Source organism: Hyla sarda, chromosome 6 (assembly GCF_029499605.1).
Source record: "Hyla sarda isolate aHylSar1 chromosome 6, aHylSar1.hap1, whole genome shotgun sequence".
NCBI classification, from domain to species: Eukaryota; Metazoa; Chordata; class Amphibia; order Anura; family Hylidae; genus Hyla; species Hyla sarda.
This window is the reverse complement of record NC_079194.1, coordinates 289,872,992-289,945,080: the sequence shown is the minus strand read 5'-3', so window position 1 is coordinate 289,945,080 and position 72,089 is coordinate 289,872,992. Positions and strand designations below refer to the sequence as shown.

Here is a 72,089-nt window from a genome sequence, read left to right as displayed (position 1 = left end):
GTCAGCAGAGAGCACTGTGCTCATGATGTCAGCGGACAGCTCTGTGTTTCAAAAAGAAAATAATTTCCTCTGTAGTATTCAGCAGCTAATAAGTACTGGAAGGATTAAGATTTTTTAATAGAAGTAATTTACAAATCTGTTAACTTTCTGGCACCAGTTGATTTAAAAAAAAAATAATAATAATTTTCACCGGAGTACCACTTTAACCTCTTAAGGACGCAGGGCGTATGGATACGCCCTGCATCCCGAGTCCTTAAGGACGCAGGGCGTATCCATACGCCCGTGGGAATTCCGGTCCCCACCGCTAGCCGGTTGGGGACCGGAGCCGGATGCCTGCTGAAATCGTTCAGCAGGCATCCCGGCATATCGCCCAGGGGGGTCATTATGTCCCCCCATGTCGGCGATCGCAGCACATCGCTCATCAATTCAGATGAACGATGCGCTGCGATTCCGTTCCCCGCCGCTCGCCGGGCGGGGATCGGAGCCGGATGTCTGCTGATTTCTATCAGCAGACATCCCGGCAGTGTGCCGGAGGAGGTCCGGAGGACCTCCTATACCGGCGATCGCTGCAGGACGCCGGTAACTACTAACCGGCGTTCTGCAGCGGTTCCGGGTCATCAGGGTCACGTGTGACCCTGTGACCCGAATATAGATGGTGACTGGTGGTGTAGTATACACCACCAATCACCATCCATGCTGTACTGGGGGCTGGCATTGTGGCCACCCCCCTCAGTACAGTTGTGATTGGGTGGCCAAAGTGGCCACACCAATCACATAGTAATGGGAGGGGATCTGGTGGGCTAGGAGCATGTTGCTCCGTTCTGCCCGCCATTTCAGAGAGATCTGGTGTGCAGGACGGAGCCCCGTGCTGCCCACCATCCCCTCAGTAAAAAAAAGTGCCCCTTGCCCCCTTTCTGTGGCCCCTTGGCACAGAAATCCCCAGGGATAGCTTTAGATTTAGGTAGGGACAGGCTAGGGTTAAAAAAAAAAAAGTTTTTATTATTTTTTTCTTTCAGCGTACCTCAGTGGGTGTCCGTGGGTCCGTAGCACCTTTAGCTGCGTGACCCCAGCCCTGCTGGGTCGCTGCGGTCTGCCGCCAGCCTTTTTTTTGGCGCAGATCTTTTTTTTTTTTTTTTTGTGCGGACCCTCTTAGTTATAAAAGAGCGGTCCGCCACCGTTTGTTAGAGCCCACCCGCCGCTGATCAGTCCTGTAGTACTGATCAGTGTTTTTTTTTGTGGTGCCGGCGCTTTTTTTCGCGTTTTCTATCGTTTTTTGCACCCATAGGCGGTCCGTGCCACCAGCAGCAGGCGTGTACTGTGTGGCCGGACCTTACCTGTGTGTGTGCGGCGAGCCTCACCGCTGTCAGTGATTTATCACTGATCAGCGTTTTTTTTTGTGGTAAAGGCACTTTTTTCGGTTAACGCATATTTTTTTTTTGCACCCATAGGCGGTCCGTGCCACCAGTAGCAGGCGTGTACTGTGTGGACGGACCGTACCTGTGTGTGCAGCCTGTCCCACCGCTGTCAGTGATTTATCACTGATCAGCATTTTTTTTTTGGGTTCAGGCGGGTGCATTTTTTCGGGGTTAAGCGTTTTTTTTATTTTATTTTTCGGGTTTTTTGTGTGGGGGTCTGTGTACAAGCCACCAGCCACTGTTCTGGGCTGAGTGGCCGGACCCCCCCACTGACTTCTGTGCCCCCTGCCGCCACAAGCGCTAATCAGTGCGCACACCACTGATTAGATAAACGCTTTTTTTTGGCGTAGGGCTTTTTTGCGCTAAAAGTCCCTTTTTTGTTTTTAAAAAAAGTTGCCTTTTTATTTTTTTTCTGTTAGGGCGGGTTAGTTTAGTTAGGTTAGGTTAGGTTGGGTTAGGGCGGGTTAGGGAGGTAATATCGCACCACACCACACGCAGCACACACACCAATAAAGTTTTCCCCCCCACACACACATACCCGTATCCCCATTAGAGTAGGGAAATGGCCCGCAGAGCGTTTTCGGCGGAGGAGGCATATGCCATAATTGCCTCCGACACCGAGAGCTGCTCAGAGGACGATGAAGACCCCACCTTCCTTATTTCATCGTCCTCCTCATCATCTAGTTCAGATGATGAGCCACCAAGGCGGCGAACTCGCCGCCGTGCGGCGCCGCAAACCTCCTCTGCCCTTGACCCTGTGCCCCATGCTAGTATGAGTCCCCCTGGTGCTCATACTAGTGAAGCCCCCCAGCCAAGGTCACTGGTACCTCGTACCGGAGAACTTGACTGGGCCGAGCCAGCGGACCACGAGCCCGTGATTCCTGAGTTTGTTGGCGACTCAGGAATCAAGATTAACATCGCCGGGTTCACTGAAAAGGACTTTTTCGGTCATTTTTTCAGTGACGACTTTGTTAATCTAATGGTTACACAGACGAATCTGTACGCCCAACAGTTCGTCGCCGCTAACCCGGGCTCACTTTTAGCTAGACCCGGCGGCTGGACTCCAGTCGATGCAGCCGTAATGAGGACCTTTTGGGGCCTCGTGCTGCATATGGGTCTACTTAAAAAACCCAGTGTCAGGCAATATTGGAGTGGGGACATCCTGTACCAGACCCCGCTCTACAATATGGCCATGACACGTCCCCGGTTCGAGGCCATTCGGAGATGTTTGCATTATGCTGATAATGCGGCATGTCCCCCCCGAACTGATCCCGCGTATGACCGCCTGTATAAAATCAGGCCGGTCATCAATCACTTCGGGGCCAGATTATGGGAGGCCTATGTCCCTGGAAGGGAGGTCGCTATTGATGAGTCTCTCATCAGCTTTAAGGGGAGACTCAGCTTCCGGCAATACATCCCGACCAAGCGAGCGCGGTATGGCGTGAAGATGTATAAACTTTGCGAGAGTACCTCTGGGTACACTTGCAAGTTTATGGTGTATGAGGGACGAGATTCCCGCATTGAACCCCCAGATTGTTCCCCCACTCTGGGTGTTAGCGGGAAAATCGTTTGGGGCCTTTTGCACCCATTGCTAGATAAAGGTTACCACCTTTACGTGGATAACTTTTATACTAGTATCCCTCTCTTCACATCCCTCGCCGCCAGATCCACGGTCGCTTGTGGGACAGTCCGGAAGAATCAAAGAGGCCTTCCTTCCTATCCCCTGCAGACTCCTATCCCCCGGGGTGAGTCCCGTGCCTTTTCCCATGAGAACCTGTTGTTGGTCCGGTATAAGGACAAGAGGGATGTCCTTATGCTCACCACAATTCATGGGAATGGCAGCACCACTGTCCCTGTGCGAGGTACCGTGGGACCGGTCCTCAAGCCCGATTGTATTCTGGACTACAATCGGTATATGGGGGGAGTTGATCTTTCTGATCAAGTCCTCAAGCCATATAATGCCATGCGGAAAACACGCGTATGGTACAAAAAAGTTGCGGTCTACATGGTACAGGTTGCCATGTACAACGCTTTTGTACTGTACAAGTACGCTGGCAACACAGGGACATACCTGGAGTTCCAAGAGGAAGTTCTAAAGGCCCTCATCTTTGGTGACCGCCAAAGAGCGGGTCAGAGCACCTCTGGAACTTCAGGTCCCCGGATCGTCCCCGGCCAACACTTTCCATGTGTGATCCCCCACACTGGAAAGAAGGGACGATCTCAGAAGAAATGCAGAGTGTGTCGCAAGAGGGGGATTCGGAAGGACACCACCACTCAATGCGACACTTGCCCCGATCATCCGGGCCTCTGCATAGGCTGCTTCAGGGAGTATCACACTTCCATGGAGTACTAAATTTTCCATCCTTTGCCCTAATTTTCATTCCCCAAAATTCGACTCCAATGTACCAGTCCAGAGTACATTGTCTTCCAAATTTTATACCAACCCCCCCCCCCCAAAAAAAATGACAAAAAACACCTTTTTCCCAATACCCCCAATATCTTTTTTTATTTCTTCCCCCTAAAAAATGGGTCATGGGACACAGAGTCAACAGCATTGGAGGTTTGCAGTTGCCTCAAATGTGCAACGCTCTCTCTCCCCACCTGAGCGGGTTGCGCATTTGAGGTAACAGAATAGGGACGGCCCCATACATCCCCTTCCCAGAATGATGATTCAGAGTATAGGGTTTGGGGCGGGCATCCTTTTTACTTTTGGCTGTACTCTGGGTCATCATTCTGGGAAAATAATTGGCATATCAGTTCTAAAATTGCAATTTTCTTCCCCCCATAGTACTCTTTATCCATTCCTGGAAAATAAATGAAGGGAACACCCGTCTGTTCCAAATCTCCACTTCACCCTATACACCTTCCCTAGGGGGTGTACTGTTTGTAGTATTCTCACATGTGGGTGTTCCTTTCTTGTATTTTCCTCTGAATGTATGTAACTTTTAGGTCCGTAACAAACATCCGCCTCAAATGTGAAGAGTTCTCGCTGAGCTCTGTCGTATTTCCAGGCGACAATTCGGAGTCACATGTTAGTTGTTCCCAGAAAAATGAAGCAGAGTATAGGTTGAAAATTGCAATTTTCAAAAGCTAACCTTCATCCATTCCTGGAAAATAAATTTAGGAAACACCTGTGCGTTCAAAATGTCCTCTTTACCCCTATACCCATTCCCCAGGGTGGGTACTTTCTGTAATGGTCTCACATGTGGGTGTTTCATTTTTGTATTTTCCTCGGAATGTATGTAACCGTCAGCTACTGATATGCCATAGGCCACAAATACAAAGTGACCTCTATGACTTCTGAGCCTTGTTGTGCGCCCGTCCAGCACGTTACCCCATATGTGGATGTATTTTTATAGTCAGGGGGAAAATCCCTCCAAAATTTGTAACCCAATTCCTCATATTACCCCTTGTGAAAATGTTAATAATTGGGTAACCCAAGCATTTTACTGTAAAAAAAAATCTAATTTTTCAATTTATGGCCCACTTTTCAAAAAACCTATGAGGTGTTATTTCCCGCTGTACCCCTTGTTGTGTTCATTGAGGGGTGTAGTTTCCAAAATGGTGTCACATGTGTTTTTTTTTTTTATGTTGGGTACTTTATAAATGCACATGACCCCCGACTTCAATTTCAACAAAATTTTCACTCCTTCCATTCTGAGCATTGTAGTGCGTCCACAGAGCAATTTACATCCACATATGGGGTATTTTTTTTCTCAGACAAAATTGTTCTTCAAATTTTGGGGGCCTTTTGCCCTATTACCCAATGTGAAAATGAAACATTTGGGGTAACGCTATCAATATAGTGCAAAAAAATCAAATTTTTCACTTTTATGGCCCACTGTTTAAAAAACATGTGAGGTGTAAGTACTCACTGTAACACTGTTACATTCCCCGAGGGGTCTAGTTTCCAAAATGGTATGCCATGTGTTTTTTTTTTTGCTGTCCTGGCACCACACGGGCTTCCTAAATGCGGCATGCCCCCAGAGCAAAATTTGCTTCCAAAAAGCCAAACGTGACTCCTTCTCTTCTGAGACCTGTAGTGCACCAGCAGAGCACTTTTCACCCCCATATGGGGTGTTTTCTGAATCGGGAGAAATTGGGCTTCAAATTTTGGGGGGTATTTTCTGCTTTAACCCTTTGTAAAAATGTAAAATTTTTGAGAAACCAAGCATTTTAGGTAAAAAATATACATTTTTTTTTACATATGCAAAAGTCGTGAAACCCCTGTGGGGTATTAAGGTTCACTTTACCCCTTGTTACATTCCCCAAGGGGTCTAGTTTCCAAAATGGTATGCCATGTGTTTTTTTTTTGCTGTCCTGGCACCACAGGGGCTTCCTAAATGCGGCATGCCCCCAGAGCAAAATTTGCTTCCAAAAAGCCAAACGTGACTCCTTCTCTTCTGAGACCTGTAGTGCGCCAGCAGAGCACTTTTCACCCCCATATGGGGTGTTTTCTGAATCGGGAGAAATTGGGCTTCAAATTTTGGGGGGTATTTTCTGCTTTAACCCTTTGTAAAAATGTAAAATTTTTGAGAAACCAAGCATTTTAGGTAAAAAATATACATTTTTTTTTACATATGCAAAAGTCGTGAAACCCCTGTGGGGTATTAAGGTTCACTTTACCCCTTGTTACATTCCCCAAGGGGTCTAGTTTACAAAATGGTATGCCATGTGGTTTTTTTTGCTGTCCTGGCACCACAGGGGCTTCCTAAATGCGGCATGCCCCCAGAGCAAAATTTGCTTGCAAAAAGCCAAATGTGACTCCTTCTCTTCTGAGACCTGCAGTGCGCCAGCAGAGCACTTTTCACCCCCATATGGGGTGTTTTCTGAATCGGGAGAAATTGGGCTTCAAATTTTGGGGGGTATTTTCTGCTTTAACCCTTTGTAAAAATGTCAAATTTTTGAGAAACCAAGCATTTTAGGTAAAAAATATATATCTTTTTTTACATATGCAAAAGTCGTGAAACCCCTGTGGGGTATTAAGGTTCACTTTACCCCTTGTTACATTCCCCAAGGGGTCTAGTTTCCAAAATGGTATGCCATGTGTTTTTGTTTTGCTGTTTTGACACCCTAGGGGCTTCCTAAAGGTGACATGCCCCCCTAAAACCATTTCAGAAAAACGTACTCTCCAAAATCCCCTTGTCGCTCCTTCCCTTCTGAGCCCTCTACTGCGCCCGCCGAACAATTAACACAGACATATGAGGTATGTGCTTACTCGAAAGAAATTGGGCTACAAATATAAGTATAAATTTTCTCCTTTTACCCCTTGCAAAAATTCAGAAATTGGGTCTACAAGAACATGCGAGTGTAAAAAATGAAGATTTTGAATTTTCTCCTTCACTTTGCTGCTATTCCTGTGAAACACCTAAAGGGTTAAAACACTTACTGAATGTCATTTTGAATACTTTGGGGGGTGCAGTTTTCATAATGGGGTCATTTATGGGGTATTTCTAATATGAAGACCCTTCAAATCCACTTCAAACCTGAACTGGTCCCTGAAAAATATCGAATTTGAAAATTTTGTGAAAAATTTGAAAATTGCTGCTGAACTTTGAAGCCCTCTGGTGTCTTTCAAAAGTAAAAACACGTCAATTTTATGATGCAAACATAAAGTAGACATATTGTATATGTGTTCCAAAAAAATATATATTTTGAATATCCATTTTCCTTACAAGCTGAGAGCTTCAAAGTTAGAAAAATGCAAAATTTTCATTTTTTTCATCAAATTTTGGGATTTTTCACCAAGAAAGGATGCAAGTTACCACAAAATTTTACCAGTATGTTAAAGTAGAATATGTCACGAAAAAACAATCTCGGAATCAGATTGATAACTAAAAGCATTCCAGAGTTATTAATGTTTAAAGTGACAGTGGTCAGAATTGCAAAAAAGGGCTCAGTCCTTAAGGTGAAAAAGGGCTCAGTCCTTAAGGGGTTAAGGATAGGGGATAAGATGTCAGATTGCTGGGTCCGGCTGCTGGGACCCCCCGCAATCTCGCTGGGACAGCCGCGAGGGTGTGTGGCGTGATGTTACGACCACAGCTGCCCGAACACAGCGTATTGAACATAATGTTCAGAACGCCGGGTGCAGGCACAGAGATCCTCGCGATCAGACATTTTATCCCCTATCGAAAGACAGAAGATAAGATGTCTAGGGGCGGAGAACCCCTTTAAGAGGTTAAAGGGTACCTTTAAATAGAAAAAAGAACTATTGACATGTCCTAGGGACGGGGTTTGAACACGCTGCATGCGCTTCGCTCCCCGCTCGGTGTCTATAAAACCTGGACAGCCCTTTAGACTTACATTACGAGTCTGTCTAGGTCACGTGACACGGAGTCGGGAGAGAATGCACTAAGCGCATTTTCTCTTTTTTTTTTTTTCACAACAGTGCCTATTTATAATAATACATCCAAAATGAATAATTTCCAGGATTATAGTTGGGCTATCCATCAGCTGGGGCAAAAAAGTTGGGTTTTGTATCCTAGACTCCATATCTGAGTTCTCTGGGAAAGGCCGAGCGGTTTGATGGTGCCCAACCTGGCACCTACCTTTCTCCCAGCTATGACCCTACATCACAGTTAAAGGGGTATTCCAGGCAAAACCTTTTTTTTTTAGATATATATATCAACTGGCTCCGGAAAATTAAACAGATTTGTAAATTACTTCTATTAAAAAATCTTAATCCTTCCAATAGTTATTAGCTTCTGAAGTTTTCTGTCTAACTGCTCAATGATGATGTCACGTCCCGGGAGCTGTGCATGATGGGAGAATATCCCCATAGGAACTGCACAGCTCCCGGGACGTGAGTCATCAGAGAGCAGTTAGACAGAAAACAACAACTCAACTTCAAAAGCTAATAACTATTGGAAGGATTAAGATTTTTTAATAGAAGTAATTTACAAATCTGTTTAACTTTCCGGAGCCAGTTGATATATATAAAACAAAGTTTTGGCCTGGAATACCCCTTTAAGCATATTCATTCACTTACCCCATTCCTGTCAAAGGAAGCGAACATACAATCCACGTACTGCGACGCTTCATTGTTTGCCGATACTCCAAAAAGTCTCTTGAACTCGTGCAGATGCAGGGCACCGCTAGGACACTCCGTCACAAACTTCTTATACATTTGTTGCAAGTCCGCTATGTCAATTTCCTCCTTGATGCTGCTTTGGTTTTGACCCATTATTTGATTTATCCTCAATCTCAGTCCCTGACAGCCATGAGCTCTGCCGGGGTCTCATCTGCAGTGAAATGTGTGATCAGTCATCACCTCCCTACAAGGACTGGACCCAACCCAGACGATCCTGAGTAATGTGCACATCACCGCCCCAATTCATTATCTAGAAATAATCCCTTCATCTACCTATGTGATCCCAGGACCAAAAACAGCAACAGACCGTGCTATGTTTTTACCTCAAGGAGATTACAGATACTTTATTTTTACCTTCCCAGTCGCAGATGAAGGTAGAAGCTTATGGGCTTTTAGAAAAATTACCTGTGTTGGAGGCGCAACCTAAAGCTTCTGGGCCTCACTGCAATATCTGTACCCCCGACTGTCATCCATCATACATATAGTACATATCATCCATCATACATGTAGTACACATCATCGATCATACATATAGTACACATCATCCATCATACATATAGTACATATCATCCATCATACATATAGTACACATCATCCATCATACATATAGTACATATCATCCATCACTCATGTAGTACACATCATCGATCATACATATAGTACACATCATCCATCATACATATAGTACATATCATACATATAGTACATATCATACATATAGTACATATCATCCATCATACATATAGTACACATCATCCATCATACATGTAGTACACATCATCCATCATACATATAGTACACATCATCCATCATACATGTAGTACCTATCATTCATCATACATGTAGTACCTATCATCCATCATACATGTAGTACCTATCATCCATCATACATGTAGTACCTATCATCCATCATACATGTAGTACCTATCATCCATCATACATGTAGTACCTATCATCCATCATACATGTAGTACCTATCATCCATCATACATGTAGTACCTATCATCCATCATACATGTAGTACCTATCATCCATCATACATGTAGTACCTATCATCCATCATACATGTAGTACCTATCATCCATCATACATGTAGTACCTATCATCCATCATACATGTAGTACCTATCATCCATCATACATGTAGTACCTATCATCCATCATACATGTAGTACCTATCATCCATCATACATGTAGTACCTATCATCCATCATACATGTAGTACCTATCATCCATCATACATGTAGTACCTATCATCCATCATACATGTAGTACCTATCATCCATCATACATGTAGTACCTATCATCCATCATACATGTAGTACCTATCATCCATCATACATGTAGTACCTATCATCCATCATACATGTAGTACCTATCATCCATCATACATGTAGTACCTATCATCCATCATACATGTAGTACCTATCATCCATCATACATGTAGTACCTATCATCCATCATACATGTAGTACCTATCATCCATCATACATGTAGTACCTATCATCCATCATACATGTAGTACCTATCATCCATCATACATGTAGTACCTATCATCCATCATACATGTAGTACCTATCATCCATCATACATGTAGTACCTATCATCCATCATACATGTAGTACCTATCATCCATCATACATGTAGTACCTATCATCCATCATACATGTAGTACCTATCATCCATCATACATGTAGTACCTATCATCCATCATACATGTAGTACCTATCATCCATCATACATGTAGTACCTATCATCCATCATACATGTAGTACCTATCATCCATCATACATGTAGTACCTATCATCCATCATACATGTAGTACCTATCATCCATCATACATGTAGTACCTATCATCCATCATACATGTAGTACCTATCATCCATCATACATGTAGTACCTATCATCCATCATACATGTAGTACCTATCATCCATCATACATGTAGTACCTATCATCCATCATACATGTAGTACCTATCATCCATCATACATGTAGTACCTATCATCCATCATACATGTAGTACCTATCATCCATCATACATGTAGTACCTATCATCCATCATACATGTAGTACCTATCATCCATCATACATGTAGTACCTATCATCCATCATACATGTAGTACCTATCATCCATCATACATGTAGTACCTATCATCCATCATACATGTAGTACCTATCATCCATCATACATGTAGTACCTATCATCCATCATACATGTAGTACCTATCATCCATCATACATGTAGTACCTATCATCCATCATACATGTAGTACCTATCATCCATCATACATGTAGTACCTATCATCCATCATACATGTAGTACCTATCATCCATCATACATGTAGTACCTATCATCCATCATACATGTAGTACCTATCATCCATCATACATGTAGTACCTATCATCCATCATACATGTAGTACCTATCATCCATCATACATGTAGTACCTATCATCCATCATACATGTAGTAGATATAATCTATGGTACATATAGTACCTATCATCCATCATACATATAGTAGATATAATCCATGGTATACATATAGTACATATCATCCATCATACATATAGTACATATCATCCATCATACATATAGTACATATCATCCATCATACATATAGTAGATATAATCTATGGTACATATAGTACATACCATCCATCATACATATAGTAGATATAATCCATGGTACATATAGTACATATCATCCATCATACATATAGTACATATCATCCATCATACATATAGTAGATATAATCTATGGTACATATAGTACATATCATCCATCATACATATAGTAGATATAATCTATGGTACATATAGTACATATCATCCATCATACATATAGTACATATCATCCATCATACATATAGTACATATCATCCATCATACATATAGTAGATATAATCTATGGTACATATAGTACATATCATTCATCATACATATAGTACATATCATCCATCATACATATAATAGATATAATCTATGGTACATATAGTACATATCATTCATCCATCATACATATAGTACATATCATCCATCATACATATAGTACATATCATTCATCATACATATAGTACATATCATCCATCATACATAAAGTACATATCATCCATCATACATATAGTACATATCATACATATAGTACATATCATCCATCATACATATAGTACATATCATCCATCATACATATAGTAGATATAATCTATGGTACATATAGTACATATCATCCATCATACATATAGTACATATCATACATATAGTACATATCATTCATCATACATATAGTACATATCATCCATCATACATATGGTATTTACTATATTAAAAATACCTTTTTATCTGCCTGGCAGTGTGCTCACTACCAGGCAGACTTCTCCAGCAGGCACCACGTCACTGATGCCTGCTGGGGCCGACTTCCGCCCTTACTTCTCAGTGTGAGATGACCTATGATTGGATAAGGCTGCACACACACCCCCTCAGCACTCCAGACTGTATTTCCTGATTTTGGACTTCTGCCAGGCCAGCAGGAGTCCAAAGTCTGTGCAAGAGATGGGGGGAAATGTGCTCTGGACAAGTAGGAAGACACCTAGTGGCAGCTTTTTAAAACGCAAATAAAACATGGAAACTTTTTTTTTATTTTTTTAAACAAAGTACATTAGAAAGATTTTTTATTTATTTACCATAAGGAGTACAATAGCAAAAATTCGTTTTAATGAGAGCTACATGACATATCGTTTGCTATCTGAATTTATCCCTTCATCTTAACACCTCCCTTCATTCCTGCTGAGTGCACCCCAATTCTCTTAAAAGGTGCAGAGCTCACACACACACACAAAAAAAAATTGGTTTATACAGGATCACAGACAAAGTTTTGTAACCTGACATGTTTCACCGCTATTTGTGGCATCTTCATGGGTTCCCTAAGTGTGAATGTGGCACCAAAGATACAAACTAGGCAGTTTTTATGGTTTACCCTCATGCATAGCATTTTTGCATGGACTGTAAAGGTGCACTAATAGCAGGGAGTGCACCATGGAGTGCATGCGTTTAGTCACACACCAGGCTTCAATGTTCTCTCACTTTACGGGGGCCTTACTGACGCCACCTGCCCTGGACCCCATCTGCTAATGCAGCAGCTATGTAGATGTCCCTCTCTATACAGGTCCATCTTCTGGGCCTTATGGCAACTGGTGGTGACATTTTCTTTTAACGCTCAACTCTGTCTTTTAATTTGTATGCACTTCCCTACGCACTCCACATGCTACTTAAAGGGGTATTCCAGGAAAAATACTTTATATATATATATATATATATATATATATATATATATATATATATATCAACTGGCTCCAGAAAGTTAAACAGATTTGTAAATTACTTCTATTAAAAAATCTTAATCCTTTCAATAATTATCAGCTGCTGTAGTTGAGTTGTTGTTTTCTGTCTGGAAACAGTGCTCTCTGCTGACATCTCTGCTTGTCTCGGGAACTGCACAGAGTAGAAGAGGTTTGCTATGGGGATTTGCTTCTAAATTGGGCTGTTCCCGAGACAGGTGTCATCAGAGAGTACTTAGACAGAAAAGAACAACTCAACTTCAGAAGCTCATAAGTACTGAAAGGATGAAGATTTTTTTATAGTAGTCATTTACAAATCTGTTTAACTTTCTGGAGCCAGTTGAGATATATATATATATATATATATATATATATATATATATATATATATAAATTTTTTTCCTGGATAACCCCTTTAACTACTACTGAAGGAATGGTGCTAGATTTAGCAATTTAAAGGGCAGCTATCAATTAAAAAACGTTAAAAAAAATTCTAAATCATAGAGACGTGTCAAACGTTTTGATCAATGGGGGTCTTGGTGCGGAGACCCCCCCCCCCCCCCGCCCCCACCGATCGCTTCAGCGACTCAGCAGAATCACTTTAAAGGGGTACTCCGCTGCCCAGTGTTTGGAACTAACTGTTCCAAGCGCTGGAGCCAGCGCCGGGAGCTCGTGACGCCATAGCCCGTGCCCCCCTCGTGACATCACGCCCCGTCCCCTCAATGCAAGTCTATGGGAGGGGGCGTGACGGCTGTATATATATATATATATATATTCCTATAGACCAGTGGTTTTCAACCTGCAGACCTCCAGATGTTGCAAAACTACAACTCCCAGCGTGCCCGGACAGCCGTTGGCTGTCCGGGCATGCTGAGAGTTGTAGTTTTGCAACATCTGGAGGTCTTCAGGTTGAAGACCACTGCTATAGACTATATTGAGTCATTTCTCACCATATACTGAAGGCCAATACACGGAATATAAGCTGCGGCCATTGAGTGGAGTTGAGGTTAGAATCTGTAGTAGGTTGGTCACCACTGCAGTAGTTTATATCTATATATATTTGGTGAAGTTTCCTTTAAAGGGTCACTCTCATTAAAACTAATTTATTTTTTTTTTTTATTCGTTTTATTAAACAGGAAATAAAGTTAACAAAACAGTAAAACCAAAACATATGGCTCCGCACAAGCCATGCTTACACACGACAAAATTCCCACGCAGGGGAGGCAATGATATATATCGGGATAAAAGCATAGTACAGCGGTCAGGTGCTGTGTAAATAAAACGTAAGAGTGCTCCGTGACATAGTATAACCAATGTATCGTATATATCAGATGGGAATCACTATGGGCACTATCCGCAAGCCACTGCCACTGTCAAAACAAAAAGAGATGGGGGGGGGGGGTTGGACGGGGGGAGTAAGGAAAACGGAAGAATCAGTTAGCGTAGGATTAAACAAAACAAAAAAAGTATAAAGGGGAAAGGGGGAATCAGAGAGGGCCAAAGGGGGGAAGGGGAAAGCACTAAAAAGGAAAAATAGAACGAAAAGGAGAAGGAACAGAGGGGGGGATCAAAGGGAGGGTCCCCAGGTAGACAACAGTCAACAATTGTCTCAGGGTGGAGTGCGAGGCAGCAATGCGTCCCTAGATGTATAGTAGTCGTGGGCTGTAAACAGAGTATCAGTAGAAGCGCACCACACACCCCACACCTTATCAAACTTTGCTTCGCATTTCCTATGTTTATATACCAAGCGTTCAAAAGGTAATACATTGTTTATCAATCTCTTCCACATAGACACATTAGGAGGTCTAGGGTCCATCCACCTCAAAGCTATGGCCTTACGGGCCATGAACAGTGATTCTCTTAGCAAAACTCTAGTGAAATAAGGCCAGCTGTCTTCGTCAATAATACCGAACAGACAAAACAGGGGTATACGAGGGACAGTTCTACCTAATAATAAGGAGAGAAAGGATGTGACCTCCTTCCAAAAATAACACACATAGGGGCAAGACCAAATAAGATGCCAAAAATCTGCCCTGGGAGAGCTACACCTGTGGCACTGGTCACTCTGTGTCCTACCCATTCGATGCAGTCTAATCGGTGTGAGGTAGCAACTATGAATAATGTAGAGTTGGGTAATCTTATTATTCGCAGCGGGGGACACCAGTGTGTGAGACGATTGGACCTCCCTCCACTGTTCCTCAGTCATACCAGGGATATGGGATCTCCAGTATGCTTCCGCAGGGAGAGGTGCCCGAGCATGCTTAATTTCAATAATATGAGCGTAAAGAACAGAAACCAACCCCCCAGGACCTTGAGACCTGATAACTCCTATCAGTGGGTAATCAGAGATTTTAGTGGTGGACGGGGGGAATTGAGTCAATAAGGCATGGCGCAACTGCAGGTATTTATAAAAAGCCGTTCTAGGTAGGTCGAATTTCCCTTGTAACTGGGTGAAGGAAGAAAGAATATTATCCGAGTACAGGTGAGACAATTCTCTAATGCCATGGGATTTCCAAAAGGTCGGGTCTAAGTCAGCTGTCAAGTGCGTCAGATATGGGGCATCCCAAAGCGGAAGGTCAGTCGCTACGTCCGTAAAGTCATGAAGCTTCTTGACCGTCGTCCACACCTGGGAGGCCAGGCGATGTAAAGGTAAGAGTCTACCGCTCCCAGAGGAAGGCCTGTCCAACCAGGCCCTTAAATGGGTCTGATGAGCATAATGGGCAAGGTGGTGTTCCGAGTTGGGTAGTGGCTCCGCCCCGACCCATGAGCGAAGCAGCCTCAATTGTCCAGCCAAGTAGTACGCCTGGAAGTCCGGGAGGGCATAACCCGCCCGGGCCTTCATGCGCTGCAAGGTTACCAACTTCAATTTAGACCGGGAATTGCCCCAGATAAAAGAAGGTAAAAGCGAGTGGAGGGACTTAAAGAAGGACATGGGTACCGGAGTAGCAGCATGCTCCAGAATGTAGAGACATTTAGGCAAAATGATCATTTTGATCAAGTTTATTCGACCTGGGACGGACAGAGGCAAAGTACCCCAGATCTTAAATTTGTCTTTAATCAAGGAGAGGAGTGGGAGGGCGTTTAATGCAAAGTCATTAGACATATCTCTATGGACCAGAATACCCAGATACTTAAACTATTCGACCACCTGGAGGCCCGCAAAAACAGCGGGCCACCCAGTAGGCCGAAGAGGAAGTAAAAAGGACTTGGACCAGTTAATAACAAGACCAGAGTACACACCAAATCTATCTATCGTAGATATGACTAGAGGGAGTGAGGACCGCGGGTTACTCAAGAACAAGACCATGTCATCAGCATATAAACCAATTCGGTCCTCCCTACCACCATACACTATACCGGAAACATCCCGGTCCTGTCTGATTTGGATAGCCAAGGGCTCCGCCGCAATAGCATACAACAGAGGCGATAGCGGGCATCCCTGTCTGGTACCCCTCACAAGACTAAAAAGGGTAGAGCAAATCCCATTAACACATACTTGCGCCCTGGGATTCGTGTAGAGAATACGTATCCAGCGAATGAATTTAGCTCCAAAGCCAAACTTCTGTAGTACTGCCAGGAGATAAGGCCATTCAACTGAATCAAAGGCCTTGGCCGCGTCAAGCGAGGCCAAAGCCCAGTCCTGTTCCAATGCGGACCCCAGTTGCACCGCCGTTTGGACCCTCCTTATATTATCAGTAGTGGATCTGCCCGGTATAAAGCCGGACTGGTCTTCATGAATAATGGTCCGTATACATTTATTCAGGCGCAATGCTAATATCTTTGTGAGTATTTTGTAGTCGATATTCAGCAACGATATTGGTCTGTACGACCCACAATCCAAGGGGTCCTTATCGGGCTTAAGGAGAACCACTATGGTAGCCTCACATAGAGAAGCCGGCAAGGACCCAGACACGAATGCGTTGCTATACATAGACTGCAAACTGCTGGCCACCTGAGGAAGATACTTAATATAGACCTCCAAAGGAAGCCCATCAGGACCCGCGGCTTTGCCCCCAGTCATCCCAGTCACAGCTTCCTCGATGTCGTCAGTCGTAATGTCCCTGTCCAAGTCCTCCCTATCCACAACCGAAAGTCTGGGAAATGTAATCCTCGCCAGGTAGTCCAACAGGTCAGAAGTCGAGTACGTCACTCTAGATCTGTATAGGTCAATGTAAAAGTCAGCAAATCTATCAGCAATACTGGTAGAGTCCAGTAGAACCGTCCCAGCAGAGGATGAAATGCGGAGAATAGGGGGAGCGGCCTTATCCTGTCTCACCAGTTGGGCTAAGAGCTTGCCGGATTGGTTGCCATGCTCGCAGAAGAATTGTTTAGAGAAAAACAACTTACGGTTCATTTTCTCATTTAGGTGTAGTAAATATGTCCTACCCACGGCAAGCCAAGCTTCCCTATGAGCGTCTGTAGGATCCTCCGTGTACCTGGCCTCCAATCCAGCACACTGCTCCGCCAGTTCCTCCTCTCTGACTGAGGTTTCCCTCTTCAGATAAGAGATGGATGATCTAAGACAACCTCTCAAGTATGTTTTCAGAGTTTCCCACAGTATACCAGGGTCCGTCTCACAGTCCTGTGTCCCTAGAAATACCTGCAGTTGGTCAGGGATCCTGTCCACCGGATCTAAAAGCTGCAGCCAAAAGGGATGCACCTTCCATCTTCTATGAACAGAAACAGAAGGGACATTATTGAAAGTAACAGAGGTGAATGGTCAGAGATAGCTCTGGTATAGTAGTAAATCTCGGACACCACCCCCGCCAAAGCGGGGGACCCATAAGCGTGATCTATACGGGATAGAGAGTTATGCCCTAAGTTATAACAGGAATATACTCTTGCACTTGGGTGTCTAACCCTAAATAAATCAACCCAACCCACCTCGAGCATGAGAGCCGCGAAGGGACTAGGGCCTCCGGAAGGGTTACCCAGTCTCCCCACTTGTCGGTCTATAGACATATTTGGAATCATATTGAAGTCCCCCATACACAGACATTTAACACCCGGGTACGCTGCTGCAAAGGATATTGCTATGTGGAACACCTCTAGCGTTGCTGGCGGGGGATTATAAATACCAATCAGGATTAAGGGGTCATTATTCACATAGGCGTGAACCAATATAAAACGACCAAAGGGGTCGATCTTGACAGTAACGGGCTCCCATCTAAGGGATCTATGTATCAGCAAGGAGACACCCCGTGAGAAGGACGTGTGGCAGGAATGAGCTCGCCATTGCACCCACGGCCTCCCCAGGAGGTGACACCTGGATGGGACGAGATGCGTCTCTTGTAAACACACTATCTGTGGTTGAAATTTCCGTATATGAGAAAAGACTAGTACCCTCTTTTTAGGGGACCCCAATCCCCTAACATTCCAGGACATCACTCTATAAGTAGCCATCATTAAAACAAACAAAAAAGAGCGTTAAACAGAAAGTCAAAAACCCCCCCACCTCCCCTCCCTCCCCGGGGCCACCCCCCACCCCCCCCAGAAGCAACACATACCATACAGTCCCCAGCAAAGAATCATAAGTGCGGGCCAAAACCATTAACCAATTGAAAACCCAAAAATTGAGATACCGTAGCATCCCACAAAAACACATAGTCAAAAAATCCAAGTCCAGTACTCAACCAGCTATAACAAGCTCACCATAGTCTGTAGATGTAATATAGGTGACTTCTATATACGGGGGTGAACCCGGGATGTTATTAATAAAGCGGAGACCCCCTCCCACCACCGGGAATGGCTTTAACTATCACCCATTAGGGCCAGGGTACTGTGCGACGGGGAGCAAACATGAAAAAAAGGAATCAGGACTGGCAGGATCACTCATGCCACCATGCGGGGAGAAGCTCCTCTCCTTCTGCGCAGCCATTCCAACACCTCCGCTGGATCAGTGAAGAAAACCGCTCGATCTCCATCTTGTACCCGCAGGCGGGCAGGATATGCCATTGAGTACGAAATTTGCAATTCTCGAAGACGCGCTTTCACAGTAGCAAAGGTCGCCCTCTTGTTCTGTAAATCAGCAGAAAAGTCTGGGAAAAAGGATACTTTCACATTATCATAGGTGATGTCCCCTATTTGTCGAGCCTGACGCAGTAATAAATCACGGTCGTTACAGTTCAGGATACGGGCCAAGAACGGCCTAGGAGGGGCCCCAGGTGGTGGAGCCCGGGCCGGGACCCTATGGGCCCTCTCAACTGTAAACGCCACGGAGAATGGGGCATTGGGGAACAACTCACGGAACCACCGCTCAGCAAACATGGCCGGCGCCTGACCTTCAGCCCGCTCAGGTAGTCCAATGATGCGAACATTATTCCTTCGCAGTCTGTTCTCCAGATCATCCTGTTTCTGTTTACACATGGACAGCTGCGATTCCAACGTGGAGATAGTATTCGGCATCGGAGATACCGTATCCTCCAGAGTAGAGACACGGTCCTCGACCTGCACCAACCGTCCTCGTACATTCTGCAGGTCCTGACGCAGCAGGCCCACGTCCACCTTCACCTCCTCCAGCTTCCCTGTGAGCGTCGTCTGGCAGGACGAGATCGCATGGAGTAGCTGTTCTGTCACCTGCTTCAAGGTGAGATCCGAGCCGGAGTCTCCGGGGCTTCCGGACTCAGGAGAATCGTCCTCCACATCCTCCGGCTCCGGGGCCGTGCAGGCCGCGCTGCCGGCGCCATCTTGGATAGGGCCCCGTGCAAACTCCTGCAGCTTTTCCACTGCAGATTTATCTTTGTTCCGGTTCTGGTCGGCCTTATTAGTGCGTCCCATGGTTCCGGTGCGTCCCGGTGGTGTCTCGGGAGTCAGGATACTAAACAGGAGAAAGATATCCCAGGTTCGGTGCGGGAGCTACCGCTACATGCGACCGCTCAGACCGCTGCACAAGCCACGCCCCCGTGATTAAAACTAATTTTTGCTATTGCACTGCTTATGGTAAATACAAAATATTTCTAATGTACTTTGTTTAAAAAAAATGTTTAAAAAAAAGTTTTCTACGATTTATTTGTGCTTAAAAAAAGCTCAAGAGCACATCCCCCCCCCCCCCATCTCCTACACAGACTTTGGACCGAAGCCCAAACACAGGAAGTGCAGCCTGGAGTGCTGAGGGGGGTGTGTCCAGCCTCATCCAATCATAGCTCCTCTCACACTTAAAGGGGTATTCGAGGAAAAAACTTTTATATATATATTGGAGCTGAGCTGCAGTAATGCAGCATGGCCACTACACAATGTATGGAGCTGTCAGCTTCTTTCTCTGTATTTGTACAAACATATCTTTATATATTTAAAGGGGTTATCCAGGAAAAAACTTTTTTATATATATCAACTGGCTCCAGAAAGTTAAACAGATGTGTAAATTACTTCTATTAAAAAATCTTAATCCTTTCAGTACTTATGAGCTTCTGAAGTTAAGGTTGTTCTTTTCTGTCTAAGAGTTCTCTGATGACACGTGTCTCGGGAAACGCCCAGTTTAGAAGCAAATTCCCATAGCAAACCTCTTCTAAACCGGCAAGGTTCCCGAGACACGTGTCGTCAGAGAGCACTTAGACAGAAAAGAACAACCTTAACTTCTGAAGCTCATAAGTACTGAAAGGATTAAGATTTTTTTTTATAGAAGTAATTTACAAATCTGTTTGACTTTCGGGAGCCAGTTGAGATATTAAAAAAAAAACGTTAAAGGGGTACTCCACTGCTCAGCGTTTAAAACGAACTGTTCTGAATACTGGAGCCGGCAACGGGAGCTCGTGACGTCATAGACCCGCCCCCTCGTGACGTCGCATCCTGCCCCTCAATGCTAGTCTAAAGGAGGGGGCGTGATGGCTGCCACGCCCCCTCCCATAAACTTGCATTGAGGGGGCGGGGATATAGCGTCACAAGCTCCCGGCTCCAGCGGTCGGAACAGTTTCTTCCAAACGCTGAGCAGCAGAGTACCCCTTTAAGGGCCGTTAATATGGACGTGGCACAATGGGCAACAACGGCTCCCATTTAATTTAATGGGGTCCGTCGGGTGTCGTCGTTTTTTGACAGGAGTAGCGGGAGAAAATGATGTCACACTGCTGTGTCACAACGGCAGTGTGAAAGAAGCCTTAGTCAGTCAGGAATACCCCGCTGGCAGCACAGATTACACCAACTTTAGTCTGAGGTGTATAGGAACCTGTTAAGAGGTCTCAATAACTGTGAATTTCTGACCTAATTTCCTAATGAGAAAATGCAATTTAATCGGAATGTAGGACATTGAGGCAAATGGTGCTAAAGGGATCCGGATACTCTCAGCACACAGACACCACAGACACTATTTCCTACTGAAGTGATCCTTAAAGGGGTACTCTGCTTGAAAAAATGTTTTCATATCAGCTGACTCCAGAAAGTTAAAGGGGTACTCCGGCGCTTAGACATCTTATCCCCTATCCAAAGGATAGGGGATAAGATGCCTGATCATGGGGGTCCCTTCGCTGGGGACCCCCGGGATCATGCACACGGCACCCGTTTATAATCAGTCCCTGGAGTGTGTTCGCTCCAGGTCTTATGACTGTCGATCAGGCTCCACCCCATGTGATGTCAAGCTCTGCCCCCTCAATGCGAGCCTATGGGAGGGGGCGTGACACATTCTGGGGACTGATTATAAACTGGGTGCGGTGTGCAAGATCACGGGGGTCCCCAGCGACGGGACCCCCGCGATCAGGCATCTTATCCCCTATCCTTCGGATAGGGGATAAGATGTCTAAGCGCCGGAGTACCCCTTTAAAAAGATTTGTAAATTACTTCTATTTAAAAATCTTAATCCTTCCAGTACTTATCAGCTGCTCTATGCTCTAGAGGAAGTTGCATAGTTCTTCCCAGATTGACCACAGTGCTCTCTGCTGACACCTCTGTCCATGTCAGGATCTGTCCAGAGCAGAGGAGGTTTGCTTTGGGGATATGCTTCTGCTCTGGACAGTACCGACGTGGACAGAGGTGTCAGCAGAGAGCACTGTGGTCAGATAGAATTATTTTTATTTTTTTTAAAGAAATGAACTTCCTGTGGAACATACAGCAGCTCATAAATCCTGGAAGGATTAAGATTTTTTGATTAAAAAAAAAAAAAATTGTTTTCCACTGGAGTATCCCTTTAAGAGGTCTCAATAACTGTGAATTTCTGACCTAACATCCTAATGATAAAATTCAGTCGGAATGTAGGACATTGGGGCAAGTGGTGCGAAAGGGATCCGGATACTCTTAGTACACAGACACCTCAGATGTGACCAGTGACTTGTGTCTGTGACACATTAATCCTTAAAGGGGTACTTTGGAGCCCGCGCCGGGAGCTTGTGAAGTCATAGCCCCCCCCCCCCCCCCCGCCTCCATGACATCACGCTCTGCCCGATCAATGCAAGTCTATGGGAGGGGGCCTGACAGCCCCCTCCCATAGACTTGCATTGAGGGGGCGGGGTGTGATGTCATGGGGGGCGGGGCTATGACTTCACAAGCTCCCGCTGCCGCCTCCCATAGACTTGCATCGAGGGGGTGGGGCTATGACATCACCAGCTCCCGGTGCTGCCTCCAGCGTTCAGAACCGTTTGTTCCGAACGCTGAGCAGCGGAGTACCCCTTTAATGTCTATGGCCAGATTCACAGGTAACAAATATCTTGGTTCCTCTCCCTGTGGACATCGGTTCTATTCCTAATTGTACAATTACTTCTAAGTGACTGGGACTGAGCCCAAGGGGCAACGATGCTTCAAAAGGCTCCACGGCCGCTTCACTTTACTTATCGGTAATATAGATGACACAATAATGGATGATCATGAACCTGGTCTAACACTTTAGATATGTGTCGGCCAAAACCACCAATTTCGGTGAGAGTAGCTGACCATCTAATGCATATGGTGGCCTCCCAACTTTCCCTCAACAGTAGATATTGTGGGGGGGGGGGGGGGCGGGGACAAAGGGATCAGAGTTGTCTGGCAGAGGCTTTCTCCCCTCTCTCAATGGAGAACCGAGATCGTTGTCCACTGAATGACCATCTTATGTGTATGGCTATAATTGTGTGTTCCCCTTTAAAATATGATATAAGAATGAGTCGGACTTTTAAAGTATCATCTTATTAACCTTGGATCACTAATCTTTTTCACCTTTGTGACAGTATAGTGATAGGCTTAGCCCATTACTCTGATTAGTCTAGAATTCAGAAGAACGGACTAAAGCTGCTGCTATGTATTTATATGAGTCTTGAGGATTAAAGGGGTATTCCGGCCAAAAAGATCTTATGCCGTATCCATAGGATAAGGGATAAAATGTCTGATCGTGGGGAGCCCGCCGCTGCGATCTCCGTGCAGCACCCGCATTCTATGCCGGGGCTGCTGCTCCAGTCTCGGAAACCTCTGTGTTTCCGGTACTGGAGATGTAATGTCACGATCAGACATCTTATAAGATGTCTATGGCCGGAATCGCCCTTTAAAGGAATACTCCGGGATGGGAAAATTGCACATCATACTTCCTGCGTTAAAAAAAATAAAGCGGTACATACCTTCCGTCGCTCCCCCGGTGCCTCCAGTAACCGACTCCGGCCTCCGCCGCGATCCTCATCCTGGTTGCCGGTGGTCGGCCGATGTGGGACTAAGCTGCGGCCGGTGATTGGCTGAGTGCAGTATGGCTCGTCAACCACCGGCAACCAGGAAGAGGATCGCGGCGGATGCCAGAGCATGTTACCGGAGGCATCGGGGGAGCGAAGGCAGGTATGTACATCTTTATGATTTTTACTGCCGGCAGTATGATGTGCAATTTTCCCATCCCGGAGTATTCCTTTAAAGAGTCATCATAAAATTACCTATAGTTTAAAGGGGTACTCCGGTGGAAAGCTTTTTTTTTTAAATCAGCTGGTGCCAGCAAGTTAAACAGATTTGTAAATTACTTATTAGCTGCTGAATACTACAGAGGAAATTCTTTTCTTTTTGGAACACAGAGCTCTCTGCTGATATCACGAGCACAGTGCTCTCTGCTGACACCTCTGTCCGTTTTAAGAACTATCCAGAGTAGGAGAAAATCCCCATAGCAAACATATGCTGCTCTGGACAGTTCCTAAAATGGACAGAGATGTCAGCAGAGAGCACTGTGGTCATGATGTCAGCAGAGAGCACTGTGGTCGTGATGTCAGCAGAGAGCTCTGTGTTCCAAAAAGAAAAGAATTTCCTCTGTAGTATTCAGCAGCTAATAAGTACTGGAAAGATTAAGATTTTTTAATAGAAGTACCGTATATACTCGAGTATAAGCCGAGTTTTTCAGTACGATTTTTCGTGCTGAAAACACCCCCCTCGGCTTATACTCGAGTGAACTCTCCACCCGCAGTGGTCTTCAACCTGCGGACCTCCAGAGGTTTCAAAACTACAACTCCCAGCAAGCCCGGGCAGCCATCGGCTGTCCGGGCTTGCTGGGAGTTGTAGTTTTGAAACCTCCGGAGGTCCGCAGGTTGAAGACCACTGCGGCCTTCGACATCATCCAGCCCCCTCTCACCCCCCTTTAGTTCTGTACAGTACTCACCTCCGCTCGGCGCTGGTCCGGTGCTGCAGAACTGTCCGGAGAGGAGGTCGTCCGGTGGGATAGTGGTTCCGGGCTGCTATCTTCACCGGGGAGGCCTCTTCTAAGTGCTTCGGGCCCGGCCCCAGAATAGTCACGTTGCCTTGACAACGACGCAGAGGTACGTTCATTGCCAACGTACTTCTGCGTCATTGTCAAGGCAACACCTCTATTCCGGGCCGGAAGCGCGGAAAAGAGGCGCCCCCAGTGAAGATAGCAGCCCGGAACCACTATCCCACCGGACCACCTCCTCTTCGGACAGCCCTGCAGGACCGGACCAGCGCCGAGCGGAGGTAAGTACTGTACAGAACTAAAGGGGGGTGAGAGGGGGCTGGATGATGTCGAAGGCCGCAGTGATCTTCAACCTGCGGACCTCCGGAGGTTTCAAAACTACAACTCCCAGCAAGCCCGGACAGCCGATGGCTGCCCGGGCTTGCTGGGAGTTGTAGTTTTGAAACCTCTGGAGGTCCGCAGGTTGAAGACCACTGAGGGCGGATGATGAGAAGAGGATGATGAAGGGGGGGTGTGGGATGATGACAAGAGGATGATGACAAGAGGATGATGAAGGGGGGGGTGGGATGATGAAGGGGGGTGGGGATGATGAAGGGGGGTGTGTGGGATGATTACAAGGGGATGATGAAGGGGGGTGGGGATGATGACAAGGGGATGATGAAGGGGGATGTGTGGGATGATGACAAGGGGATGATGAAGGGGGGATGTGTGGGATGATGACAAGGGGATGATGAAGGGGGGATGTGTGGGATGATGACAAGGGGATGATGACAGGTGATGATGATGAGGGTCTGGATGATGACAGGCGGTGATGATGATGAGGATGTTAATGACGGGTCTGGATGATGACAGGGGGGATGATGTATTTCCCACCCTAGGCTTATACTCGAGTCAATAACTTTTCCTGGGATTTTGGGTTGAAATTAGGGGTCTCGGCTTATACTCGGGTCGGCTTATACTCGAGTATATACGGTAATTTACAAATCTATGTAAAAAATTGGTATAACCAATCCTTCAAGGATTTTACCCTTAAAAAATGTACACAATGATATCAAATCAATAATGGATATGCTTCAATTGATGGTTGTTTTTTATTAAACATAAAACAATAAAATATAATAAAATTGATTATATATCCTGGCACAAATATATATATATATATATATATATATATATATATATAAAAGGTGAAAGTCCACTGGGCCCTAGTGGTATTAATCACCATAAAACATTAGATTGTCGCAACCAAGTAGCATATAATTTATGTTGCTGGATATTCCGGTTTGAAAAAAGATATCACAGTCCCTTCCAATATAATTATTAAAAGAGTCTGGTATAACAAATATAGTCTCTGGAATAGATATTGTGGTGGATAATGTAACAGTGTAATTGTTACTTGTTACAGTCTTTAGACTATGCCGAATAGGACACTGCCGGTACAGTGTATCTCACCCGCTCCTGACAGATGGTGTCCTCTCCGCTCACCACACGCCGGCAGCGTTGGCACAGGGCTGTTGTTACTGCAGAGATGTCCTTATGCATGGGGTACGTTTGGCGCAACGTCCCGGAAAAGCCTCCGTGTTCGTCCTGTGGTGGTATTGCAGAACGGGCTCAGCGCTTGGCGTCCCTCGTGGTGGATGTAATGGAGTCTTTGGGGCGGGTGGATAGATGGATCTTTCCCAGCAGGTACATAACCAAATATATCCTCGAATTTTGGGTTTGTGAGCTGCACACCCACCTATATTTTTTTAATTTACAAATTTGTTTAACTTTCTGACACCAGTTTTCCACCGGAGTACCAATTTAAATCAAGTTTTTATGTATGACCAGAAAGTAATACAGTGTATGGCCCTCGTTGGTCACAGCTGAGGTAACTGACTAGGCCTATACCTGGGGTCTGTATATAAGTAAATGACAAAAAGTAAAAACAAGGGAGGTGTCAGTCCAGGGAAGGAGATATAGATAAGTCATTTAAAATAAATTTAAACAACCCATCTATATCTCCTTTCCTTTGATCACAAACTAGAGAACTAACACCTTTCTTTTTAACTTGAACATATTAAAGGGGTATTCCAGGAATTTTATTTGACTATGCTACAGGGGCTGTACAGTTAGTGTAGTCCATAATATAGTGTCTGTACCTGTGTGTGACGGTTTTCTCACAATTCTTCTGTGATTTTCACCCCAATATTTATTTTTACCAGCATACAAAATGACTGTTGTCTCAGATTTTTCCCAGCTTGCAATGCAGCCGAGACCTGACATCACTAGTCAGCTGATGACAAGGAGCCTGTCTGCTTCAATGGGTGGAGCGATCGCTTGGTGGGAGAGAGATCAATCTTGAACTAATGCAACAGCTGTAGGCACCCTGATTGAAAACCACAGGTCTTTTGAATGGATGCAGCTCATTTATGTTTCAATGGGTGGGGTGGCTGATGTGTGGGAGGGAGGAAAATGGAATTATGGGATTTGTAGGCAATAGAAGAAAACTCAAACAGGAAATACCAGTTCACAAAAAGCCACAGTGTTATGGTAATCTCACAACATAGCCATTTAGCTCCAAGACAAGCGCAGATCCTTCCTAAGCATGTCCATTACTGCCTGCCAGGTATGTACTAAAATCACCTTAGTAGATAGAGAAGACAATAGAATTTCAGCCTCCCCCTCCTCTGAAGAATGACCTCTGCACAGGTCATAAAAGCCAACTCAATAAAAAAAATAAGGGTAATTGTGTCCGTGTCCATGGAGCTTGCTATAAAGCATATGTCTCAACACTGTACAAAGGAGGTCAGACAACATGGCTGCCCCCATAATAATGTGCTAAATATAAATGTAAACAGAAAATGATACAATCAGAAAATAGAAATGGATTAGAAAAAATTAGTTTTTGTATCTTTGTTTGGTAACAATCTAGGTGACACATTTACTTTATACAGGCATTCTGGTATGCTAAATAAATTTTTATATTGCTGAATCAGGTTAAAAAGGTGCCTGAAAGGTAAATCAAAGCTTACCTTTTACAGTGGTGCTTGAAAGTTTGTGAACCCTTTCTATATTTCTGCCTAAACTCGACCTAACACTACATTTAGTCCCAAATACAGATAAAGAGAGCCAAATCAAGCAAAGGATAGGGGATAAAATGTCTGATCATGGGGGTCAGTCATCCGGTGAAGCAGACTCGGCTCCGTGCCGGATGATTGGCGATCACAGCTGCCACGCCCCCTCCATTCATGTCTATGGGAGGAGGCATTGCTGAGTACTAGCTGTCACGCCCCCTCCCATAGACATAAATGGAGGGGCGTGGTTGACGAGGGGGCGTGGCATGACATCATGTCTACAGTCCCCGAAACCTGCCATGTGTCGGTGTTATGCCCGATCCCTCTCTCCTGTCTCTCCCCCCCCATCAGTAGAGAGGGTCCCTTGGTTTTCAACATGCCCAATCCTATGTTTTTTTTTTCTCAGGAAGATAAGTGTAGTGAGCCACAGGGTGTGAAGGTGAGGTGTATGGGGCAGATGTCATAGCCCAGGGGCAGATGTTATTAACCCCTAAATGTTCGTGACGCCAGGGCAGGGTTTTCCCAGTAACCACCCGAACGGTAGCGCCGCTATCTCTAGGTTAGGCAGGGTAGTAATAGTCCAAGACCAGGTTAGGGTTAATGGTAGCTTTACTGAGGTAGACAGATGGTTAGGCCAGGATCCCAGAGAGGTGGCCAGTAACACAGAAGGACCTCACAGCTTGCTGGGACTTGTAGTGACTTTGATAGACTTTAGGACAGCCATGCTGACTATAATAGACTTGACTTGACTGTAGGTAGTGACAGCAGACAGAGATGACTTGACTGAAGATAGTGACAGCAGACATAGAGGACTTGACTTACTGGAATGTGGCTGCTGGTTAGGCTTGAGGCCTCCAGATGTGCTGGACACTGACCCTGAGACGTCTGGTCTTTACTGTATCTCAGCAGGAGTCATAAGAGATAGATTGTAGTACCCACCTCTCTTATAAAGGGGGCTGAGCCAGAAGCCCATAGGTCATGCTGCAGGTCACCTGGTTAGCTGGTGCTCTCTGGGTAACAAACACATCAGGTGAACCCATTATCATGTGACTAACTCATAGGTCCTTAATACATAACACACTATACATAATATATATTACTATGGGGGACACACTGCAGGAGGGCCCCTAGGACCTGACAGGGCCTAAGTAATGTACGGGACTATTTCCCGTACTGGGACATCACATAAGCTTCCGCCAAAGGAGTGTCTGGCAGCAGCTTTCTCCACTCTTCCCATTCAAAACGCATGGCCGAGCCGAGCGTGCATGTATGGGGGGGTCGGAACAGCTAGCTTATGTGTATAGCCAGCTTTAGGGGATAGAATAAAATTAGGACCTGTCCTAGGTAAAAAAAATTGATATATAGATGTCATATACTGTAGCAGTGTTTCCCAATCAGGGTGCGTCCGGCTGTTGCAAAACTACAACTCCCAGCATGCCCGGACAGCCAAAGGCTGTCCGGGCATGCTGGGAGTTGTAGTTTTGCAACAGCCAGAGACATCCTTGTTGGTAAATGCTAAAGATTCTGATCATTACTCACAGACAGCGGGTACACCGGCGCCGAACCGCTTTGCAGTTGACTTGTACTGTCGACCGGGCCGGCCTTGTGCCTCCTGGGAAGGTTTTTACTGCAACGCAAGATAAGACGTTTTATTATTATGTTTCACAATATACAGCGGCAGCTTCATTCCCATTGATAACTCTACAGGTCCTAACAAGTCAACGAGCCGGCGCAAGTTTTTACGGAGCGTTCTCCTGATCCAGAGCGATGATGAAATCCTTACATATACTCAGGTATAATCTTGGAAAAATGACTCCCTTAATATAATCCGAGCTTATCAAAGAATTAAGATGTTAACCCTTCATTATCAGCTTTTTAAATCACCAGAAATACACCTTAAAGGAGTACACCGTTTTTTTAAAGGGGTAGTCCAGTGGTGAAAAAACTTATCCCCTATCCTAAGGATAGGGGATAAGTTTGAGATCGCGGGGGGTCCGACCGCTGGGGCCCCCTGCGATCTCCTGTACGGGGCCCCGGCTCTCCGGCCAGATAGCAGGTGTCGACCTCCGCACGATGCGGCGGCTGACACGCCCCCTCAATACATCTCTACGGCAGAGCCGGAGATTGCCGAAGGCAGCGCTTCGGCTCTGCCATAGAGTTGTATTGAGGGGGCGTGTCGGCCGCCACTTCGTGCGGAGGTCAACACGCCCCCTTCCCGCGGGCTGTCGGGGCTCCGTACAGGAGATTGCAGGGGGCCCCAGCGGTCGGACCCCCGCGATCTGCAACTTATCCCCTATCCTTAAGATAGGGGATAAGTTGTTCACCACTGGGTCACCACTGGACTACTCCTTTAATTATTTTTTTTATTTGACAGTGTTACAGGGGCTGTAACGTTAGCGTAGTTCATAATATAGTGTCTGTACCTGTGTTTTATGGTGGTCTCGCAATTCTTCTGTGATTTTTTTTTCCCCCAAGGTTTAATTTTAACATCATACAAAAGGACGTCTCAGGTTTTCACAGGTTGCAGTGTTGACCGAGACATTACATCACTAGACAGGTGTTCAGAGGGAGCCTGTATGTGCTTCAATGGGTGGAACAACCGCTGGGTGGGAGGGAGATCATTCTGCAACACCCTGGTGGGAAAACACTGGTCTATTGTATGGAGAGGATCACAGGTGTTTTTTTAATGGGTGGGGTGGCTGATGTGTTTGGGGGAGAAAAGTGATCTCACACGTAGGGTGCGTTCACACTACGCAATTCCCGCGGAATTCCATGAGCGGAATTCCACCAGCGGAATTCCGTGGTGTGAACTTAACATTAGTGTGAATGGGTCTCCGCGAGACCCGTTCACACTGCGGAATTTCCGCGGCGGACAATCTTTGCGCGGTTTCCGCGAGCACTGCATAGCCGTCAATGGAGTACAGAAAATAAATAATACAAAATGTTAAAAATCATTAAAAAGAGATGAACTTACACAAAGACATAGCCCACGTGTCGCAGTATATAGATCGGCATCAGACATACGGCATAAATATATGGTCCACGTGGGTTACACACATACACGTGTGTTATAGCAAAATGGGGTTGAGCTGGGCCGCCCGGTACCACTCAGCTCGTTCCCGTAAGGCTAAGTTCACGCTGCCGTTGCGCTCCAAACCGTCGGAGAACAACTGACACAGACAGGTCCTGACTGATCCCATTGACTTGAATGGTGTCTATCGGTAACCCCCATGTGACATCACGCCGCGCCCCCTCCATTCATGTCTATGGGAGGGGGCTCAGTGTGACGTCATGTCTCCAGTCCTGGGTTTCCGAGACTGGAGCAGCACCCGGCACAGAATGCCAGGTGCTGCACGGAGATTGCGGGGGGTGGGGTGGGGGTGGTGTCCCGCGATCAGATATTTTGTCCTCTATTTAGATGTCTGTGGCCGGAATACCCCTTTAAAGGGGTACTCCGGTGGAAAACTTTTTTTTTTTTTTTTTAAGTCAACTGGTGCCAGAAAGTTAAACAGATTTGTAAATTACTTCTATAAAAAAAAAATCTTAATCCTTCCAGTACTTATTAGCTGCTAAATACTACAGAGGAAATTATTTTTCTTTTTTGAACACAAAGCTCTCTGCTGACATCACGAGCACAGTGCTCTCTGCTGACATATCTGTCCATTTTAGGAACTGTCCAGAGCAGCGTATGTTGGCTATGGGGATTTTCTCCTACTCTGGACAGTTCCTAAAATGGACAGAGATGTCAGCAGAGAGCACTGTGCATGTGATGTTAGCAGAGAGCTCTGTGTACCAAAAAGAAATTTCTTCTGTAGTATTCAGCAGCTAATAAGTACTGGAAGGATTAAGATTTTTTTCAATAGAAGTAATTTACAAATCTGATTAACTCTCTGGCACCAGTTGATTAAAAAAAAAAAAAGTTTTCCACCAGAGTACCCCTTTAAATGTATGAAGGCTTGTAGAGTACAAAGGACCCGTTTACTCTCGAGACATTCCATAACGCTAAAAACAAGTGTAAAAGAAGTGTAAAAGTTCTCATGTGACACAGTTAACAAAGTAATCATTGTGTCGCACAATCGCATTCAGGGCAACAAAAATGTCATTCTGTATATGAAATTTGATTCCCTTTCCCTCTAGTGCCAAATGTTTCCTTTGTATCACAGACTGCTGGTAAGAGACAATGGGGCCGAAGTAGTATTTATTATGTGTTTTAGACAAGCAGGTGGCTAAGGTGGAAATTAACTTGGTATATCGGCCTGAAAATTTGACAAAGTACACCAAAATGTTAACATAAAATATTAGGCCAAAGTAAGCCAACCTATAATTGGTATAACAATTATAACGAATCGCTGGAACATGTCAGGGACAAAAAAAAAAAAAAAAGTTTTTTCTAAAAACAGCACCACATCTGTCTTCAGGTTGTGAGTGGTATTACAACTTGGCTCCATTTACTTCAATAGAACTAAGCTGCAACCATTTTTTTTTTTTTATTATTATTTTTTTTTATAAGCTCTGGTTTTCTATTCCTGGATGACCTATGGGAAATAGGAATAGTCAAAACTATTTATGCATTACATAGAGATACACTGATACATTTTCATAGCAGTTCTGCATGCAGGGCCAGTTCTGCCTATAGGCAAAATAGGCAGCCGCCTAGAGCGCCCTCTTGATGGGGGCTCCAATCTGCCTGCTGCATGAAAGTAGTAAAGGGAAGTATCTGAAGCACCTGCTGCTCACCCGAAGCACCCGCCCATCCAGAACCACCCGCCCATCCAGAACCACCCGCCCATCCAGAACCACCGTTAGGAGTTTTTTTTTTTTTTAGTGTGTCATCCCAGTAGTAGGCAATTACATGAGGAGGAGGTTTGTTACAGTGTGTTACCCCAGTAGTAAGGAGATTACATGAGGAGGAGGTTTGTTATAGTGTCACCCCAGTAGTAAGGAGATTACATGAGGAGGAGGTTTGTTATAGTGTCACCCCAGTAGTAAGGTGATTACATGAGGAGAAGGTTTGTTACAGTGTGTCACTCCAGTAGTAAAAAGATTACATGAGGAGAGGGTTTGTTACAGTGTGTCACCCCAGTAGTAAGAAGATTACATGGGGAGGGAGTTTGTTACAGTGTCACCCCAGTAGTAAGGAGATTACATGAGGAGGAGGTTTGTTACAGTGTGTCACCCCAGTAGTAAAAAGATTACATGAGGAGAGGGTTTGTTACAGTGTGTCACCCCAGTAGTAAAGAGATTACATGAGGAGGAGGTTTGTGTCAGTGTGTTGCCCTAGAAGTAAGGTGATTACAAGAGGAGGAGGTTTGTTACAGTGTGTCACCCCAATAGTAAAGAGCTTACATGGGGAGGGAGTTTGTTACAGTGTGTCACCCCAGTCGTAAGGAGATTACATGAGGAGGGGGTTTGTTACAGTGTGTCACCCCAGTCGTAAGGAGATTACATAAGGAGGGGTTTTGTTACAGTGTGTCACCCCAGTAGTAAGGAGATTACATGAGGAGGGGGTTTGTTACAGTGTGTCACCCCAGTAGTAGATGATTACATGAGGAGGAGGTTTGTTACAGTGTGTCACCCCAGTAGTAAGGTGATTACATGCGGAGTGGGTTTGTTACAGTGTGTCACTCCAGTAGTAAGGAGATTACATGAGGAGTGGATTTGTTACAGTGTGTCACCCCAGTAGTAAGGAGATTACATGAGGAGAAGGTTTGTTACAGTGTGTCACCCCAGTAGTAAGAAGATTACATGAGGTGGAGGTTTGTTACAGTGTGTCACCCCAGTAGTAAGGAGATTACATGAGGAGAAGGTTTGTTACAGTGTGTCACCCCAGTAGTAAGGAGATTACATGAGGAGGGGGTTTGTTACAGTGTGTCACCCCAGTAGTAAGGAGATTACATGTGGAGTGGGTTTGTTACAGTGTGTCACCCCAGTAGTAAGGAGATTACATGAGGAGTGGGTTTGTTACAGTGTGTCACCCCAGTAGTAAGGAGATTACATGAGGAGGAGGGTTGTTACAGTGTGTCACCCCAGTAGTAAGGTAATTACATGAGGAGGAGGTTTGTTAGTGTGTCACCCCAGTAGTAAGGAGACTACATGAGGAGGAGGTTTGTTACAGTGTGTCACCCCAGTAGTAAGGAGATTACATGAGGAGTGGGTTTGTTACAGTGTGTCACCCCAGTAGTAAGGTGATTACATGAGGAGGAGGGTTGTTACAGTGTGTCACCCCAGTAGTAAGGAGATTACATGAGGAGGGGGTTTGTTACAGTGTGTCACCCCAGTAGTAAGGTAATTACATGAGGAGGTTTGTTAGTGTGTCACCCCAGTAGTAAGGAGACTACATGAGGAGGAGGTTTGTTACAGTGTGTCACCCCAGTAGTAAGGAGATTACATGAGGAGGGGGTATGTTACAGTGTATCACCCCAGTAGTAAGGAGATTACATGAGGAGGGGGTTTGTTACAGTGTGTCACCCCAGTAGTAAGGAGATTACATGAGGAGGAGGTTTGTGTCAGCGTGTTGCCCTAGTCGTAAGGGCGGGGTCATAGGGTGGCAAAAATCCCTGCACCAGCCCTGTCTGCATGTAGAAGCGCAAGCACTAAAACGCAGCCTGCATGCAAGAGGCATCGGAGTGTGAATGTGTGAAGTAATTCCCAATGTCCACCAAACAACCATCAAAGTCAATAAACTCAATACATGGCAAGCGTATAAGGAGATTTGCGGTGTACAGTTTGGAATTCAGGGATAGTGTGTAAATAGCTATGAGCAGTCAGGGATTCACACAGTACAAATGTTTATGTGGGATCCCTGATGAAGCTGTGACAATCACCCAGTGAAACCAGTCGGATGCGCAGATTGTAGTAACTGAAGTTTTTCTTATCCTGTAAGTGCAATAAACTACAACATTGAGGTTATTTTAAACAATATCACAGGAAAGTCCTGAAACCTCAGGGCGCCAAAGGCGTATGAATAGAGCAAGACATGTTAGAGCAGGGGAATTCTGGGTGTTGGTGAAATCATAGGAAACTGGGGAAGAGAACGTTTGTACCGTTTAACCCTTTGACTGCTCATAGATCTTTAAAGTTACTATATAACCCTAGATTTTGCACAGGCTTTGAAATATACAGAAAATAGTCTACGATCTCTATGTGGTCCAGCATAAGGCACTGCCTCAGGTTATGACAAGGAGGACATGACTACAGGTGGAACTAGTTCATAAGAACAAATTGCACCAGTTACCAGGGCAGCCTGCAGGGCTTTTTATCATGACACAAATGAATAAGGACTCATGGGGGCAGCATGAAATATATTTAGAGATCCAAGGTAGACACAGAGCCCCTCTATTTACAAAAACCTTTTTATTTTTTAGTGCGTGTGCAGGTCACAGAGACCAAAATACAGAGTGCCTGCCCTAGGTGCCCCAATACAGTGTCTGCCATAGGTGCCCCAATACAGTGTGCCTGCCGTAGGTTCCCCAATACAGTGTGCCTGCCGTAGGTTCCCCAATACAGTGTCTGCCATAAGTGCCCCAATACAGTGTCTGCCATAGGTTCCCCAATACAGTGCCTGCCATAGGTGCCCCAATACAGTGCCTGCCATAGGTGCCCCAATACAGTGTGTCTGCCATAGGTGCCCCCAATACAGTGTCTGCCATAGGTGCCCCAATACAGTGTGCCTGCCATAGGTGCCCCAATACAGTGCCTGCCATAGGTGTGCCAATACAGTGTCTGCCATAGGTGCCCCAATACAGTGTCTGCCATAGGTGCCCCGATACAGTGTGCCTGCCATAGGTGCCCCAATACAGTGTCTGCCATAGGTGCCCCAATACAGTGTGCCTGCCATAGGTGCCCCAATACAGTGTCTTCCATAGGTGCCCCAATACAGTGTCTGCCATATGTGCCCCAATACAGAGTGCCTGCCATAGGTGCCCCAATACAATGTCTGCCATAGGTGCCCCAATACAGTGTGTCTGCCATAGGTGCCCCAATACAGTGTGCCTGCCATAGGTGCCCCAATACAGTGTGCCTGCCCTAGGTGCCCCAATACAGTGTCGGCCATAGGTGCCTCGATACAGTGGCTGCCATAGGTGCCCCAATACAGTGTCTGCCATAAGTGCCCCAATACAGTGTCTGCCATAAGTGCCCCAATACAGTGTGTCTGCCATAGGTGCCCCAATACAGTGTGCCTGCCATAGGTGCCCCGATACAGTGTGCCTGCCATAGGTGCCCCAATACAGTGTCTGCCATAGGTGCCCCAATACAATGTGCCTGCCATAGGTGCCCCAATACAGTGTCTTCCATAGGTGCCCCAGTACAGTGTGCCTGCCATAGGTGCCCCAATACAGTGTGCCTGCCATAGGTGCCCCAATACAGTGTCTGCCATAGGTGCCCCAATACAGTGTGCCTGCCATAGGTGCCCCAATACAGTGTTTTCCATAGGTGCCCCAGTACAGTGTGCCTGCCATAGGTGCCCCAATACAGTGTGCCTGCCATAGGTGCCCCAATACAGTGTCTGCCATAGGTGCCCCAATACAGAGTGCCTGCCATAGGTGCCCCAATACAGAGTGCCTGCCATAGGTGCCCCAATACAATGTCTGCCATAGGTGCCCCAATACAGAGTGCCTGCCCTAGGTGCCCCAATACAGAGTGCCTGCCCTAGGTGCCCAAATACAGTGTGCCTGCCATAGGTGCCCCAATACAGAGTGCCTGCCCTAGGTGCCCCAATACAGAGTGCCTGCCATAGGTGCCCCGATACAGTGTGCCTGCCATAGGTGCCCCGATACAGTGTGCCTGCCATGGGTGCCCCAGTAAAGTGTGCCTGCCATAGGTGCCCCAATACAGTGTGCCTGTCATAGGTGCCCCAGTACTGTTTGCTTGCCATAGGTGCCCCAATACAGTGTCTGCCATAGGTGCCCCAATACAGTGTCTGCCATAGGTGCCCCAATACAGTGTGCCTGCCATAGGTGCCTCGATACAGTGTGCCTGCCATAGGTGCCCCAATACAGTGTTATACATCTTGGCAAAACAATAGTTTTTCTTATATACTTCTTTAAAAAACATTTCACATATTATTAAAGGGGTACTCCGGTGGCATTTTTTGGGGAAAAAGGCACCCCAAAACAAAATTGAAACTTAGCCTCATACTGCTGTGGGACTCATCAGTGTCCCAGGAGGTATGGGGACCCCTAGTGGTGGGATTTTCAAAGGCAGTTTTCTTTAAAGGGGTACTACGGTGCTTAAACATCTTATCCCCTATCCAAAGGATAGGGGATAAGATGCCTGATCGCGGGAGTCCCGCAGCTGGGGACCCCCGGGATCATGCACGCGGCCCCCCATTTGTAATCAGACCCGGAGCATGTTCGCTCCGGGTCTGATTATGGTCTACCGCAGGGCGGGCGGCGTGTGACATCACGCCTCCACCCCCGTGTGACATCACGCTCCGCCCCTCAATGCAAGCCTACGGGAGGGGGCGTGATAGCTATCACGCCCCCTCCCGTAGGCTTGCATTGAGGGGCGGAGCGTGACGTCACACGGGGGCGGCGGCGTGACGTCACACGCCGCCGGCCCTGCGGTCGCCGGTAATCAGTCCTGGAGCGAACACGCTCCGGGCACTGATTACAAACGGGGGGCCGCGTGCATGATCCCGGGGGTCCCCAGCTGCGGGACTCCCGCGATCAGGCATCTTATCCCCTATCCTTTGGATAGGGGATAAGATGTTTAAGCACCGGAGTACCCCTTTAAAGAAAACTGCCTTTGAAAATCCCACCACTAGGGGTCCCCATACCTCCTGGGACACTGATGAGTCCCACAGCAGCATGAGGCTAAGTTTCCATTTTTTTCGTGTGTGCCTTTTCCCCCCAAAAATGCCAAAACGGCCCCCATGGCGTTTTTTCATTGAAAAAAAATGCTGTGGCCAGATGTTAGCTGTAAATCAATGAGAAATTGCAAAATTCCTTTTCCACTTTGCGTTTTTCAGTTTGGCTTTTTTTTTTTTTTTTTTTATCCTTTTGGCATTTTTCACTCTTTTTTTAGCTCCTTGGTGGTTTTGCAAAGTCGCAGCATGTTGAGCCTATGGCTCCCGAGAGTAGTGAGTCAGAAGAGTGAGGTAGAGGGAGGAGTCATCACAATGCAGGTAAGAGAAGGACACGCCCCCGCTCTTTGACAAGATGAAAAAGACATTGAGCAGCTGTAATATGCTATTTTTTAGTGAAATATGGGTGAGACATAAAAATGATATGTACAGGATTTATTTTTTGTGGGATCTGACAGGTACATGTTATTTTGCCCACTGATTGGACAGATTCAAAGTATTTAGGGACACAAGGGAATTGTTATAGTAGCTCCCAGTTGTCAATATATTCATACATTTCCAGGTGGAATAACAGAGGAACGGCAAAATGCAGAGTTTAAAGATAAAAGGATCTAGAGTTATTACATTATGGGTAATACACATATTTACTAAAACAGACAGGAAAGCTCGGTATATCTTGGCACCCAGGACTTCAGACATTACTCACACACTATGGCGCTGACTTCTTCCTGGTCATCTCTATGATAGCAGCTTGGACGTCAGATATGTGTAATATATTGCAGGGTGAGGCCGTCAGTCCATGTGTCATGTTTCTGAAGACGGCAAAACAGTCGCTTGTTGTTGAGGTATGTAAAGAAGTTACCAAAAATGTACATTGTGGGAAAACTGGTTGAACTGGAGTAATACATTTCAGTGCCATCTCTATCTATCTCATATCTATCTATCTATCTATCTATCCTCATATCTATCTATCTACTGTATATATCTATCTATCTACTGTATCTATCTATCTATCTCATATCTATCTATCTCATATCTATTTATCTATCTATCTCATATCTATCTATCTGTCTCATATCTATCATCTATCTATCTCCTATCTATCTATCTCATATCTATCTATCTATCTATCTATCTCATATCTATCTATCTATCTATCTCATATCTATCTATCTCATATCTATCTATCTCATATCTATCTATCTACTGTATATATCTATCTATCTACTGTATCTATCTCATATCTATCTATCTCATATCTATCTATCTATCTATCTATCTCATATCTATTTATCTATCTATCTCATATCTATCTATCTCATATCTATCTCCTATCTATCTATCTCATATCTATCTATCTATCTCATATCTATCTATCTCATATCTATCTATCTATCTCATATGTATTTATCTATCTATATCATATCTATCTATCTATCTCATATCTATCTCATATCTATCTCCTATCTATCTATCTATCTATCTATCTCATATCTATCTATATCATATCTATCTATCTCATATCTATCTCATATCTATCTCCTATCTATCTATCTATCTATCTCATATCTATCTATCTATCTATCTCATATCTATCTCCTATCTATCTCCTATCTATCTATCTATCTATCTATCTATCTCATATCTATCTATCTCATATCTATCTATCTCATATCTATCTATCGCATATCTATCTATCTCATATCTATCTATCTATCTATCTCATATGTATTTATCTATCTCATATCTATCTATCTCATATCTATCTATCTCATATCTATCTCATATCTATCTTTCTATCTCATATCTATCTCATATCTATCTGTCTATCTCATATGTATTTATCTATCTCATATCTATCTATCTCATATCTATCTCATATCTATCTATCTATCTATCTATCTATCTCATATCTATCTCATATCTATCTATCTCCTATCTATCTATCTATCTATCTATCTATCTCATATCTATCTATCTCATATCTATCTATCTCATATCTATCTCATATCTATCTATCTATCTATCTATCTCATATCTATCTCATATCTATCTCATATCTATCTCATATCTATCTATCTATCTATCTCATATCTATCTATCTATCTCATATCTATCTATCGCATATCTATCTATCTCATATCTATCTCTCTATCTCATATGTATTTATCTATCTCATATCTATCTATCTCATATCTATCTATCTATCTATCTCATATCTATCTCATATCTATCTATCTTTCTATCTCATATCTAATTCATATCTATCTATCTATCTATCTATCGCATATCTATCTATCTCATATCTATCTATCTCATATCTATCTATCTATCTATCTCATATCTATCTATCGCATATCTATCTATCTCATATCTATTTTGATGTATCGTTGATCGGCATTAACCCTTACCTTACCACCAGGCACATATGTTCAGGAATGGCGATACATACACTATATGCATGTCCCTTACTTTACATATCTCCCAGTGAATGTTCTGTACAGGTAATAAGATGTTGTGCAGCAGCTCTGAGTGGGTGGGGAGTAGGTAAGGTGAGAGAGCTGTGATGAAGACTGAGGGAAAGCAATGCATTCTGGGAATTGTAAAACTGCGCAACCTCCAAACCAGTAAGTACAAACAGGGCTGAAACCCTCAAAACCAATGGACTTTTGGTGATTTCAGAAGTGGGTCAGACAGCTGAGCAATGATATTATAAAGAAGCATTTCCTCCCCTTTAACACACTCAAAAGGAGCAGAAGAGGTGAAAGGTCTGCGGCTCCCTCCACTGTATATTATGAGTTGTGAAATACAAGGCTGTGTATATACCTCCCATATTCTACATCGGAGAGATAGAAAGGACTGCAGGAGATATATGTTAGATAGGAGTCAATGGAACAGTAACAATAGCTATATATTAGTTAAGAGCTGTGTTTCCCAAGCAGGGTGCCTCCAGCAGCTGCAATGTAACTCCGAGTCAATGACACTTCTGTGAGATCCCACTGTCCACTCAGGAAGAACACTGATTGACAATCCATTTCACATGGAACAGACAACAGGTGGAATAAAGGACTGGCTCTGCAGGTGGTGACCACAGACCACTTCTTAGTTCCTATGCTTCCTGGCTGATGTTTTAGTCACTTTTGAATGCTGGCGGTGCTTTCACTCTAGTGGTAGCATGAAACGGAGTCTACAACTCACACAAGTGGCTCAGGTAGTGCAGCTCATCCAGGATGGCACATCAATGCGAGCTGTGGCAAGAAGATTTGCTGTATCTGTCAGCGTAGTGTCCAGAGCATGGAGGCGCTACCAGGAGACAGGCCAGTACATCAGGAGACGTGGAGGAGCCTGTAGGAGGGCAACAACCCAGCAACAGGACCGCTACCTCCACCTTTGTGCAAGGAGGAGTGTGACGGACTGACTCCGCCAAAAGTGACTTCTCCTTCCAGATGACAAGCCCCAGCATATCACAGGCAATATCCCCAGGCAGAACCAGAGATTATTGAATCCTTGTACCCAAAGAACCAGGCAACACCAGTCTTCAGGTATAAAATCAGATCTCTTTATTGTGGAACAAGTGTCTTCTTTTATAGGAAGGACATCACAGGGGGAAGGGTCAGTAAAGACAGTACAGGTGAAAGTGAGTCTGGGAGATAATCCAATAAGGTGATTAGCTCTCCCTATACAGTGCCTTGAGTGCTAAAGGTGGAGGTGTGCAGAAGTTGGACTGTGTGCAAAAAGGAGAAGCATGTGTAGAATTAGTGCATTGTACAAAATGTGAACCATGTGCAAAAGATGTATTGTGTAAAGGAGGTGGACAGTGGGCAAAAAGGTGTATTGTGCACAGAAAGTGGACCTTGTGCAGAAAGTGTATGAAAACAGTAAATAAAAGTATTTTAACTCTGAGCTTTATGTCACTGGGCAACATCAACTGAGGGGTACAAATAGTGATGTCCTAAAGTCCATCCAAGTAGGTAGGGTGACTCTAGGATCCGTGACAAGGAGCACTGCCAGAGCCCTGCAAAATGACCTCCAGCAGGCCACAAATGTGCATGTGTCCAATCAAACGGTCAGAAACAGACTCCATGAGGGTGGTATGAGGGCCCGACGTGTACAGGTGGGGGTTGTGCTTACAGCCCAACACTGTGCAGGACGTTTGGCATTTGATAGAAAACACCAAGATTGGGAAATTCGCTACTGGCACCCTGTGCTCTTCACAGATGAAAGCAGGTTCACACTGAGCACATGGGACAGACTCTGGAGACGCCATGGAGAATGTTCTGCTGCCTGCAACATCCTCAGCATGACCAGTTTGGCGGTGGGTCAGTAATGGTGTTGGGTGGCATTTCTTTGGGGGGCCGCACAGCCCTCCATGTGCTTGCCAGAAGTAGCCTGACTGCCATTAGGTACCGAGATGAGATCCTTAGACCCCTTGTGAGACCATATGCTGGTGCGGTTGGCCCTGGGTTCCTCCTAATACAAGACAATGCTAGACCTCATGTGGCTGAGTGTGTCAGCAGTTCCTACAAGAGGAAGGCATTGATGCTATGGACTGGCCGCCCGTTCCCCAGACCTGAATCCGATTGAGCACATGGACGTCTCGCTCCATCCACCACAGACTGTCCAGGAGTTGGCGGATGCTTTAGTCCAGGTCTGGGAGGACATCCCTCAGGAGACCATCCTCCACCTCATCAGGATCATGCCCAGGCGTTGTAGGGAGGTCATACGCGCACGTGGAGGCCACACACACTACTGAGCCTCATTGGGACTTGTTTTAAGGACATTACATAAAGTTGGATCAGCCTGTAGTGGGGTTTTTCACTGTGATTTTGAGGGTGACTCCATATCCAGACCTCCAGGGGTTGATACATTTGATTTCCATTGATAATTTTTGTGTGATTTTGTTGTCAGCGCATTCAACTATGTAAAGACGAAAGTATTTCATACGATTAGTTCATTCATTCAGATCTAGGATGTGTTGTCTTACTGTCCCCTTTATTTTTTTTTAGCAGTGTAAACTCCCACCGTGCCCAGAAACATATTGTGCATCTGATGCCTTATCCATATAGAATTATTTGTCAGAAACACATTAAAGGGGTCCCCCAAACGCGATGAGCGCTCAGTGCAGGACCTGTCGGCTTAGCCAATCAGTGGTCAAGAAGGGACACAGCAGCGGCTAGTGATTGGCTAAGCTGGCAGGTCCTGCTCGACTCGAGGTAGAGAGATCAGGGCACTGCGAGGGGATCATGGCTAGGTAAGTACAGGGCCACCATCAGGGCGGTACCTGTGTCAGGGGCCCAGGCCAAACTAAACATAAAAAAGGATCCCCTTGCTGCTGGCTGTGCCCTTTTCTAGGGGTCCAGATGGTTTGGCAATATGGGGCCCCAAAACAGCTATTTAAGGCAGTGTTTTCAAACCAAAGTGCCTCCAGCAGTTGCAAAACTGCAACTCCCAGCATGCCCAGACAGCCGAAGGCTGTCTGGGCATGCTGGGAGTTGTAGTTTTGCAGCCGCTAGAGGCACCCTGGTTGGGAAACACTGGTTAAGAAACTTTCAGCATTCCGAGCATGCTGGGAGTTGTAGTTTTGCAGCCGCTAGAGGCACCCTGCTTGGGAAACACTGGTTAAGAAACTTTCAGCTGTCCAGGCATGCTGGGAGTTGTAGTTTTTCAGCTGCTGGAGGCACCCTGGTTGGGGAACACTGGTTTAGAAGCTTTCAAAAATCTCAAATGTTGGCAAATACAACTATAAAAAGTAAAATGTAATAGTATCAAAATATAATAATAAAATTATTTATTTATTTATAGAATTATTCACATTTGGCGATCAGGCTCAGGCGTCGTCTTTATCTCAGAAAGTCTGTAACATGCAGGTGACAAATACCATGGATCCTCCTTAGAGACAATTCTGAGTTGTCAAACCAGACGTTAACAAAACATAGGAGTAAAACGCACCTTGCTCTTCTCTTTAACCCCTTATTGTCGTGCTGTCCGGTCGAAAAAGTCAATAGCGCACGCCGGCGTTTCCAAACCAGGCTGCCTCCAGCTGTTGCAAAAAACTACGACTCTCCTTTGACATTGCATTTTACACCTATGTTTTCCAGTCATAAAAAGTCAAAAGCATAAGCTGGTGTTTGCCAACAGGGTGCCTCCAGCTGTTTCAAAACTACAACTTCCAGCATGCCCGGACAGCCAAAGGCTTTCCAGGTATGCTGGGAGTATGTAGTTTTGCAACAGCTGGAGGCACTCTGGTTGGAACACACTGGCGTGCGCAAAGAAGCACTGGGGGAGATTTGTCAAAACCCGTGTAGAGGAAGAGGGGTGCAGTTGCCCATAGCAACCAATCAGATCACTTCTTTCATTTTCATTTTTAAAAATGAAAGAAGCCATCTGATTGGTTGCTATGGGCAACTGCACCCCTCTATCACTGTTTGTCCTGGAGGTTCCTATACTTTCCTATGACCATCCAGTAATCCAGAATATATATGCCGGACTAAAAGAATTAGAATATCTCATTTTTATCGCTATGTTTTCAGGTTACTTGGTTGGGGCCTGAATGTTTTGGCTAAAAACAGGAGCCGAATGTCTTCCTGCCATTGTCTTACACCTTACGTTCTTTGTTTTACTTTAGCTTTGTATTAGAGCTTGTTGTTTTTTTTTTTTTTTCTTTTACTTTTGTCTCATACCAAGAAAAATAGCCCAAATTTACAGAATCTGCGACGGAGGTCCCAAGCAGAAATAAATAAAAAGTAAAAAAAAACATAGAAATACCGTAAATAATAAAAAGAAACATAGAAATAAATAAAAAAATAAAAAAGAAAACAACATATATATACACACACACATACATATATATAAATAATATTAAATAAATATTAAGTATTAATTATTAAAAATATATGTATCTTTTGTTGTTTTGTTATTGCATTGCTCCTGTGCATGCTTGGGTTTAGAGATGAGCGAACTTACAGTAAATTCGATTCGTCACGAACTTCTCCGCTCAGCAGTTGATGACTTATCCTGCATAAATTAGTTCAGCTTTCAGGTGCTCCGGTGGGCTGGAAAAGGTGGATACAGTCCTAGGAAAGAGTCTCCTAAGACTGTATCCACCTTTTCCAGCCCACGGGAGCACCGGAAAGCTGAACTAATTTATGCAGGAAAAGGAATCAACTGCCGAGCGGAGAAGTTCGTGACGAATCGAATTTACTGTAAGTTCGCTCATCTCTACTTGGGCTGCTAAAGTGTAGCGAAATGGTAAAAAAAAATTCAAGCATCCCAGCCATGCGGGTTGGAACAGATATATTAACCCCTTAAGAGCGGACCCATTTTTTTTAACATTTTTATTTGACATGTCTCTCTTTAAATGGTAATGACTTTAGAAGGCTTTTTCTGAGCGGAGCGATTCTGAGTTTTTTCCTGACATATTGTACTTTATATAAGTGGTGCATTTTTGTTGACATATGCAGCATTTTTTGTGAAAAAATCCAAAATATTGTGAAAAACTGGAAAATTTCTGGCGTTTTTTCTTTTTCATTTTTTTATGGTGTTCACTGCATGGTAAAAGTGTTGTTATATTTATTCTGTGAGTCGGTACAAATATGGCGATACCCATTTTACAAAGCTTTTTATGTTCTTTTTCCCTTTCTGAGCAAAATTCTTTTTTCCCCCCTTTTTTGTGTTATATTCCGACAGCCGTAACTTTATTATTTTTCGTCCGACACCATTGATTGAGGGCTTATTTTTTGCGGGACAAGCTGTACTTTTTATTGGTATAATTTTTGCGATACATGCTACCCTTTGATCTTTTTTATTCCGCTATTTGCACCAGAAGAAGGTAGCAACTTGGACGTATGCATACATCCTGGTGCGGGAAGGGGTAAAAGGGCTATTGACGGATAGAAAAACATAACATCCAGTAATGGCACCATTCTTGTGATTAGCTTTTTTGTGGTATTGTAGCTTATTTACATTAAAATAAATGGAGTTTCTGTTGTAATACCACACACAACCTGAGGACAGGTAAGGTTCAGTTTTTAGTTTTTAAGAAATCAGCTCTGTCGCTGTGCTTAAATCCTGGTTTTTATCCATTTATGGCTTCTAATTCCCTTGTTATTTTGCTTACACCTGCATGCAGTTCATTGAGGAGGAGGGGGCAATCCCTTTCCCTCACATCTCATGTGAGAACATTCTCTCTCACTCCTCAGAGCTGACTGCTCTGTGCACTGAGGAGCTATAACACGACCCTGGCTCACACAGCAGGTTGATTGACAAGCCAGGAGCCTGCACAGAGCCCTGTGTGGTGTCCCGGTACAGGATATGGTCCTGTACCATCCCTAAGTCCCCTCAGGAAGAGTCCCGGCATTCCATAGGGCTCTCCTGCAGGGCTCACCCCTTGCTCACCTTCTATAAATGCATTGTAAATGTACTGTGCATATTGTTCATTGTATATAAAGTTGTACAAATGTATAAGACCTTCCTGGGTCATGTGATGTACCCAGAGTTCCCTGGGTACGGGACCTACAGGCTTTGCAACCAATGGACTTTAGTCCAGCCCCCTTAGTATATAAGGGGCTGTAGTCTCTAAATTCACTCTCTTGGTTCCTGCTCCTCATCTTGTACACTACAGCAGTACCAATTTCTGCACAATTGCAACTAGGCCAAAGCCTAAAGAACCTGCAGCCACTTCAAAACGTGAGTTATCAAGCTCTATCTCCAATTCTAGTGACTACTACTCAACTCAAGTTTACAATTAGTAGCACAGTGGCCTGCATAAATCTCAATACTACAAGTCCCAGCAAGCCTGTCCTCACATCCCGGTTGCCTCTAGAGAAACTGCATAATTGTAAAGACTGTTCCATAAGAAGTTTAAGTAAAAGTTCCAGTTATCTCACAATTCCTGCTGTGGACATTCCTTTATTGTCCGCCGTTTCTGGGTTGGATGTCGGCAGGGCCTTATACAGAAAACAACCACATCCTGGCGTCACGAATAATCAGGGGTTCATAACACCTTGCCCCACAGGGTTAATACCACCACACCATGTAACACCCCAGACACCACACCTGCTTGTCCCACCCACACTTCCTCTATTTTGTCTCAGCCGAGACACACAGGCAGTCGCTGCATGGACCAGACAGTGTTCTATACAATGGAGGGGCCCCTAATGTTGAGAAGTATAGAACATTTTGTCACGCAAAGATAAACATTTTTTTTAATGAATGTAGATTACAAATATATCATATAGGTGGAGATTAGAGATGAGCGAACTTACAGTAAATTCGATTCGTCACGAACTTCTCGGCTCGGCAGTTGATGACTTATCCTGCGTAAATTAGTTCAACCTTCAGGTGCTCCGGTGGGCTGGAAAAGGTGGATACATTCCTAGGAAAGAGTCTCTTAGGACTGTATCCACCTTTTCCAGCCCACCGGAGCATCGGAAAGAGCTGAACTAATTTATGCAGGAAAAGTCATCAACTGCCGAGCCGATAAGTTCGTGACGAATCGAATTTACTGTAAGTTCGCTCATCTCTAGTGGAGATTTATCAAAACCTGTGCAGAGGAAAACTTGCCCAGTTGCCCAATAGCAACCAATCAGCTTGCTTCTTTCATTTTCATGAAGGCCTGTGAAAAATGAAAGAAGCGATCTGATTGGTTGCTATGGGCAACTGGACAAGTTACATAGTTAGTACGGTCGAAAAAAGACATATGTCCATCAAGTTCAACCAGGGAATTAAGGGGTAGGGGTGTGGCGCGATATTGGGGAAGGGATGAGATTTTATATTTCTTCATAAGCATTAATCTTATTTTGTTCCAGGAATGTATCTAATCCTGTTTTAAAGCTGTTAATTGTTCCTGCTGTGACCAGTTCCTGAGGTAGACCGTTCCATAAATTCACAGTCCTCACGGTAAAGAAGGCGTGTCGCCCCTTGAGACTAAACTTTTTCTTCTCCAGACGGAGGGAGTGCCCCCTCGTCCTTTGGGGGGGGTTTAACCTGGAACAGTTTTTCTCCATATTTTTTGTATGGGCCATTAATATACTTATATAACCTCTGCACAGGTTTTGATAAATCTCCCCCCATAATCTTTTATTTTTTTTTTTGCAAACGACAGTGCCCACTTAAAGCAACCTGCGCTACATTTGAAAAAAACATGGTGAACATCAGTGGTCTCCAACTTGCGGACCTCCAGATGTTGCAAAACTACAACTCCCAGCATGCCCGGACAGCCGTTGGCTGTCCGGGCATTCTGGGAGTTGTAGTTTTGCAACATCTGGAGGTCCGCAAGTTAGAGACCACTGGTGTACATTACTTACTCTCTGCCGCCCACCCTCTACACACACTAAAATGCCTAAAATTCAAAAATTATAAACTAGGATTCATTAAAAACCCTACCCAGCACCCTATGGCCCTTGAAACTAGTACAAAATTGATCAGAAGCCCTTTAAAACATAAGGCATTGTGTAAGATGGAAAAGAGATTAAGCAACGGTAATATGGTATTTTTGGTGTGAAATATGGCTGATATAATTATAGGTACATGATCAGGATGAGGTACTGAGTAACATAAAGCAGTTTTAGTTTTTTTTGGGGGGGGGGGAGGGGGGGGTCTGACAGGTACGCTTTAATAAAGAAAAAACAAAATGAGCACAAAGTTCCAACTATAGCGATAACCACAATGGGGGTGAAGGGTTTTGCTTCAGAGGAGAACATCATGTCAGGAAATTGCAAGAAAAGTTGTGTAAGATAAGTTGTTAGATGTCAGTAAGAGATAGAGAATGTCGTACTAAGTCTCCTTATCTACTCTCTGTCCTAAAGGTCATTGGTCCCCGACGGAAGAAAAACAGACAGAGGGAAAAGCCGTGTAACAATAACAACACTATGAACAGACTACAGACCGCCACCTGACTGCTCACCTTTGGACACCATTCTAAAGTGTATATATATTAACAGAGACCCAATCTGGATACATCTGTGTATCCACTGCATTATTCATGTTATATCCTGTATTATACTCCGGAGCTGTACTCACTATTCTGCTGGTGGAGTCACTGTGTATATACATTACTTATCCTGTACTGATCCTGAGTTCTATCCTGTATTATACTCCAGAGCTGTACTCACTATTCTGCTGGTGAGGTCACTGTGTACATACATTACATTACTTATCCTGTACTGATCCTGAGTTATATCCTGTATTATACCCCAGAGCTGTACTCACTATTCTGCTGGTGGGGTCACTGTATACATACATTACATTACTTATCCTGTACTGATCCTGAGTTATATCCTGTATTATACTCCAGAGCTGCACTCACTATTCTTCTGGTGGGGTCAATATGTAAATACAGGATATAACTCAGGATCAGTACAGGATAAGTAATGTAATGTATGTACACAGTGACCTCACCAGCAGAATAGTGAGTACAGCTCTGGAGTATAATACAGGATATAACTCAGGATCAGTACAGGATAAGTAATGTAATGTATGTATACAGTGACCTCACCAGCAGAATAGTGAGTACAGCTCTGGAGTATAATACAGGATATAACTCAGGATCAGTACAGGATAAGTAATGTAATGTATGTACACAGTGACTTCACCAGCAGAATAGTGAGTACAGCTTTGGAGTATAATACAGGATATAACTCAGGATCAGTACAGGATAAGTAATGTATGTACACAGTGACCCCACCAGCAGAATAGTGAGTGCAGCTCTGGAGTATAATACAGGATATAACTCAGGATCAGAACAAGATATGTAATGTAATGTATATACACAGTGACCTCACCAGCAGAATAGTGAGTACAGCTCTGGGGTATAATACAGGATATAACTCAGGATCAGTACAGGATAAGTAATGTAATGTATGTACACAGTGACCCCACCAGCAGAATAGTGAGTACAGCTCTGGGGTATAATACAGGATATAACTCAGGATCAGTACAGGATGAGTAATGTAATGTGTGTACACAGTGACCTCACCAGCAGAATAGTGAGTACAGCTCTGGAGTATAATACAGGATATAACTCAGGATCAGTACAGGATAAGTAATGTAATGTATATACACAGTGACCTCACCAGCAGAATAGTGAGTGCAGCTCTGGAGTAAAATACATAATAATACGGGATAAGTAGCATTATTTATTTACAATGTGACTCCACTTATTAAGGCAGATTATTTAACGTCTTCATGGGTGGCTTGAGCTTTACAAATAACTTTAGGCAAAGTACTTTTTAACATATTTAATCTCTCAAAAACAATCTATAAACTATCATTTAGATACACACACTAGTGAATTTGCGCAGACACAAACAACACGGCCCATAGCCACCAATCAGGCAAAAAAATTATATTTTTAATTTAGACTTCAGTAGGAAAACGCGTAGGGATCCTGTTGGCGTTAATATGTATAAATAAGCCGCAACTTGATCCGTGGAGACATCAGTAGAGAGGAGTGAAGTGTTGCGGAGGCGAGATCGCTATGACATCATCACATCATGACATTATCACCAGTAGCACCACCGCCAGGCTCAGAAGCAGCACTGCGCTGGGATGAGACATGTAGCCGCTGTTACACAGATCTTTCTGACAACAATGTAATTGAAAATTTTGTATATTTAACTCCGGGCCGATAATCTCAGAACTGCATTTGTCATAGGCTCTGCAGCCATATTGGGTGGAGCCGTCTGTTCCTGGAAAAGAGAAATGTATAGGGTTAATGGGAGATACCAGCGCTACAGCCATTGTACATGCACTATTAGGAAGAACATGCATCCAATAGTTTCCCAACACCTGCTGACTTCTCATCCAGAAATGCAGATGTACAACTTAGATGTATCCATAGGCAACTTTAGAAAAATAGTAGAATAAAGATGGCACTCACCATATGGCAGAATCCTTCATCTTCGGAAAATGGGACAAAAAAAGCAGGGAGCAGCTACAGAAAGCGGGGGGGGGGGGGGGGGGGGGGGGAGGGCACTTCCTCCTGTTGACCGGGTCTTCACGCACAAAACGGCTGTCCCGAACGACAACCAATATCACTTACTGTAGCTGCTCCCTGCTTTGTTTGTGATGGGAGGGGGGGGGGGGGGAACAGTCTCAGTGATGGGAGAGAGGAAACCGTCTCAGTGATGCGAGAGAGGAAACCGTCTCAGTGATGCGAGAGAGGAAACCGTCTCAGTGATGCGAGAGAGGAAACGGTCTCAGTGATGGGAGGGAGGAAACAGTCTCAGTGATGGGAGAGAGGAAACAGTCTCAGTGATGGGAGAGAGGAAACAGTCTCAGTGATGGGAGAGAGGAAACAGTCTCAGTGATGGGAGAGAGGAAACAGTCTCAGTGATGGGAGAGAGGAAACAGTCGCAGTGATGGGAGAGAGGAAACAGTCGCAGTGATGGGAGAGAGGAAACAGTCTCAGTGATGGGAGAGAGGAAACAGTCTCAGTGATGGGAGAGAGGAAACAGTCTCAGTGATGGGAGAGAGGAAACAGTCTCAGTGATGGGAGAGAGGAAACAGTCTCAGTGATGGGAGAGAGGAAACAGTCTCAGTGATGGGAGAGAGGAAACAGTCGCAGTGATGCGAGAGAGGAAACAGTCGCAGTGATGCGAGAGAGGAAACAGTCGCAGTGATGAGAGGGAGGAAACAGTCGCAGTGATGCGAGGGAGGAAACAGTCGCAGTGATGCGAGAGAGGAAACAGTCGCAGTGATGCGAGAGAGGAAACAGTCGCAGTGATGCGAGAGAGGAAACAGTCGCAGTGATGCGAGAGAGGAAACAGTCGCAGTGATGCGAGAGAGGAAACAGTCGCAGTGATGCGAGAGAGGAAACAGTCGCAGTGATGCGAGAGAGGAAACAGTCGCAGTGATGAGAGGGAGGAAACAGTCGCAGTGATGAGAGGGAGGAAACAGTCTCAGTGATGGGAGGGGGGGGGGAACAGTCTCAGTGATGGAAAGAGGGGAACAGGCTCGGTGATGGGGGGAAAAACAGTAATGAAAAGATGTATTTTTATAATAAATATAGGCGATAGAGGCATAAAAATTAGATGTACATGGTCAGGATTAGGTACTGAGTAACATATTATTTATTAAATCTAACAGGTATGCTTTAATTCTGCCATATGGCGAGTGCAGTCTTTAATTTACTATCTACCGTTCTATTGTGTATATTTTCTGAGGCTGAGCACCGCCTGAGCAGACTGTGCAGATCACGTGCGGTTTCTAACCGGTCATCTAAGTTTGTTTCTATCGTATGAATTGCTGAACTTTATAGGTCCCTCCCGACATCCGGGCAGGAAAGTGGCCGTAGAAATGTGGTCCGTTTAGTGGGGGGGGGGGGCAAAGATGCATGTCCGCCTCGGGGTAAGGTGGTTGAGCTCCTCCTCAAGATGGAATCCAGGGCAAGTGACATCTTTGCCCTGATCCACCCCTATGGTACTTCTGAGTTTGACATCAGCTTCGTTCGGCCAGAGGGTCTGGAACTCTTCTGGTGGAACTATGAGGTGGTGAAAAGTGAGCCCGGCTGGCGGGATTTTGCCATAAAGGCAATATCCTGTCAGAATTTGGCCAAGAAAGTGACCGTTTTGACACATAACGAGTCACTATCTTGCTATGACATCATAACCTGGCTCAGCAGATATGGGGATGTGACGGACATGCCGAAAAAAACTATGACAAACATGGGATCTGGTCTGGGTCCTGGACGTTTTTTGTCAAACTGATGTGTTCGGGGAGCACTGCTGCCCACATCCCATCAGCTGCTTTTCTTGGGAGAGACAGAATTTTCTACCAGGGGCAGCCCAAGGTCTGTCACAGGTGCGGCAGCCCCACTCACTTTAGTGCGGCCTGTACCGTGCAGGTATGTGCTCTCTATGTTGGGGTAGGTCATCTTGCCGCATCCTGTAGGCAGATCAGGTGTCATCTGTGTAGAGTCTTAGGACACCCTTTCAGCCGTTGTCCTAGCTCCTTTGCCCGTGCGACAGTCACCTTGGCTGGGAACAGCAGTAATGTTGCCTCAGCTGGCGAGGGCACGAGTGTGGGTGAAGGTGCAACAGGGTCAGTGAGGAGGAAAAGTCCCGCCAAGTTGAGGCGGGAGGTTAATCGGAGAAGAAGCAGGGAACTGGAGAGTTCCCATGTGGCAGGGGTAGCTTCTGGCCCTGCTCCAGAGGTTATTCCTGAAACTGCTGAGGCCCTGGGGGAGAATGTGCTGGATGAGGAGAATCTGTAGAGAAGAAGGCAGCTAGGCCAATCTTTCTGACTCCTCCCACTATGAAAGTGTGGATGAGGAGGGTGAAGAGAGGCCAAAAAAGAAGGGCAGTAAAGGAGGAAAGAAGAGGTCGGCGCCCTCTAGTCCCCGTGCTACGGACCAGGTTCCAAGCGGAAGCTTACCTGCCCCCCTCTGATTGATCTATCTAACCTCTACTCTGTCCTCTATACCATCTCCTCCACCTCCTTGGAGTCGGGGGGTGTCAAGGATGGGGTGCCTGAAGTGGGGGAGCCTCCAGGGGCAACTGGGCCCTGTCCTGATGGGGCAGTTTCCTCAGGGGATGGGGCCAAACCAGAGCAAGGTGGAGATGGGGATTCAAAAACGGACCAGTCAGTGTCCAAAAAAAATGTTAAAAGAGAAAGAAGCCTCCTCACCTGGGGATGAGGGGGTAAAGAAGAGACAGAAATGAGGGTGGTTAGGGCCGTCTATCACCCATGATGACGGCACTCCCCACTGACGCTGGCATCTATCAACTGTGCCAGAATAAATGATAGCATAGCTCTTAATAGTATAGTTAGGGAAGCTCGCCTAGAGGATGCCCACATCCGGAGCCCCTCAGGCCACGTGGTTTTCACCTATCATCGAGGTAGCTGCAGGTCTAGGATAGATAGGTTTTATTTGATAGAGGAAGCCGTCTCTTCCGCAGTGTCCGTGGTTGAGGTGGAGTTCTCCAACCACTGTATGATTTTATTTTCTCTAAATGTTTCAGAAACTCCGCGGATGGGTAAAGGTTACTGGAGGCTGAATTCGTCCCTCCTGGAGGAAGCAGAGGTAAGACAGTCCTTTGAGGATTTTCTTCAGAGTCAGGTACCTTTACTGGGCCTATGTAGTAGTAAGTCAGAGTGGTGGGAGATATTCAAGAAGCGGGTTGCGGGGTTCTTCCGCCAGCTCTCAAGCCTCAGGTCCCTGAACAGGTATCGCCTGTATCAGGGTCTGAGGAGAAAACTCGAGCTTCTTGTCTGGACTGGAGGTAGACGGGAGGATATCTCCAGAGTGAAGTCCTTGCTGATGAGGTGTCAGTACGATAGGCACGCATCTTTGGTTTTTGAGAGGGATTTCGGGAAGTACCGCTCGCCAGACCCTAACAGAAATTGTAAGATATCATTGAGATCATCTCGGGACTGATTGATAGTACGGGGTCTCTGAATCGGTCCAGATCCTTCTACTCGCACCTCTTGGGAAGGAAGGAGGGATCGAGACAGGATGTCTGCTTTCCTGTCTGAAACCATTCCTGAGCCAGGTGTAGACCCATCTCTTGGCGTTTTGTCAGAAGAAATCAGCGAAGAGGAAGCAAGACTGGCGATCGAGGGGCTTGCCCCTAAGAAGTCGCCCGGTCCGGATGGCCAACATCCGAGTGATACAAGACCATTAAGGAGCCTTTAGCTCCCCTCTTGACTGAGGTATTCAATGAGTGTCTATCCTCGGGCACTCTGCCGAAGTCAATGAGGAGGTCAGCCCTGATTCTTCTCTCAAAGGGTAAAGATCTGAACCGTATTGAGAATTCGAGGTCCATAGCTTTTCTCAATACGGACAGGAAGCTTCTGGCTAAGATACTGTTTAATCAGCTGGTGAAGTTTGCACCCCAGCTCCTTTCGGGGGCTCAGCACTGTTCGGTTCCAGGCCAAAGCACCTTAAGTGCTGTTCTCGGTGTCCAGGAGGCAGTGGCACGGAGTAGTGCGGGTCTCTGGAAGGGGTACATGCTGTCTTCTGATCAGGCCAAAGCATTTGATCGGGTGAATCACGAGTACCTCTAGTCCATCCTTCATCCTCTGGTCTAGTGAGGTCGACAATGCGCATTAGCTGTGTACAGCCGCGGCAATGCTGGGCTCCCGTATAGGAGATCGCGGTGGGTCCCAGTGGTCAGACCCCCGTGATCAGACACTTATTCCCTATCCTGCGAATAAGGGATAAGTGTCTTACACTGCAGTACTCCTTTAACCTGTTAAGGACCCAGGACGTACCTGTATGCCCTGAGTCCGCTCCCGATCTATAACGCGGGGCCACAGCATTGCCCCGTGTCATTGCGGGTCGGGCCCGACCTCTAACAACGGCCAGGACCCGTGGCTAATAGGGCGCGGCATTGATCGCGCTGCTGCGCGCTATTAACCCTTTAGACGCGGCGTTCAAAGTTGAACGCCGCATCTAAAATGAAAGTGAAACCATGCCGGTTAGCTCAGGGAGCTGTTCGGGATAGCCGCGGTGAAATCGCGGCATCCCGAACAGCTTACAGGACAGCAGGAGGGTCCCTACCTGCCTTCTCACTGTCCGATCGCCGAATGACTGCTCAGTGCCTGAGATCCAGGCATGAGCAGTCAAGCGGCAGAATCATCGATCAGTGGCTTCTTATGAGAAACCACTGATCAATGTAAAAGATCAGTGTGTTCGGTGTTATAGGTCCCTATGGGATAACAATGATCAGTATAAGAGATCAGTGTGTGCAGTGTTATAGGTCCCTATGGGAGCTATAACACTGCAAAAAAAAAAAGTGAATAAAGATCATTTAACCCCTCCCCTATTAAAAGTTTGAATCACCCCCCCCCTTTTCCCATAAAAAAAACCAGTGTGAATAAAAATAAACATATGTGGTGTTGCCGCGTGCGTAAATGTCCGAATTATAAAAATATATAATTAATTAAACCGCACGGTCAATGGCGTGCGCGCGAAAAAATTCCAAAGTCCAAAATAGTGCATTTTATCGATCAATAAGTCCTATCAATGCAAAAATGATACTGCTAAAAACTTCAGATTACGGCGCAAAAAATGAGTCCTCATACCGCCCCATACGCGGAAAAATAAAAAAGTTATAGGGGTCAGAAGATGACAATTTTAAACGTATAAATTTTCCTGCATGTAGTTTTGATTTTTTCCGGAAGTACGACAAAATCAAACCTACATAAGTAGGGGATCATTTTAACCGTATGGACCTACAGTATAAAAAGAAGGTGTCATTTTTGCCGAAAAATGTACTGTGCAGAAACGGAAGCCCCCAAAATTTACAAAATGGGTTTTTTTTTTCAATTTTGTCTCACATTGATTTTTTTACCCGTTTCGCCGTAGATTTTTGGGTAAAATGACTGACGTCATTACAAAGTAGAATTGGTGGCGCAAAAAAATAAGCAATCATATGGATTTTTAGGTGAAAGATTGAAAGAGTTATTTTTTAAAGGTAAGGAGGAAAAAACGAAAATGCAAAAACGGAAAAACCCCGGGTCCTTAAGGGGTTAATGGGATGAAATGCAAGTTTGTTATTGAGGCCTTTCATCCCCTTCCTTAGCTACGCCAGGTTTTCATACTAGCCCCGATCAGCACAGGTGCTGAAGACAGCTCGTCCCTGGGTTTTAAAACTAGGTGATAGTCAGTCTGCAAATGAGGCTGTGATGAACTTGCCCTGCAACTGAGAGTTATAGTCTTGAGGTGTGCAGCCTCAAAGTGGACATTTGTCTGGTGGGTGTAACCCATTGTGGATGACTGTTTTGTTCGATGGCTGGTAGTAAGCCACCTGCGTATTTTGAAAACATTTCTGTGTAGTTTGCACAGGGTTATTTTTTTTAGTTATTTATGTCTGAAGCTAAAGGCTGTATTTTGTTTTGTTCTGGAAAAATAAAGACTGGCAAAGCCCTGTTTGAACTATAAGTGTATGTTCACACTACGAATAATGAACGGACTCTCCGCTCACAGAATTCCGCGAGCGGAGATTCCATTCTGGCCGCCGCTGCCGCAATACTTCAGCTGTAGGACCACGCGGCACTGCGCCGTCACCATTGACGGCTATGCAGTGTTTGCGGACTTCCACGCAAAGAATGAACATGTTCTTTCTTTGCGTAGAACAATTTCAGCGGCGGAATTGTCCGCCGCTGAAATTCCGCAGTGTGAACGGGTCTCGCGGAAACCGATTTACACTGATGTTTATGTTCACAGTTCGTAATTCCGTTCGCGGCATTCCGCTCATGGAATTCCGCGGGAATTACGTAGTGTGAACATACCCTTGGTCTGTGTTACTGTCTCTGACTGCTGGTTTGCTTTTACCTGCCTCTACAGGGCTTGGTAAAAAAAAAATAATTACTTTGAACATCTCTGACCACTGTCCTCAATGAGGAGAACGGCCTTGCTTTTGGCACAGGAGATGGAAGTGACCATATACCAATATTGTCCGTTTGGGGAGGGAAATGCTGTACCCCATAGTCTTTCATTGCTCCGCACCATCACCACCATTACTGTTTATCCTGCCCGAAAACCTGTGAAAGGAGATGTGGTACTTGGGGGTGTAGGGTATATGGGGTATAGCTGTGCGGTACTTTAATGGGGTCTGTTTAACCCTTTCTACTCGTGACGCCAGGGTGAGGGCTCCTCTGTAATGCTTGTCCTACCGCCACCCTTCCCAAGAGCGAAAGGGAGGTATGAAATAATTGAATGTCCATAACCGGAGAGTTTGCTGAAAACTGTCGGAACTTTTACTGAAGATTTTATGCAAGCTTTATAACCGGAACAGTCTCTGTACAAGCAAAGTCTCTTAGATATTGACAGCGGTTGGGACCTTAAGCGTTTCAGAGTCCGTAGACTGATATGAGCTGTTCCGCTGGATTTAGGGAATTTAGTTGAGGTCCAGCAGTCACGCTAGCGTTAGTGGGGATTTAGTTTAAGACTCACATTTAAGTTCACGCTGAGGCCGGCAGGCTTCTGGCCTAGCTTGTCTTTGTAAGTTGCGCAGATCCGTCCTGATAGTCCGGCATCCACGAGAGCAGCAACCCAAGAGATAATGCCGCTTGCTTTGCAGCTCAGGAGCAAGAGAGCGATCATTGGCTACAGCTCCCTTATATGGGCAGGGGCTGGCCTTAAGCTGATTGGTCCAATACTTCTGTCAATTATCTGTACAAAGAGTTATGGGTAATCATGTGACCCAAGGACCTCCAAAGGTCCTCTAGCATACCATAGAAGAATTAACATAGTCACACGACCAAAGGCCCTGCGACGCTACCAAGGTAAGCATACTAAATATACATTATATTAAATATATACATTTAAACATTAGAAAAGGAGGGACTAGGGGCTGTCCCACCTGTGGGGCCCTACCTGAACGTAGGAACTCTGACTTTGGGGACCACCATACAAGGTACCGTATGCAATACGATAGCTGGACACCACAGAGCCATCACTATATGGATATCTTTACTATTGGTTGATGCACAACTATTTTGTTTCGACACAAAAATGAAGAGGATGCAAGAACCGCACAGTTTACAAAAGTATAATGTTCAGTCATTTTAAAGGGGTACTCCGCTGCTCAGCGTTTGGAAAAAACAGTTCCAAGCGCTGGAGCAGGCACCGTGAGCTCGTGATATCATAGCCCCACCCCCTCATGATGTCACGCCCCGCCCCCTCAATGCAAGTCTATGGGAGGGGGCGTGACATTCGCCACGCCCCCTCCCATAGACTTGCATTGAGGGGGCGGGGTGTGACGTCATGAAGGGGAGGGGTTATGATGTTTGTTTCAAACGCTGAGCAGTGGAGTACCCCTTTAAGGACCAAGACAACCAACATGTCTATTTATGGATAAGGTCACCAAATATATACGTACGTGTAATCCTCATGCAGCCGTTTGTAGAAGAACCGCATGTTGTGGTGCTTTCACATTTTGAAAGACTCCATTGTGCACAATTGTAGCATTGTAAAGCTTGGCCTGTATAAAGAATGAGCGGACATACAAATCAGACCTCATAGGAAAGGGATCATCTCCATTGCTCTTCTCCCCCAAATCACTTGTATAAAGCTGATAATACAGGACTGACAAATGTGTCACAAATATAGGAGGCAGCAATAAAGAGCCAGGATGAGGCACGTGACGTAACGTCGTATGATCAGTCCTAAGTGTCTCCCTGTGTCACAGTCATTAGTGTCCCCTCATCTCTCCCTGTGTCACAGTCATTAGTGTCCTCTCATCTCTCCCTGTGTCACAGTCATTAGTGTCCCCTCATCTCACCCTGTGTCACAGTCATTAGTGTCCCCTCATCTCTCCCTGTGTCAGTCATTAGTGTCCCCTCATCTCTCCCTGTGTCACAGTCATTAGTGTCCCCTCATCTCACCCTGTGTCACAGTCATTAGTGTCCCCTCATCTCTCCCTGTGTCAGTCATTAGTGTCCCCTCATCTCTCCCTGTGTCAGTCATTAGTGTCCCCTCATCTCTCCCTGTGTCACAGTCATTAGTGTCCCCTCATCTCTCCCTGTGTCAGTCATTAGTGTCCCCTCATCTCTCCTTGTGTCACTGTCATTAGTGTCCCCTCATCTCTCCCTGTGTCACAGTCATTAGTGTCCCCTCATCTCTCCCTGTGTCAGTCATTAGTGTCCCCTCATCTCTCCTTGTGTCACTGTCATTAGTGTCCCCTCATCTCTCCTTGTGTCAGTCATTAGTGTCCCCTCATCTCTCCCTGTGTCAGTCATTCGTGTCCCCTCATCTCTCCTGTGTCACGCTCATTAGTGTCCCCTCATCTCTCCCTGTATCACAGTCATCAGTGTCTCCTCATCTCTCCCTGTGTCACTGTCATTAGTGTCCCCTCATCTCTTCCTGTGTCTGTTATTAGTATTTCCTCATCTCTCCCTGTGTCGGTCATTAGTGTCCCCTCATCTCTCCCTGTGTCACAGTAATTAGTGTCCCCTCATCTCTCCGTGTGTCGGTCATTAGTGTCTCCTCATCTCTCCCTGTGTCACAGTCATTAGTGGTCCCCTCATCTCTCGCTGTGTCACAGTCATTAGTGTCCCCTCATCTCTCCCTGTGTCACAGTCATTACTGGTCCCCTCATCTCTCCTTGTGTCACAGTCATTAGTGTCCCCTCATCTCTCCCTGTGTCACAGTCATTAGTGTCCCCTCATCAAAGTACAATTGGTCCTGCATGAAACAAGCCCTGTAGGTGAAAAATTTAAAGGGGTACTCCGCCCCCTCGAGATATGTTGTAGTTATACACCTCCCCTCCAGCTCTACCTGTATACTGCTACTATCTCTATGGGATCAGGATATTTAGTAGTTATACACCCCCCCTCCAGCTCTACTTGTGTACTGCTATTATTTTTATAGGATCAGATATTTAGTAGTTATACACCTCCCCTCCAGCTCTCTCTCTCTCTCTGGGATCAGGATATTTAGTAGTTATACACCTCCCCTTCAGCGCTGTCTCTAAAGGATCAGGGTATACAATGGGGAAACTCTCTCCTCCAGCTCTATCTGTATACTGCTGCTACTTTCCCCACTCCACAGGATCCTTGCCTTTTAAAAGACATAACTCTTTAAAAGGGTACTCCGCCCCTAGACATCTTAACCCCTATCCAAAGGATAGGGGATAAGATGTCAGATCGCCGGGGTCCCGCTGCTGGGGACCCCGGGGATTGCTGCTGCAGCACCCCGCTATCATTACTGCACAGAGCGAGTTTGCTCTGCACGTAATGACGGGCAATACAGGGGCCGGAGCATCGTTACGTCAAGGCTCCGTCCCTTGTGACGTCACGGCCCGCCCCCGTCAATACAAGTCTATGGGAGGGGGCATGGCGGTCGTTACGCCCCCTGCCATAGACTTGCATTTAGGGGACGGGCCGTGATGTCATGAGGGGCGGAGCCATGACGTCACGCTGCTCCGGCCCCTGTATTGCCCGTCATTACGCACAGAGCAAACTCGCTCTGTGCAGTAATGATAGCGGGGTGCCGCAGCGGCGATCCCCGGGGTCCCCAGCAGCGGCGATCCCGGCGATCTGACATCTTATCCCCTATCCTTTGGATAGGGGATAAAATGCCAGGGGCGGAGTACCCCTTTAAATTTTTCACCTACAGGGCTTGTTTTGTGCAGGACCAATTGTACTTTGTAATGACATTACTAATTGTACTGCAAAATACAGTGACAACGTCTGATCGCAGGGGGTCCGACTGCTGGAAAGACATTCCTGCAAGATCTTTAGAACGGGGCCCCATCTCTTACCTCTGATCACTCCAGCCCTCACATTCTGAAACAAACTGGTCTCTGCAGTGATGGCCCGCTTAGGTTCTTAGAGGTGGGACATTGCTGCGGCCGGTGATTGGCTGAGCGGGCCGTCACTGCAGAGACCAGTTTGTTTTGGAACGTGGGGGCCAGATTGCTCAGAGGTAAGAGATGGGCCCTGTTCTGTAGATTGTGAGGGGTTCCAGTGGTCAGATAGGGGATCATGGGGGGCCCAGTGGATAGGGGATATGTTTTAAATAATCTGACAACCCCTTTAATAAATTTATGGGTAAGTCAGACAATCCTTATCCTCAAATACTGCTAAAGAGCCAACACAGACAGACAAAGTGCCTGGAAAAGCAATGCCCCTTCTGAATATATATATATATATATATATATATATATATATATATATATATATAGTCTGCACACTTATCTAGTGGTGTTTTACATCACAGCTGCTGACAACACTACAAGGAGGAAATATAATTTATGTTATGATTACCAAAATTCCCATGGGGGCCCGGCCCTGCAAAACAGGTGTAACAAGTGCCACGTCCAAAATCTGCAAGCAGTTCTGTACATGACTTTAAAGAGTACCTGTCATGAACGTGATACATTTTTTTAGCCTCCCAGTTCAACCCCCCCCCCCACCCCTCATGATAAACCACCCCCTGCCTTTTTTTTTTTTTTTTTTTTTTAGTTTTCTGCCTTAACATTGTGCTGTATTTTCTGCTCAGTCTCAGTTAGCTGCACAGACTGGAAAGGGGCGTTCCCCGGCAGGCGTGACATCACTTGAACTTACTCCCTCATTCTGCTTCAAACACCCGAGAGCAGTTCAGTGTGAGCTGGGCTGTGATTGGCTTAGACCAGACACACCCACACCCCCATCTCTCGGCACTGAACTCTACAGTGTGTCAGCTCTTCTCAGCAGCTTGCAAATAGAGCTGAAATACTCAGCATAATATTTAGCACTATGCACCGAAGGCATCATGACTTTACAGTCTAGCTCAGCTAAAAGCCGTCTGGGCATGTTGGGAGTTGTAATTATGCAACCGCTGGAGGTCCACAGTTTGGAGACCACTGATCTACACCATGTGATGTTCAATGTATGGAACTGCATGTAGAGTAAGGATTACCTGTAGAACAAACGGTGAGGAGGACCAGGACTACAGCGAGAGCCACACAGCAATTTCCAGTACTGCCCATGATTCCTATATATAGAAGAAGAAAAAAATCAACATGTCAGTGGTGTAGCTCCACGTCGTGGTGGTCCGTGAGCTGGGTCAACCATCCATGTCCTAAAAAGGATGGGTTCTGGAGAAATGTATCCACCTCTTAAAGGGGTTCTCCACTGCCCCAGCGTCCAGAACATTTAGTTCCGAACGCTGGGTGCGGGCTGGGATGAAAAAAAGAAGATTTTGTGGAAGATTTATCAAAACCTGACCAGAGGAAAAGTTGTCAGATCGCTTCTTTCATTTTTAACAAGGAGGCCTCCGCAAAATGAAAGAAGCGATCTGATTGGTTGCTATGGGCAACTCAGCAACTGTTCCTCTGGACGGGTTTTGATAAATCTCCCCCAATGTCCAAAGTATACAACACCTTTAGGAACTGCTCACAGGATAGGGGCTACCAAGATGATCGGTGAGGGTCTGAGCACTGGGCCCACCACCAATTATGAGAATACAGGAAATTGTAACCCCAGATGAAAAAAGTGCATCCATAGGCCACCATTCACCAGATGGAGGCGGAGAGTGTTTACAGTTCAGAATTTGGCAGAAAAATCCCATGAATCGGGTACAATAGGGGTGGGGCTTATGGAAACCCACCCAGAAGTGTAAGTTTTAGGGACATTATTGGAGAGGGGCTTAAAGGGGTACTCTGGTGGGGAGTACCCCTTTAAGCCCCTCTCCAATAATGTCCCTATAATGCCCCCACTTTTTTGTAAGGGAGAAACAGCGCTCAATCACTAGTCCTAGCGATCAGTCAGGGTCTGAACACTTAAAGGGGTACTCCGCTGCTCAGCGTTTGGAACAAACTGTTCCGAACGCTGGAGCCGGCACTGGCAGCTCGTGACGTCATAGCCCCGCCCCGCAATGAAGTCACGCCCCGCCCCCTCAATGCAAGTCTATGGGAGGGGGCGTGACCCCATAGACTTGCATTGAGGGGGCAGTCGTGACATCATGAGGGGGCGGAGCTATGATGTCACGAGCTCCTGGCGCCGGGTCCAGCGTTCGGAACAGTTTGTTCCAAACGCCGAGCAGTAGAGTACCCCTTTAAGACACCGAATGATCAGACCTTTTGACATATAAAAAAAAATTGTGTGAAAACTCAGGTACCTTTTAATTAAAGGCACATCAGGGCATCGTCTGAGGGTGCGGTCGCATTGCCTAAGAGCGAACATCAAAGCAGAAACGGCACGGGGTTTACCGCAAATTGCTGCAACTGGCACAGCTAAAGCTTTGTGTACTTTTGGGCCTGGTTGATACCTCGCCATGCAGGCATATTTATCTCTGACTGTAGAGACAGGGTCAAGGAAGGGCGAGGCAGACAAAGGGTTAACCGCCCCAACATCAATTGATCCTCCCTTCTCCTTTCGAGTTGGCCCACCAGGAGTTTGGATCATTGCCCATAGTAATATATAACAACCCCCCTTTCCTGTTCTCACTATAGCAAGTAAAGCTGCTGTCCCGCCCTTTGTTACCTTTATGTAGAAGTATGTAATCTGTGATACTATTGTCGTGTTTTATATGCTTTATTACCCCCGTTTTATAATATATATATATTTATTTCTTTATTTTTCCATTACATGAGCAGTAGTGGGTAACATGGTGGCTCAGGGCTCAGCACTGTTGTCTTGCAGTACCATGGTCCTAGGTTCAAATCCCAATATGGACAACATCTGCAAGGAGTTTGTATGTTCTCCCTATGTTTTGCTCAGGTTTCCTCCCACACTCCAAAACATACTGGTTTAGATTATGAGCCGCAATGGGCACAGGGACCAATTTAAAAAGGAAAACTGTCAGCTTTCTCCCCCCGCTCTAACCAGCAGTACGGTTTATTTTCAGAATATGCTAATGAGGTGCCAACTGGCACCGGCCGGGCTAACTGGCACTCTGACGTCAGTGCCGCCTGCCATAGCGTCGCCCAGCTCATCAATAGTCCTCCTCTCTCTCTTCATTACAGAGCGGGGAGAAGGGGGAGAGGCGGAGGGAGGGGAGAAATATTGATGAGCTGGGTGGCGCTGGGGCAGGGGGCACTGACGTCAGAGTGCCAGTTAGCACCTCATTAGCATATACTGAAAATAGAAGATTACGGCTGAACGGCGCGGCGGATCCGGGCACAGTAAGGATCAAACTGATCAGCGTCCCCCGCACTACCAGCCAGTACCGCTGGTTAGTGCGGGGGGGGGGGGGGGGTGGGGGTGGGGGGGAAGAAAGCTGACAGTTTTCCTTTAAAGGGGTATTCCTGGGAAAAAACTTTTATTTTTATTTATTTATTAAATTTTTTTTTTTTTTTTTATGTAATCAACTGGCTCCAGAAAGTTAAACAGATTTGTAAATGACTTCTATTAAAAAATCTTAATCCTTTCAGTACTTTTTTAGCTGCTGAAGTTGAGTTGTTCTTTTCTGTCTAAGTGCTCTCTGATGACACGTGTCTCGGGAACCGTCCAAAGTAGGAGCAAATCCCCATAGCAAACCTCTTCTACTCTGTGCAGTTCCCGAGACAAGCAGAGATGTCAGCAGAGAGCACTGTTTCCAGACAGATAAGAAAAGCTCAACTTCAGTAGCTGATAATTATTGGAAGGATTAAGATTTTTTTAATAGAAGTCATTTACAAATCTGTTTAACTTTTTGGAGCCAGTTGATATATATATATATAAAAAAAGTTTTTTCCTGGATAACCCCTTTAAGTCACAACTGGCGGTAGTGCTGGGCGGTATACCGGTATGAACTGGATACCGTTTTTTTTTTTCTCCCACGGTATGGATTTTTGCCCATACCACTATACCGGTCGGGCCCCTCCCCCACCCTCCGGATGAATTGTAGAGCCCAGCGCGGCGCCCTCACTTGTCCCGGTGTGCTTCTGTGGCCCGATTCCGCTCGCTAATCCATTTACTGTGTCCCCGAGAGCACGATCAATCCCCACCGCTAGCGGGATCCATGTGCCCACTAGCGGTGTCACAAAAATGCCTCCCGTGAGTGCGATCGCTACCATCACCGCTAGCGGGGTCCCTGTGCCCACTAGCGGTGTCACAAGAATGCAGAGCGGGGCTCTGCTCCCCGTCCCTGTCAGCTCTCAGGGTACGGGAACAGATTTAAAAGCCTCACGCGCAGCACTACGCAAATAGCGTAGGGCTAACATAGGCAGCGCTAGGAGCCTAGCGTTAGCTCTACGCTATTTGTGTAGTACTGCGCATGCGCAGTACTACGTTAGCTGCGCGCAAGGCTTTTAAATCTGTTCCCGTACCCTGAGAGCTAACAGGGACGGGGAACAGAGCCACGCTCGGCATTCTTGTGACCCCGCTAGCGGTGATGGTAGCGATCGCACTCGCGGGAGGCATTCTTGTGACATCGCCAGTGTGCACAAGGACGGGGGGACAGGCAGTAATACCGTGATACCGCGATAATAAAAAAAATACTGTGATATTAATTTTAGGCCATACCGCCCAGCACTAACTGGCGGTGGAAATGTAAATTTTTGCGCGCCCGCCTTGACTCCCCTCCCGTGATCTCCAGAACAGGGTCTCTCACAGCTGCTTGAAGTGTGCTAATCCATGCACTGTCTATGGGCCCTTCTGAGATACCCAAGTATAGTATAGAGCATGTTTCTCAACCAGTGTGCCTCCAGCTGTTGCAAAACTACAAACTCCCAGCATGCCCGGACAGCCGTTGGCTGTCCGGGCATGCTGGGAGTTTGTAGTTTTACAATAGCTTGAGGCACGCTGCTTGCGACACACAGGTCTAAAGGGTAATAACAAGGCGAAACCCTCTGCAAGATCTCAAGGACTTTAAAGCATTTAGGTCTGAGTGCGCTTACACACCCATACTGATCTATTTAAAGGGGTACTCCGGTGGAAAACTTATTTTTATTTTTTGTTTTTAAATCAACTGCTGCTAAAAGGATATACAGATTTGTAAATTACTTCTATTAAAAAATGTCAATCCTTCCAGTACTTATCAGCTGCTGCATGCTCCAGAGGAAGTTCAGTTGTTCTTTCCAGTCTGACCACAGTGCTCTCTGCTGCCACCCCTATCCATGTCAGGAACTGTCCAGAGCAGGAGACGTTTGCTTGGGGGATTTTCTCCTGCTCTGGACAGTTCCTCACATGGACAGAGGTGGCAGCAGAGAGCACTATGATCAGACAGAAAAGAACTACACAACTTCCACTGGAGCATACCGCAGCTGAAAAGTACTGGAAGGATTAAGGTTTTATAAAAGTAAATGACAAATCAGTTGATCTGAAAAAATAAAATAAAAAAAGTTTTCCACCCCTGAAGAATTAAGTGTGTAATATCTGCATAAAAAAACTCAAATTATGTGTTTGTGCATAATTTTATTTAAAATATATATAGGTATATAATGTCCAACAGAAGTAACAAGCGGCACTCCAGCAATCCAAAAGTAAACAAATGTGAATTTATTCACCATCCGGTCAATACAAAAGTGCAACGTTTCAACCTACTCAATAAGTATTAATGGAGTAGTCCAGTCCTGAAAAACTCATACCTTATCCTAAGGATAGGGGATAAGTTTCAAATCGCGGGGGGTCTGATTGCTAGGGCCCCCCGCGATCTCCTCCCCTGCAGCCTGTGGGAAGGGGGAGTGTTGACCACCGCACAAAGCAGCGGCTGACACGCCCCCTCAATACAAGTCTATAGCAGAGCTGGAGCGCTGCCTTCGGCAATCTCCGGCTCTGGCATAGCGCTGTATTGAAGGGGGGGGGGGGTCGGCCGCTGCTTCGTGCGGACGGTGGTCAACACGTCCCCTTCCCGCCCCGTACAGGAGATCGCGGAGGACAGCGGTCGGACTCCTCGCAATCCTAAACTTATCCCCTATCCTTAGGATGAGGATTGGGTGTGAGGAAGGTATAGGGGGTGAGGGGATGAGGACAAGACTGTCCTCATATGTTGCTTTTACTCTTCCACAAGGTCCCCAGATGGCTCGTTCTGGCCCTTTCCTCAGGTACCAGGACGGGATATGAGGACGGTGTACGGGGACTGGGTATGAAGACAAGATACAAGGAGGGGGTGCAAGGATGGGGGGGGGCATGAGGATTGGGTAAGAGGAAGGTATAGGGGGAGAGGGGACAAGGACAAGATTGTCCTCATATGTTGCTTTTACTCTTCTACAAGGTTCCCAGATGGCTCGTTCTGGCCCTTTCCTCAGGTACCAGGATGGGATACGAAGACGGTGTACGGGGACTGGGTATGAAGACAAGATACAAGAAAGGGGGGCATGAGGAAGGTATTGGGGGGACGAGATGGTCCTCATATGTTGCCTTTCCTCTCCCACAAGGTTCCTAGATTAGTTCTGAACTCTTTCTCAGGTGCCAGCATGGGATAGGAAGACGGGGTACATGGCTGGGGTACCAGGACGGGGTATGAAGACGAGATACAAGGACAGGGTACAAGGACGGGGCATGGGGACTGGGTACGAGAAAGAGACGGGTACGAGGACAAGATGGTCCTCACATGCCACTTATACTCTCCAACAGGGTTTAGGTAGTAAGACCGGGCAATGCCAAGTACTCAGCTAGTATTATAATTTAATATTATTTTCTGTTACAGACATGTGACTGTAAACACACACACATACATACATAAATTACACACACATACATACATAAATAAATAAATAAATAACTACACAAACACACACAACAACCAGGTCCATGGAGTCATCACATGGCAATAGACATTTCAGGAAGCTAATGCTATTGTTAGGATCAAGTCCCTAGTACAGGCTGCACCTCAAATGAGACTCAATACACGACTCCGAACACCGTCACCACAATATACGCCATTAAGGGTACAGAAAGCACGTACATTATAATGTATACCATGCTTATCACTACACAAACCCGCCTACCCTTCCTAAGCCTGAAGCCTAAACACACAGACAAATATAGCACAAAAAAAAACAACCCATCCCCCGGCGTGCAGCTATAATATAGCAGAGCCGTCCATGCATGCTCTGCAGTGCAGCACAGGATATAGGAATATTACAGAGCAGTATATAGGGGGTAGAAGCTTACCGCCTGTGTCTGTATATGTGCAGCAGGTCAGGAGACTACTGTTCAGGATAAACCCAGGATTCCTACCCACTGGAGAGGGGGGGGGGGGGGGGGGGGGGGGAGGGCCTTAGGATTAACTCCTTCCCTCTAAAGTGTACAGTCACTACTCCCATTATTCCAGCTGCCAGGTTGTATGAGAGATATCTAGAAAGAATCGCTCGTGCTCAATGACTTCGATGACTTGGACTCTGACGGAGAAGAGTTAAATAAAATGTTAAATAAAAACATTAAAATAAATTAAAGAAAATACCAAAAGCGGCGTTCAAGGACAAAAGACATACGTGCGCCTAACTTTCTGCGATCAGACATCCTATCATCTTTTAATATGTCTAGCAGCGGACTACCCCTTTAACTCTAAGAAAGTGTTTGCCAACCAGGGTGCCTCCAGCTGTTGCAAAACTACACCTCCCAGCATGCCCGGACAGCCTTCGGCTGTCCGGGCATGCTGTGAGGTGTAGTTTTTCAACAGCTGGAGGCACCATGGTTGGAGAACGCTGCTCTAAGGCTATGTTTACGAAGCGTAATGTCCACCCGAGGTACTGTATTAGAAGGTCATTCGGTCCCTGCAGAATTAAAGGGGTACTCCGCCCCTATACATGTTATCCCCTATCCTTTGGAAATGTCTGATCGCGGGGGGTCCGACCATTGGAACCAAACGAGGTCTCTGAGCCAGCGCTGCAGCATTACGGTCATGGAAGCCTGGGGCTTCCGTGATTATGAAATCACGCCACACCCCTCCATTCAGGTCTGGAGGGGGTATGGCGGCTGTGTTCGCCAATCATCCGGCACTGCACGAAGTTCACTCCGTGCACCGGATGACTGGGGCACCCCGGCGGGGATTGCGGGGGTCCCCACCGGTCGTACCCCTGCGATCAGACATGTTATCCCCTATCCTTTGGATATAGGAAAACATGTCTAGCAGCGGAGTACTGCTTTAAATTAACACCCAGCTTTGCAAATATACATACAAGACATCCAAAGATCCCATGAAAAGAACAAATTAGCGAACAAATGTACATAAACAATGGCTTAGCTTCACCGATTGGAAAACATGGGTGACATGCCGGCGCTAGGACCGTCTCCATGGACGGCAATGCATTTGTGATGTCCCAGTACGGGATATGGTCCTGTACAGTACTTAGGCCCTGTCAGGTTGAGTCCCTCTGTGTCCTAGGGTCTCTCCTGCAGTGTCTCCCCCATACTGTTATATGTATAAAGGACCTTTGAGTTAGTCACATGATAATGGTTGTCACATGTTCAATTCACATGTTTGTTACTCAGAGAGCACCAGCTAACCAGGTGACCTGCAGCTTGACCTATGGGCTCCATGCTCAGCCCCCCTTTATAAGACGTCTCATAGCCAGTGTCCAGCACATCTGGAGGCCTCAAGCCTAAATTACAGCCTCATGTCAGTAAGTCAAGTCATCTCTGTCTGCTGTCACTATTTTCAGTCAAGTCAATGATATTCAGCGTGGCTCTGCTAAAGTCTGTCAAAGTCACTGCAAGTCCCAGCAAGCTGCGAGGTCCCCTGTGTTACTGGCCACCTCTCTGGGATCCCGGCCTAGCTGTAAAGACTATTACCATCTGTCTACCTCAGTAAAGCTACCGTTAACCCTAACCTGGCCTTGGACTCTTATTTGCCCTGCCTAAACTAGGACTAGCGGTGCTACCTTCAGGTGGTTACAAAGGGAAACCACGCCCTGGCGTCACGAACCTTTAGAGGTTAATACCATCTGCCCCATACACCCCGTGGCTCACCACACATTTCTGAGAGGATTATGCCGTGTGAACATGGCCTCATAGATATTGATGATCTTTGTTTCCCGTCTTTATCACCTGTTTTTTATAGTATGTACATAGCATGGCGTTTATTGTGAAACATTACGGAGTTTACCATGACACCGCTTGCGGCCATAAATTCTTAGTCATTTTCCTATCCCTGGTTCCTTCTTGAATCGTGGTTCAATATTAACTTTTTTGTTTTTTCTGATATATGTGACCAAAATCTGTAATTTTTTAGCATTGAAGGGGCTCATATATAATACAGAAAAAATATGATGTCTGATTTCGAGGGGTCTGACTGTTTGGACCCCCAGCGATCTCCTGTACGGCGCCTCGGCTTTCCTCATGGCTCACAGAGTCTGCACACACCCTCTTGGGAGAGCCAGAGATACACGAGTGCTGTGCTGGTGTATTTCCAGCTCTCCCGTAGAGATAAATGGGGGACACGTACTGACCTCCCGCTCCATGTACGAGAAGAGCTGGGGCACCATACAGGAGATCGGGGTGGGTCCCAGCAGTCGCGTTGGATAGGGGATAAATTCTCCTACATGACAATTCTCCTCCAATACAACAGGGTGTACATGTGTTCCCTGAGTTGTTAAAGGGGTACTCTGGTGGAAAAAAAAAATTTTTTAAATCAACTGGTGCCAGAAAGTTAAACAGATTTGTAAACTACTTTTATATAAAAATCTTAAAGGAGTACTCTAACCTAAATCTTTTTTACACCATTAGCTAGGATTTACAAAGTTATATAAGACTCCCAATTACCTCCATTGCCTTCTGTGTAAGAATCCATGTGTTTCTGCGTATCCGGAAGTGCAGCCTCCCTCACAGCATTATGACTTTCGTTCCACAGTATGTGCGTGTCAGCGGCCATTTCTGAAACGATACGTCATCGTTTCTCCTTTCCTCCCCTCAGTTAGCCCTCCCCATCCAGTGCGCCTATGTGACACCCCAAATTGCATATTCATAATGCTGTACGTTTACTCAGCCGGCATTCGCTGGGCTGAGTAAACGTCTATTTAACCTTCCACCTATCATCTGGCGAGTCGCGCGCATGCGCACTCGCCAGCATAGAAAGACCGGACATGTGATTTTGTTCAACCAGTAATATAACAGATAGTTACGCCGCCGTAACTGTCTGTTATATTCACAAAGCATCCTACGCCAATACTGCAGCGGAGTATTGGCGGAGGCAGAGTGGGAGGAGATGGCGTAGCGGCAGGGGGTGGGGATCGCAAGAAGGGGAGGCAGCTTGGGGCATTACATATTATAATTTGTAGGGTAGGGAACAGGAGTGAGGGAGGGGTTGGGAGCGGAAGAAGAGAAGTAAGCATGCTGGGAAAACGTCATTGGTGACGTCAAGGCCATGCTTACAGTACCCGGAAGTGAGCAAAATTACCGGGAAGGATTGCAGGATAACGGCTGGACCGATTTTGCCGATCAGTACCTCTAATGAAAGGTATTCAAGAGCACTTCGCTATGGTGCCATTTTTTTTTATATCAGAGTACTCCTTTAATCCTTCCAGTACTTATCAGATGCTATATGATCCAGAGGAAGTTCTTTTGTTTTTGAATTTCCTTTCTGTCTGACCACAATTCTCTCTGCTGACACCTCTGTGTTCCTGTGTTCCATTGGACATCCCAACAAACATTTTTTTCAGTGAAATGTTCTCCCTACACAAGACCAAGTTAAAAGACTTATGTAGAATTCTGTCAAATTTAATAAACAACTGTAAACGTTGTCAGGGCATGATGGGAGTTGTAGGTGGGGGGCAGTGACATATAGGATCTGTCTTTTATATACACCCAGATAGAAGTGTCAGGTTGCTGCAGTTATGTCTCAGGCAGATATGTAATTGAATACAGGTCTGATCTGATTAGACATTGGGTCTGGCCACAAGAAGGCGTAACAGATCCTCCCCATATGCTTTCAGAGGCTACTTTTGGAAAGTGCACGTCCTGGTGAGAAATTGTTGACTGCTAGTAGACATGTGCAAAGTCCGTTTTCTGTACTTTTGATATTTTTCTGTTTTGGTGTCTAGGTTTGTGTCTGAACAGTTTTCTTTGCTATTCTTCCTGGCTAGGGTAGACTTAATGCTATTAGCCTATGGCAGCTCTGGTGGGGTTATGTAAACCCAAGCTCTGCTGGAACTGGTGGCTGGTGATTAGTACTTTACTCTGACCATGACTGTTTTATTATGCACCTCTCTTTAGTCTTTTTTAGTATTTATTGGAGTTTTAACCATGGTTATTATTCCTGGTTATGATATAGATTTTAGCATGCTTGGTTTTTAGTATTGTGTTTGTTCTGTGATATTTCCTAGTCAGTGTTCACACTGTGCGTTTTGTCAGTTCTGTTTTGACCTTGTTAGTTCCTGCGACTCCTAGGATAGAATTCCTGAGCCTAGTGCTATCTGTCTATCTAGGAGTTAGTCTTGTGCCTGTACCTGTGTTTACTTGTATTTCGTATTTGTGTTTCCTTCTAGGCCATACCCTGATCACTCGACGGAGAGTGCCTGCTGGTTAGGAGT

The 72,089-nt window shown here is 45.6% G+C and overlaps 2 protein-coding genes across 2 annotated transcripts in view; both read right to left on the bottom strand.

Moving 5' to 3' along the window:
- LOC130277231 (guanylyl cyclase-activating protein 2-like) overlaps positions 1 to 8,755 on the bottom strand; it is a 20,490-nt gene extending 11,735 nt beyond the window's left edge. The window contains exon 1 of the mRNA XM_056527692.1: positions 8,404 to 8,755. Within this exon, the coding sequence (XP_056383667.1) occupies positions 8,404 to 8,598 (195 nt within the window). The 5' untranslated portion in view covers positions 8,599 to 8,755. The remainder of the gene's footprint in view (positions 1 to 8,403) is intronic.
- Positions 8,756 to 49,490: 40,735 nt separating this feature from the next.
- Positions 49,491 to 67,808, bottom strand: CD59 (CD59 molecule (CD59 blood group)). Its single transcript, XM_056527693.1, has 4 exons — positions 67,735 to 67,808; positions 61,616 to 61,690; positions 58,095 to 58,196; positions 49,491 to 49,955 (listed from the first exon to the last, which is right to left on the bottom strand). Exons 2-4 carry the CDS (start codon positions 61,683 to 61,685, stop codon positions 49,759 to 49,761), a joined length of 369 nt encoding a protein of 122 aa, XP_056383668.1. The 5' UTR covers positions 61,686 to 61,690; positions 67,735 to 67,808; the 3' UTR covers positions 49,491 to 49,758.
- Between the last annotated feature and the right edge of the window lie 4,281 nt (positions 67,809 to 72,089).

What these genes read in the sequence shown, in the direction of transcription:
- CD59 (XM_056527693.1), bottom strand. Translation starts at nt 61,685, where the DNA reads ATGGGCAGTACTGGAAATTGCTGTGTGGCTCTCGCTGTAGTCCTGGTC. An exon ending in CCTCACCGTTTGTTCTACAG is followed by an intron (nt 58,197 to 61,615) that starts GTAATCCTTACT and finishes TTCTTTATACAG; the next exon opens with GCCAAGCTTTACAATGCTAC. An exon ending in CGGCTGCATGAGGATTACAC is followed by an intron (nt 49,956 to 58,094) that starts GTACGTATATAT and finishes TCTCTTTTCCAG; the next exon opens with GAACAGACGGCTCCACCCAA.